The 64,123-nt window shown below is 60.8% G+C and overlaps 1 protein-coding gene across 4 annotated transcripts; it reads right to left on the bottom strand.

The window, feature by feature from the left end:
* Positions 1–12,019: 12,019 nt before the first annotated feature.
* Positions 12,020–60,337, bottom strand: SCARB1 (scavenger receptor class B member 1). Of its 4 annotated transcripts, XM_040987135.1 has the most exons (13): positions 60,163–60,337; positions 32,280–32,437; positions 31,180–31,321; positions 30,201–30,404; positions 28,736–28,831; positions 27,822–27,937; positions 26,090–26,256; positions 21,850–21,968; positions 19,231–19,304; positions 17,286–17,337; positions 16,307–16,453; positions 14,097–14,225; positions 12,020–12,169 (listed from the first exon to the last, which is right to left on the bottom strand). In XM_040987135.1, the coding sequence occupies exons 1-12, from the start codon at positions 60,286–60,288 to the stop codon at positions 14,097–14,099; spliced, it is 1,530 nt and encodes a 509-aa protein (XP_040843069.1). In that variant the 5' UTR covers positions 60,289–60,337; the 3' UTR covers positions 12,020–12,169. The 4 variants fall into 4 exon arrangements, with proteins under 4 accessions (XP_040843069.1, XP_040843067.1, XP_040843068.1 ...); XM_040987133.1 differs by lacking the exon at positions 60,163–60,337 and having other exon boundaries at positions 32,280–32,602; XM_040987134.1 differs by lacking the exons at positions 12,020–12,169; positions 60,163–60,337 and having other exon boundaries at positions 13,888–14,225; positions 32,280–32,602.
* Between the last annotated feature and the right edge of the window lie 3,786 nt (positions 60,338–64,123).

A 64,123-nucleotide genomic window follows, 5' to 3' on the forward strand; every position in this document is an offset into this window, starting at 1 on the left:
CATGCTTTAGCCTCTGGCTGGAAAGTCCAGCCACATGTGGACCCGGCTCCCACAGCTGCTCTCAGCTTTAACGCAGGGCTGGGGCCAGGACAGCAGCCAAGCCTGTGGACCAGGTTCTCGCAGAAGGCATGACTGGATAAACTTCCAGAAGTTTCTCATTTCTGTCAGGAAACAGCAAAGTGAAGACGAGAGCTGGACGCCATCTGAAACTGGGGATGGAGCAAGCTGCACCAGGACTCTTACTGTGACGGCGCCTGTGTGGGGAGAAGGACCAGGGCGGGGCATGACGCCGGGGAGGCCCGCCACAGCCGCAACCGTGGGTGTCAACAGTAGGCACCCGGGGTGAGCCCTGCTTGGGTCAGGATCCTGCCCACGGCAGGTACATCAGCTCATGTTGGCGCCAAGTGCCCCGGACGAACAGGGCACGGCTCTCGAGGCTGCGGTAGAGCAAGGGTGAGCCCTGCTGGGGCTAGGCCTGTGGGAGCCGGACTCGGGCAGGGCTGGGGGCTATGCAGCACCAGGCTGGCCAACTGCGATACTCAGCCGCAGGCCTAGCGGCCCACAGCCGACAGGGTGATGCGGCAAGGGAGGCTAGAGACGGATTGGCAGAAACACAGCTGGGATCAGGGGGTCTGCGTGCCCTGGGAGACGGGAGAAAGCCGAGACTCGAATCATTTGGCAAACCTGCCTCCCTCCCCCGCCCGCTCACATGCATGCACACGCATGAACATGCACAGCACACGTGTGTGCACAGATTCACTCGCACATGTACACACTGCTCTGGTTTGCCAGGTAACACTCGAGGGGAAGGCCTGCTCCCAACCATGAGTCGGGCCTGGACCCTGTGAGAGGTGGCAGTGTGGCTGGGGACGGGAAGGAGGGACATTTGGTGTGCTCAGAATGCTGCCTGGCACCCCCTGTTCCATACCGCAGTGCTGGGGTCCAAGCTCTAGTCCATTTTCCATGCCCACTCCCTGCTGAAGCGTACCCTGGGAAACAACAGCACATGAGGCTGGAGTCCTTGGGTCCTGGGGTAGACCCAGGCTGAGTCCCAGGTTCCTGGCCTCCGCCCGGCTCAGAACCAGCAGCAGTAGCAACAGTGCACAGTGGGCCACATGCCTGACCGCCTCTGTCAGCTTTCTCTTACCGCGATGAACCCCTGGGGTGGTGACTTTGAAATAGGGAAGAGTCACTCGGTCCCAGAGTTCAAGTCCAGGAGTGGGTGGCCCCATGGCTTTGGCCTCGGGGGACTGTGGCAATAGCAAGGGTGACACAGAGTGAAGACCCCAGGACCACACAGGAAGCAGAGGGAGGGAGGGAGGCTGGACCCAACCCCCGCCTGTCCCAGCCATGCTCCCCCGCCCCCGGGCTTGTTAAGGGCCTCCCAGAGGCCCGTGCCCTAAACAGGGACCCGGGTCACACTCAGGCTCCTAGCCCTGCTAGCCATGACCTTGGGCTTGGCACATCTGTGTGGGTTCAGGGCCAAACGAAGCTCAGCCCTGGCACCGACACAGACTACAGATGCTGCGTTGGCCTGGGTACGGGAACAAGGGCGCCCGGTGGGCACGCTGCGTGCGGGACACAGGCTGGGGGTGTTCCACGCCACAGGGCCCCAAGGTCAGTGTGAGACACGGATGGGGGCGTTCCAAGACCCCTGGTCCCCAGGTTGTTCATCATGGCAATAACACCTAGCCAGTGCTGACGGAGCACCTCAGGTCCACAAGGAGACGGGTCACGGCTGCGGAGGCCACGTGGCCCGCCTGGGGGGCCAGCCCTGGGTGGGGGGGCCGCGGAGGAGACTCAAGGCCAGCTCTGGAGCGGCTTCGGTGACCTTCCGTCCGAACAAAGCTGGCCGAGCCCCTCGCCGCTCTCCCCTTCAATTAAAGCCAATTTCAAGGTCTCCTGGTTTCTAAATGAACAGCCCTGCCCGTGTTCGTCGCGGGCCCTGTCTGCTCCGAGAGCTCATTTTATCAGAAGCCGCCAACAAGACAAATGGCCCCGTAAGTCATTGTTCCGCGGCACAGCGCCTCGCGGCAAGCGGCGGCACAGACGCCAGGAATAAATCACTTCTGATCTTGCGAGAGCCGCGCCGGGCTCCCGCGAGGCGGAGAGGGTCGGCAGCAAGCGGCGGGGGAGGCCTGCGGCCTCTGCCGGGGAGGGCGGCAGCCAGCCCGGCTCTGCAACCTGCTGGCATCCACGGGCCTTCCTGGAGGCTCAGCTGCCCCTCCTTCTCGGGCCCAGTCGCCCTCTGTTCACGTGGTTTCTGGGGGGTCACTGGGTACAGCAATGCACACGCTACCTGGCCTGGCCCATCAGTGGCCCCAGGCTGAGTCCCATGGCTGGGGCCCAGTCACAGGCTCAATAACCCCAGAACGGTCTCGGTCCCTCCTGGACCTCAGTTTTGCTCTCTGCAGGTTGGACCCACAGAGCATTTCGCATGACCAACTGTATCGGTTCACCATGGCCACTCCCACGGTGGGGAACAAAGAACCCCAAGTCCAGCGGGTTAAAACCGCAAGTGGCCACTGTCATTTGGCGCCTCTCCAGGCTGGTCAGCTGTGCTGCCTGTCATTGATCGCCCCCCAGAGGGTCACAGAGGGCTAAGCCAGGGCATGGCACGAAGCAGGGTCAGACCTAGCAGAGATCACACAAAATGAGTGACGTGTCAGACCGGTTAAGACAGGGGAGAGGGAGAAAGTGCCAAGGCGGCCCAGGGTGACCTACACCACGAGCTGGCTGTCACAGCACCCATTGCCCCACCCCTCCTCTGAGCATGGGACCCTGCTCTGCTCTGGGCCCACTGTCCTGCCTCCCCGCCGGGCCTGGGACCCAGTTCACACCCGATCTTGCTCTCCCCACAGGGAAGAAGGGACAGAGGCCCCCCGCCCCGCCTGGCCCTCCAGGAGGGGTGATAAGCCCAGCTCTGCTCCCCACAAAGAAGCAGGGACCCAGTCCGAGAGGTGGCATGGCACCCGGGGACCATCTCACTGTGCTTGGCTCTCCCCGTCTGGTGCAGAGACCCTGGGGAGACCTCAACCCCTGGGACTGAGAAGGTGTGCAGGCCCTAGGCCGGGAGGACACCACCTGACGGGTCCCAGGAGGGAGGAGAGCCCCTTCCCCGCCATGCCCCCGCCCCTGGGAGCCAGCCCCGCCCTGCCGTCGCCCAGCCTCTCTGCAGCCCCATGGTGCCTGCTTTAGCACAAAAGCCTTCCCCTCTCCGGGCCCAGTGAGGACCGAATGTTCCCATTATGCAAGCTCATTCCTCTCCTCCTGCCGCGGCCGAAATTGCAATCTGTGCGGGAGGCGGCAGGAGAGCGGCCTTGGGCACCAGGCGCCAAGCATGCGCCTCCCTCCACCCTGCACGATGGGGCCCCATCACCACCCCCTCACCCTCCCTCCACCCTGCACGATGGGGCCTCATCACTGCCCTCTCCTCGCCTCCCTCCGCCCTGCACGATGGGGCCCCATTACTCCCCCTCCGCCCTGCACGATGGGGCCCCATCATCACCCCCTCTCCCGCTCCGGGGCCACCTGGTGCCAGCACCTGCCACCAGCACAGGCCCGGCTGGTTGGACCTATTCCAGCAGAGCCCCAGTCAGTGTCATTTCAACCCTTCCACCCCCAGGGCCAAGGTCACATCAGGGGCAACCCTGGGCAGGGGGCGGGGGGTGCCCTGGCTTCTGCAAGCAGCCAGCACTGTTCCAGCTCGCTTCCCTCCCACCCCAGGACCTCTGCCAGTGGCCACAGGAGGACGAGAACCGAAGGAGCAAGCAGCAGAGCTGGACCTGAAGTGAGTGGTGGCAATGTTCATGCTGCAGGGGGTTTCCACACAACCCACACCACCCGAGACACTTCCGTCCCCAGCTGGAAACTCTTCACTTTGGGGGAGCACTTTGGATGGTGGAGCGGCCCCAGTGCTGATGGGGGATCGTGGCGGGTAAGGTCTGTTCACACAGTGGAGGACCCCTCAGCAGACCTCGAGGGCATCTGTGTGGTTCCCCTAGGATCGCACTTGCTGGGGGGGCGGCTGGGGGGCAGGCAATGCCCAGAGTTAGAGGGTGGGGGAAGGAGGCGCGAGCACCCAGTGGGACAGATCCGAGGTGGGCAAATGGGGCGGAGGCACACACCACCTAGCTGCCACAGCCAAGCACAAGGCGGCAACTTCTGCTGTCTGCCTTCCCTGTGTGCCACGGGGCAGGTGGGCAGTGCCACGGCTGTCACCACTGGGGCCCCAGCTTCCCATGTCACACTGCCTCACTCAGTCCTGGCTCCTCCCGGTCTAGTCCTGGCTTCCTGGCTCCTGTACTGGGGGCGGGGGACAGCCGATGATGGCCGCGATGATGGCTGATGATGGTCCCGGCTGCTCACAGGCAGACCTGGCTGCAGTTCCAGCCTGACTCAACTGCGGCTGTTGCAGCCACTGGGGGAGTGAATCTGCACATGGGAAACTCTTTCCCCCTTCTTCCCCACCTCTTCTCCCTCTCTGCAGGTAAAGCTATCCCCCATGTGGGCGCTGGTGCAAGTCCTGGCCGCCCCCTTCTGCTATAGCACCCCTTGGCTCCAGCTTGGCCTAGCCTGGCCTTGGCAGCCACTTAGGAAATGGATAGAAGGCAGCTCTTTCTGTCTCTGTGATAAATGAAATCAATCTTAGCAGCAACCCCCTCACCGGGACCCTGCCCCGACCACCGCCCCTGTGGACGCCTGGCGCACTCGTAGGAATCTGCCTTCAACCCTGGGGAGGGGGCTGTGCAGGGGACCCCTGTGTGTGCTGTGGCTTTGCGATGCTACGCCACCCATGGCTGACATCTGGTCCCTCACTCTTGACCTCGATTTTGCCGTATGACCGACAACAGCCATCACCCGGTGCAAAGCCAGGCCGTGGGAGGCCGTGGGGGCGGGGGACAGGGAGGAGGTGGCCTATTCCCCCTCCCACCTGGCCTAGGGGATGCCCAGCCTTCCAGCAAGAGGCTGTAACCTGGCTGAGCTCCCTCCCCGGAGGTCACAGAACGGCCACCAGCTGAGCCCCACCTCTGACACCTCTGGGGCCGAGGTCCTGACACTCGGGTATTCTAGTAGGGGTAACCCAAGCAGATCCCTGTCTGGCTGTTCCCACATGCACTCATTGAGCACCACTGTGTACACAGGGATAGAATGGTGGGCCAGGTCCTTGGGAAGGCAGGCGAAGGTGTGCCTCAGTTCTTTTGCACTGCCCCATACAGGATACAGCAGGGGTGCAGTCAGGGAGGGCTTCCTGGAGGAGGTACAGACATGGGGGAGCCACACGGGGGTTGTGTTGGGCAGAACCAGGAATGTCCCTTGTCCACGGCAGAAGGAACCAGGGTGAGGGTCCTGCTTTTGCAGGGGAGGTCCGGCTGCTGCAAGGACTACAGGGTTGGTGGGAAAGTACTGGGGCACCAGGCCCAGCGGGGCCCAGGGCCGCCTGGGTAGGGGCTCCACCAGCGGGGCCAGCAGTGCGGAGGAGACACTGGGGGCCTGCTGAGGAGCGGGGTGCAGGCAGCCGACCCTTGTGCTGCACGGCAGACGCTGGGGCGGGCTGCGCCCACCGCCGCTTGGGTCCCCCGCTTTCCCGCTCCCTCCACCGGAGGTCATCCAAAGGTAGCCACGCCATCCCCAGCCCGCTCCCCGGGGTCAGGCCGCCCAGCCCGGCCGTCCTCCACGCCCCCGACCGAGGCAGTCTGCCTGGCCCTGCCCCCGCCGCCGCCCCCACCTGCTCCATCGCCAGGAGCGTCTGCCGGCATCCATCACTCCAGTAGAGAGGAAGACGCTGCCGCCACCGCTGTATCGTTGTCCCGGGATTGATGTCCCCGCTGCACAAACAAACGTGGCATCTTCCCGCCAACGTTTATTTCTGATAAATGCTGTGACTTTGCCTTGACATCGCCGACGCAGCAGGAGGCCATTACCCGGTGACAATGCTCCATTCCGCTGACATTATCTCTTAATTATAATATGCACGGCATGCGCTGGAAAAAGGCGGCCCATAAATAGCTCATTTGGAGTTGCTGCGCCTTCATTCAGGGCTTGCAAATGAGGGGAGACGAATGGATGTGGGGACGCCTGTCCTCCTCCTCAATGACAAAGCTGCCCACGGGGGGCAAGGAGGCGGCAGAGGGGCCAAGAGGGCAGGGCGCCCACTGTGCTTCCTTCCGACGCCAAGGTGGGGGGCCCTCCCCCGCAGGCAGGCGCCAAACCCAAGGGCACCCACCCCAGCACCAATTACCAGCCCTGCAGGGCGGTCGGGCAGAGAGCTAGAGCCGGTCCGCATTGATTGATTTTTTTTTTTTCAGGGAATTAATTCTGCTGAGAGGCTGGCAGGTCGCAGGGAGGAAACCGCACTTGGTTCTCTGGGTCCTGCAGCGGCCAGGGACTGTTCCCCGGGGCAGGGGGACACCATCACCCCTGCAGGAGCCAGCGACTGTCCCCAGGGGGCAGGGGGACGCCATCGCCCCTGCAGAGGCCAGCGACTGTCCCTGGAGCAAGGGGACACCATCACCCCTGCAGAGGCCAGGGACTGTTCCCCAGGGGACAGGGGGACGCCATCGCCCCTGCAGCCTGCCCCCACCAGCAGCAGCATCTATGCACGGCTGCACCAGGCCTGCTGGCCAGCGTGGGCCAGCGGTGCCCCAGCTTGCTCCTGTAGCTGGGGAGGGACAGAGTGGCAGAATCCCTCCAAAGGGTCCTTGAGGCTGTTGGATGCCAGGGAGGGGCACAGGCAACACCCGGCTGGCACGTGAGCGGCCAGCACCCTGCCTCCCGGCCGCCTGCCATGCTGCTGTCGCCAAGCCGTCCTGCAGAAGCAGAGACCCCCATGTACTCCTTCTCTGAGCCAGGTCCTGCGGGTGCTCCAGGGTCCATGCCAGGTCCATGCCAGGCGTGCAAGGCCGAGCAGCAGAAAGAGACCTGCCATCCACTGGTCCACCCCAGCTAAAGTCAGGAGCCCGCAGCTCTGTCTCCACGTGAGCGGCAGAGCCCAACTATACCAGCCATCGCTGCCCCTCCAGGGACGAGCCCTGGCAGGGAGCTGCATAGGACGTGGAGTAGCCAGGACTCAAGCCAGGCGCTTCAACACAGGACGCTGTGTCCCAGGTGTCCCCCCTGCCACATGCGTGCACTCCACACCACCTGCCATGAGCTGCTCCGTCGCTGGTTCACTCCACCTGCCCCCTGGCAAAGCCAGCTGGGGCCCGACTGGCATCCCCCTGGGCAGCTGGGGTAGACCTGGTCCCAGCTCTGCTCTCTGGAGTCTGTTGGCCCCGGCATTGGAAGAGGCTGCGGGAGGCCCTGGGTCTGTGGCTGTCTGCAGCCCATGCTTCTGCTCGTGCTTCCCCCAGCTGCACTCAGGGACAGGAGGCACACCCGCGGCCTCCTCTTCTGCCTTGTTGGTACCTGCAGTGGGGCTTGGCAAGGGCACTGCGGTGCTCCTGTGTGGGTGAAGCAGTGTGGCCCCAGGTGCGTGTTCTCTACCCCTGGGATCCCGGCAAGGTGCTCGGGGGCCCTGGTGGCACCGGCATGGCCTGGGGTGTGCCCACCACAGGGCTGAGCTACACTGCCTAAAGAACTCCCCCAGCTGCCCCGCTTCTGGCACTCTGTGGTGACATCGCTTGTCACCAGGCAGGGGCTGCGGCGGGCCGAGTCACGGCTTGAGACGCTCTCATTCCACACGGGAGTGACTGGGTGTTTTGGTTTGTGTGTGGTTTCTCGAATTTCAAAGATTTATTCCTCTGAAAAGGCAATGTTAGAGAGAGAAAAGGAGAGAGAGCTTCCATTTTCTGCCCCACTCCCCAAATGGCTACAGCACCAGACCCGGGCCAGGCCAGAGCCAGAAGCTTCTCCCCGGAATCCCACCAGGTACAGGAGCCCAGGGCCTGGGCCATCTTCTGCTGCCTTCCCAGGGAGCTGGGTTGGAAGTGGAGCAGCTGGGACTTGCACCAGGGCCCATGTGGGAGCAGGGTCCTCAGGGGCCTGGAGTTGGCTCCCAGCTTTATTTATTTATTTTACTTTTATTGGAAAATCAGATATACAGAAAGAAGGAGAGACAGAGAGGAAGATCTTCCTTCTAATGATTCACTCCCCAAGTGGCTGCAATGGCCAGAGCTGCACCAATTCAAAGCCAAGATCTTCCTCTCTGTCTCCTCCTCTTTGTGTATCTGACTTTGCAATAAAAATAAACAAATCGTTTTTTTAAAAAAAGTAATTGATGGATGAGAAAGATTGTGCAAACCTGGCGACTTCACAAAACTTGCATGACCGTTAGCTTCTTAAACGTAAATATTTGGCCACACTTGAAGAGGTTCCTGCGAGCGGAATTATTCTGGAGTGAGCATTTTTTGGGAAATTCAACACACAGGGTTTTCATCTTAGGCATGAATTTCAATTTTTCCTATTTTTTTTCCTTTTGCACCAAGATGCACTGATTTCCGTTTCTGGTGTTTTTTATGAACGCTTTTGAAGGGAATTTTCCCATTTGTTGCGTTTCATTTACATGCAGAGCGCCAGGCGCAGGACGGTCCCACGAAGCTGGACCCACAGTGCCCCCTGGTGGCCAAGGTCCACACTCGCAGCCTGGACGAGTGGCGCCTCAAGTCACTCCACACCCCGCCTCGCTGGGCACATCCCAGGAGAGCACCCCACAGATGCTGGGCTGCTCTCAGGGGACGAGAGTGGAAAGAGGGAGACAGAACGTAACCCACTGGGCACTCGCACAGGCCAGGGCTCTGTGTCCCTGCCTGGACCTGGTGGGGTGGGGAGGCACTGGACAACAGCTCAGAACCCTGTTGACACAAAACTTTGCCTGCAGAGCCGGCAACCCGTGGCCATCACCCCTGCCTCGGTCTCCTTATCTATAAAATGGCCCTGTGGAGGGTCATGCTGCGGGGACTGTGCTGGGGGTACTGAGGCTCTGTGCTCTGGCGCCCCAGCGGGAAGGTGGGCCGCTAGGAGGGATTCTGCCGAGTGGTGCCCATGGAGAGCCCACAAACTCAGCCTGGGTCCCCACGCGGTCCTTCCCCGCACCTCCTACCCCGGGGCCATCATCCCATGTACCCAGGAGTCCCCTGCTGCTCTAGCTCCAACCCCAAGCTGCCTCTGCAGGGCCTCTCCACTCCCAGCAGGGTCAGCAACCCCCTGTGCACCCCAACTCACCACCCTGTGGTGGCTCCCTCCCGGCTCCTGCCCCAGCTTCAGCCTCATCCCCACATCTCTGCACCTGCACTTCCTGTGCCTGAGTGTTTTTCCTGGACCCCTTCACATCCCGCAGGCACCGATGAATGGTGGTCCTTGGAGGAAACTTCTGGAATCTTGCTCTCCACCAAGCAGCTGCCCCCTCCTCACTGGACACCCAGCCCTGCTTTCCTTCCTTTCCGTTTGGCTGATGCCCTGGCCCTACCCAGCTGGGTCCCCTGCGGCATGCAGACACCCTGACTGCCCCGGAGTGCCCATGACCCAACCCCAGCTCCTGGCTGCTGGCACCCACGCTCCTGGGAACCCCCGCCCTGGCCAGCAGTGCCTGTGTGGGGATCTGTGGACGCACGGCCACCCAAAACGCAGCAGGATGGAGGGATGCCCCCTGGGTACATGAGGGATGCAACGGCACCTGGCCGAGGCCCGACACCCGGGAGCCCACACCTAGCCACAGAACGGGAGACGCACTTGGCCAGCCCTGGACTGTCCAGCAGAGGCCGGCACACAGGTAACCCGGCTCAAGCCTCCTCCCTAAAGTACCAAGAACAAACATGGGGTCCCCTCCCCAGAACCCCTCCCATGCTAAGACTCCTGAGACCAAATGCCCACGGAGAGGAAGGGATGCAAGGCCCCACTACACCACCCCAAGGGCAGTGTCCGAGACCCATGGGCACAGCTCGCCCCCAGCAGCCAAGACCAGAACTGCCCGTTGGAGAGGAGGGACGCAAGCCGCCCAGGAGTTAAGAGGGGGTGCAGGGGGTGCCCACGTGACAGATGCTAACTCCAGGCCACTGCATAGAGCTCGGACAGTGCTGGGAACCCCACGGACTAGAGGGCACAGCCCCCCAGCTGCAGGCAAAGGCCTTACGAGGGCCCCGCCCCGCACCTGTCTGAGGCCACCACGGTTATAGATGGGAACGACAGGCCATGTTGTTGGGAGCTTTATCCAAATTGCCCTTTCAGCGAGCAAGCAGAAAATGACTGTGGACCATTCACACCGCAGGACGCCACTGGGCGAGAGCAACTGGCCACCGCTGCATGCCACCCACAGAGCTAATGCCCAGGACGTCACACAGAAGGCCACCTCTGCCACGCTGTTTTCATGATGGGCCAGAAGAGGCCCACATGGCTGCCAGCCAGGGCGCAGGGCAGGGACATATCTGTCCTGTCACACACAAACCCGACTGCTGTGGGGCTGGCACCCGCGCGGGCCCCAGCTCCAAGCAGTGGTGCTCGAAGCCACCTAGGCAGTATCAGGTGGCCATGGCAGCGCTAAGGGGATTAGCGGGGCCACCCAGGAGGGGTTAGTCCCATACACACAGCTTTTCTTTTTTATAAGATTTTATTTTTATTGCAAAGTCAGATATACAGAGAGGGGGAGCGTCAGAGATCTTCCACCCAATGACTCAATCCCCAAGTGACCGCAACGGCCGGTGCTATGCCAATCCAAAGCCAGGAGCTTCTTCCGGGTCTCCCACATGGGCGCAGGGTTCCAAGGCTTTGGGCCGTCCTTGACAGCTTTCCCAGGCCACAGGCAGGGAGCTGGATGGGAAGTGGGAGCTGTCAGGATTAGAACCAGTGCCCATATGGGATCCTGGTGCATTCAAGGCGAGTACTTTAGCTGCTAGGCCACGGCGCTGGGCTCAACTTTTCTTTCAATTCCATTTTACCCGTGTGTGTGCGCACGCTGCCCACACAGGTCAAGGAGAAGGCGCCCCGACCACCCAGCAGGTGCCACCCCAGAACCTGCCCTACAGCCCCGACTGCTTCCAAAACCCTCCACGTCGGGCACGCCCACTGCACTAGCCTTGGTTCTCGCTCCAGCAGCTCCAGTGAGAAACCAAAGCAGAGCCCCATGGTTACAGGACAGAGCCTGCGGGCCCACCGCGCTGTGCGGGAGAGGCACCCACTCCCGCCATCAGGGCTACTTCCCTGCAGGTGCAGGCCAGCAGTGACCAGCGCGGAGGACCTGCAGGTGGCTCCAAACCATCTTCTTCAATTCATACATTCGACAAGAAAATGCAAGATCTGGGTACAGCAGCCATTTCTCCCACTCCCTGCACACCCCCCACCCCGCCAGGCAGCACCGGTGGGCACTGCAGGAGCTGGGAGTGGCCCCAAGGGACTGGGGGGCCCTCCCAGGAAAACTGCATCGCACTCAAGGCTGGAATCTTCCAGAAGACAAGCAAGCAGCCTTCCCTACCAAGTTCCCCAGCCCCAAACACAGGCAGGCAGACTTCAGCGTTCAATTTCTAAAAAGGTTTATTGTTTCCACAGCGATTTGTAAAAGATGATAAAGCTCGTTTGTCTTCCAGTAGAAAAGGCACAGGCACCTGTCCCAGGGCAGATGCCCCCAGCCCCCGTGGGCGGGGCAGCTGCACCACCTTGGCACCCGAGGGGTCAGGAGTGGCCGGCTGTCACAGGGCGACAGCCCCAGACGCTGAGGGCTGTGGGCGTGGGAGCCCAGAGCCTCTTGGACGCCAGGGGCTGAGGTCCACTGAGGCGGCAGTGGGGCGCAGGGGCAGCTCGTGGTGAGGCATGGGCACTAAGCAGAGGCCCCTGCCCTCCTGGCTTTGGCACAGGAAGCCCGCATTCCGGGCCAGGCCCCTGCGAACGACAGCCAGTCCTGTGCCAGCTGCGTGATTCAGGTCTGACAGGGAGGAAAAACGGACGCAGAGGTGCCCCTGGCGTCCAGTGGCCATGGGACGGGGTGTAACGCCCATGGCAACCCGGGACTGCCTGGAGAGAAGGTTCTAGAACGGTGTTCCGCTGAATGAACCTCCCCTGTGATCCCCTAGCCGGGTCCATCCCTGAGCCGGGCTGTGTGTCAGCTGCTGGTGGCGGTGGGGTCAGGCTGTGCGGTGGGTGGGCGATCTGCTGAGTCCTGAAGGAGCGGGGTGCAGGGGCTGGGGGGATGCTCCGGGCCGGCGGCGGCCAGGCTCCGCCAGCACCCCGTGCAGCCGCGACCCTGCGGAGAAAGGGGAGCTGAGCGCCGGGCCCGGCCCTGCCTCGCGCTGGCGCCCACCGCCACCGGCGCGCGGGCCGAGGGGGCGGGCTCAGGGACCACCCCGCCCAGGGGGACCCGGGACCCCAGCAGAGCCAGGAGTGCAGGCTCGTGTGCACCACGACCACAGCCAGACAGGACCTAGCGACCACAGCACCGCGTGTCACACAGAGCCGGGGGACGCAGCAGGGCACATGCACGGAGCCTACACGACACAGGACTGCGACCGAGCGCGGGCTCACGCGCATGCTCGCGCATGCGCACAAACAGCGAGGCGCACACGTGTCACACCGCGAATTCCTGGCAACCAGGGCTCGGAAGAGGGAGGGACTCGGGGCGGAGCTGGGTGGGGGCGGGGCTCTTGCGGGGCGGGGCTCGGGCCGGTGGGCGGGGCTCTGTGGAGGGGCGGGCTCCTGCACCGGGGTCGCTGTGGAGGCATCACGCTGCCTCCTCCAGCTTTGCCCTTTACAGACGTCTCAGGGTGAAGGAACTGGAAAGGAAGATGAGGAGGAGGACGGTGAACGCGCGGCCAGAGCCGCGCCCCGTGTCGCCTCCGCCTCGCTCCCCTCCTCAGTCCTTCTCCTCTTGAGCCTCTGCCTTCCTCCCCTCCTCCTCCTCACTCAGGCTGGAAACCCCCTGGCCTGCCTCACCCCAGTGGGGCCCCCCCACAGCCGGCCCTGGGCAGGGGGCTCCCTAAGGGCCCCCTGTCCAGGAAGCGGACGAGAACCCCTGTGCTGCAAGAGGGGGTTCCCCAGACAGCCCCCCGGCGCCACACGTGCAGCCAGCTGCCCCTCCTACTCTCCACTTCTTGTAGCTGAGGAAGGACTTGGAGAGGAGAGACAGCACCCTGAGGGCTGCCTGGTGCAGCTGCCCAAACTGTTCCCTGCACAGGGCCGCCTGCCAACCAGCCCGGCTGCTGGCAGCCCTCCCTGCCCTAGGGCTGCCCTCTTCTTGCCCACCTAAAAATACCTTCCAAGCCAGAGGCCATGCCCACGCAACCTCCCTGGAAGGACAGCTGGCCCGCAGCCCCGGAGCTAGGCAGAGCTCTGGGCCCAGCCTCGGCAGCTCCCCAGGGCAACATGGTTTCCAGAGGCTAAAAACAACAGCTGTTATCAGAGGCAAGCTGTATGGACTGCCACTACTCCCCGCCCAGCCCAAACTACAGGCCCTGTGGCTGGGCCTGCCACCTCCCCTGCAGGCCACCGCCCGACTCCCCGGGCACCTCGGCCCCAAAGGTGACGCCTGCTTCTCCCTCAGGCCCGGGTGCCGAGCAAAACTGGAGTCCGAGTCTGAACTTCTGCAAGCAACAAACCAGGTTTTGGCATGCGCGTGTCTGTAATTACCCGGCATGCACTTGGGCTAAAATGGACTCGTGCTTTACCTGAAATTAAGATCTCCCTGGACATCCTGTGGCTGGCTCTTGGTTTTAGTTGATGTCCAGTCTGACAACACAAAGCTAGCAGGCCCAGCCCTTAGGGCTCCATGTTGACGCCTCAATTCCCTGCTCCTGGTCTAGCACCTGGGGCTTAAACCAATGTTTCTCAAACACGGGTTCCTGGCCCTTCTACATCCCCTGGGGTCGTGAGGACCCCGGACCGTTCCATTCTGGGAGGCTGGCAGGCAGTCGCAGAATCTGAGGTTGCAAAGCACTTTCCCAGGCTGTCTAATGTGGTCACCACTGGCTGGCTCACATCATGACCTTGTCAAGGAAACAGCAGGCAGTTCGAGTTGCCCATGAGAACCCAGGGACTGCCACCTGCTGGGCCCGAGTCTCTGGTGGTTCCCGCCAGTAGAGGCTCCGGGCTAAGGTCAGGGTGAAGTTGGGGGCCATCCCCCCGAGTTCTCCTGGCTTCGGGAGGGGGCAGCGGGGTGGGCGTTACCTGGTACCCACCTACAGCTTTGCTTCTCGCAGCACAGTGCCCTTAGGGTCGGCCGTCATCAGCGATTCCGAGTAGGCCTGAACGGCCTCCTTATCCTGTGAGCCCTTTTTACTACTACTCCAAAATAAATAGCACTTCTCCTAGAAGACAACCAAGCTCGTTTGTAGCGGGAGCTGCAGCCGACACAGCGTGAACACCGACTCGGGCTGGGGGAGGCACAGAGACACCAGGCACAGAACCGGAGGGGCCACGGGCTCCGAGCCCCTGGGCAGGGCACTCCGGGAACAGGCAGGCCAAGGGGACAGTTTGTCCACTGGAAACGGGTGACAGAGGCAGCCAGGGTGGGAGGCGGGCCACTGGCTGGGAACCCGCGACAGAGTGGGCAGAAGCAGCGGCGAACGGAGCAGACAGGCTTCCTGGGAACACACTTTGCATTTCTTTTTTTTTTTTTGTTAAAGGAACTTGAAAAGAAAGTTTCTCCAAAGAGAAGTTCAAATACATTGAGTTAATTGGCATGCAATGAGAAAGAATCAGTATAAACATACGAAAACCACTAGAGCTTAATCCTGCTAAGCCAAAACCAAGAACAAAACGACCTCATGAGACCCAGTTTAGTCACGGGGCTGTGAGATCTTCAGGACTGGGGCCTGAGCCGCATGAGCAACAGAGTGACTTGGGTGGCGTGTCCCGGTGGGGCTGGCCCCAGGTGGCCCTAGGTCGAGGAGGGGACCCTGGCCAGCAGCTTCCTGTTCTATGTCCTCAGCCCTGGGCAGAAGCTGCCCTGGCCTCCTGGGTAACTTCCCTGGCAGACAGCTCAGTGACAGGCAGGGATTCCCAGCCGGGAGCTTGGCTTCCGGTCCCTGGTGCCCTTGCTGCAGAAGTCAGCCAAGAAACCGCAGGGGAGCTTGCCCTCGCTGGGCCTGGCTCTCGGGCTCAAACCCTAGAAGCCCCTCAGAGGGAGGGCTGGTGGCCCCGGCCACCTCGCCCCGTGACAGGCAACTGGGAGAGGAAATCCAGCTGTGGGCCTGATGGCCAGGCTGGGAACAAGAGAGGCTCCAGTCTCGTGGGAGCCAGCAAGCAGGAGCCCAGCTTCCCATGTGGCGGGGGCAGGAGGGCGGCGTGGCAGCGCCAGAGCAAGTGAGCCAGCGGGGAGGCAGGCTGTGCGACACACAGGCAGGCCAAGGCTCACCTTCAAAGCCAGCCTCTGGGGACCCCAGGTCCGCACTGGCAGTCATGGCCCAGCTCACCTGCCCCACCGCCCCGGCTCTCACCCCAAACCTCCCGGCCTTGCGTCCTGCCTCCTTCCCTGCCGACCAACAAGGGTGACTTCCTGGTGCCCATCTTCTCCTGCCTCCAGGGCCGGAGTTCTCCTTCCACTGGCATCCAGGTTGCTCCCACCTCCCTCACGGGGACCTCTCGCTGGGGCTCCTGCAGCCTGTCACCAGGCTGGGCTGCCTCCCTCTGCCGTCCCTGGTCACTCCGAGCTGCCCGGGCTGCCTCCCGGGGCCCGGGGTGACCTGCCTCTGCCGCCGCTCAGACACCAGCCCTTCCTTCCCCTGCTCCCTCCAACCCTGCTCCTTCAGGCCAGCCTGGCTCTGCCTGAGCCTCCCACCTGCCTCACCCCTCCCTGCCTCAGGGCCTTGGCACTGGCAGTCCCTGCCCCCTGGGGCATGTCTGCTTAGGTCACATCTCAGTTTAAACTATGCTTCTTTGAAGAGTTTTCCTGATGCTCTGAGCAGAAGTCCAGCTCCCCAGAGCATACATGTGCCCAGCCACACGACGCATGTCTGAGAACATAAACACTCCGGGTGTCAAAGACTCAACATGAAAAAAAAAATCCATTCTCAGCTGTCGGCCTGAGCCACGTGGCATTCTGCACGGACCTGGCTGAGCTCAGGGTGAAGTCACTTCTCTCCACACTGCGGCTGTCTCGGCCACGACGGGGCTCAGGGACGCAGGCCCTCGGACCGCTCCACCTGTCGCACTTCCGATTCTCCCTGTCTCCCTGACCAGACTGCCAGCTCTCTTGCCCCCTGACAGGGACCCACACGTGATGAAGAGATGATTTCACAAACAGGTGTCTCCTCAGGCCCACCTGTGGCACCCAGCCCGGGGAGGACAGAGCGCAGTGCAGCAGGGAGCGGGCGATGCAGTGGGGAGCGGGGACGCAGGAAGGACAGGCTTGAACCCCACCTCAGGCCACGCTCTGACCGCCACCTACCTGGCTGCGGACTTGGCACAGCACCGCGGCGAGCAGCAGGACGCAGCCCAGCGCGAGGAGGACGTACTGTGCGTACTGCAGCACCTTGGGCATCAGCACCAGCTGGGTGTAGAAAGTATTGAGCGTCTCGCCCTCCATGGCTCCGCTCTGGGCGGGGGAAGCATAAAGCACAGTGTGGGCCAGGGGCGGCAGGTCGCCTCTACACGTCGGCCTCTGCTTGCCCTCTTCCCTGCAAGCCCTCCTGGGTGCCTCTGCTGCTTCCAGGCACGTAGCCAGACTACATTTCCCAGAATCCCCTTTAGCGAGGCAGGGGCCACATGATCAGATAACAGCCAATGGGAGGCGGACCTGCCTTTCTACACCTCCCACGTGATCCCACCTCTTCTCCCCCCCCCCCACCCCCCGGAAAAGAACCAATTCTGAGGACCTGCAGGGAGTAGGAGTGCAGAGGGGCAGGTCTGGTGCCCAGAAGGCCGGAGTGGAAGAGTCCTGTCCCCTGCCCCTCAGAGAGCAGCAAGTTAACTTGACCTGCAGGGGCTTCCTGTCCTGGCCAGTTAGCTCACCCTGATTTAAAACAGTGAAGTACACCAAACTGAGAGAAACAAAACAACAGGAAGTAAAGTGAGCTGGGCGAGAAGGCGACCAGGCCACGGGGTCTCAGACACCCTGGGCCGGGGCTTCACCGGCCAGTCCTGCTGGCCCCCGGGGCTCGCTCCACGTGTGACACACCGGCCAGTGCTGCCGGCCCCCGGGGCTCACTCCACGTGTGACACACCGGTCAGTGCTGCCGGCCCCCGGGGCTCGCTCCACGTGTGACACACCGGCCAGTGCTGCCGGCCCCCGGGGCTCACTCCACGTGTGACACACCGGTCAGTGCTGCCGGCCCCCGGGGCTCGCTCCACGTGTGACACACCGGTCAGTGCTGCCGGCCCCCGGGGCTCACTCCACGTGTGATAGGCCCACACCCAGATGGCCTTACCTCCCCAAACCACAGCAGGGGCAGCACCACGGGCTCGATGTTTCCAGTTTGTCTGCAAAGAAGCGGAAAGAGCGAGTGAGGCTGTCGCCAGGGCTCAGGGCATGCTGCTGACGGGCCCCTGGAGGTCCCCAACAATGCTACAGAGGCAGGCTTCGGCCCGGCACCTGAGACATACCTTATGCCCCAAACGGCATAAAGACGCCTCGGGGGAACACTGCAAAGGATGTGGCCCCACTGGGTGCCGGTCCCCAGGAGCCAGAGGTCAGCTGCCTCTAGCACCCAGCTGCCCAGGCTGCTCTGGCACCTGCAGAGGCAGCAGGAAAACCTGGGCGGCACCCCCGGGCTCCTGCCCCCCCGCTTCTCTCTGACAGCCATTGGTGCAGCCCAGAGGCCTGTGAAGGGCTGGGCCCATGCTCACGGGCCTGCAACCCAGAAATCTTCCTCAGGGACTGTGTGTAAATGAAGCTGGCACATGCGCCCAGAGACACAGCTGCTGCCATTTACCCTGAACACAACCACCTCAAGCCCCGACACGAGGTAACAGGTGCAGCCAGCCTGTGCAGAATCTGGAGCCCTCCCTGGCCTGTGGCCAGATCAGCATCCAGTCTCCCTTCTCAGGTACACGGAGGGCCCCTCAAAAAGCTCTGTGTGCTGGGGGCATTGGCAAGGCCGGTGGGTGCCTCATGGGACACCCACCCCCATGTCAGAGTTCCTGGGTTCAACTTCCAGCGCCACTCCCTGTTCCAGCTTCCTGCTGCTCCACATTCTAGGAACAGCAGGTGGTGGCTCAGGACTTAGTTCCCTGCACCCACGTGGGAGACCCGGAAGAAGTTCCAGGCTTCAGATCGGCTCAGCTCCGACCCTGGTGGCTGTTGGAGGAGTGAAGCACTGGATCAAAAATCTTTCTCTTTGTTTCTCAAATAAAATGAAAATTAATTTTAGAAAGGTATGTATTTCCATTAATTTTTTCTCCAAAGTCAGCCCCTATCTTAATGCTGCTTTTGCACAGTCTCCCAGAGGCCCCTCACACGTCTACACGGATGCAGGAGTGTTCTGGGCGACAGCGCTCCAAGGGCCACAGGTGGCTGTCAACCAACAAGGAAAAGTGGTCAGCCCACGCGGCAGTGGGACCGAGTCAGCCCCGAGCCGGCATGGGGCTGGACACTGCTGGGAACCCGCTGCCCAGAGACACCAGGTGCAGACAGTGGCCCAGTCTGCGGCTCCACTGAAGGACAGGCCCGAGACAGCCCTGACTCGGGAGGGGGCAGGTGGGGCGCCTAGGACAATTCTCGCAATTGATAGAATGTTCTGAGATGCCCATGGCCAGGGCTGCACAACCCGGAACAAGTGCACAGAGCACGGAGCTGCAAGAGGGCGTGTGAATCCCATCTCTGTAAAGCTGCCCTCTTAAAAATAAGAGGCCCGTGCTGGGGCACAGCAGATGAAGCCAACACTGCCAAACCCTACGGGAGCCCTGCAGATAAGCACATGGTGCCGAGACCACTCTGCCCATGGTGTGCTGGCTGCTCCACTTTCTGTCCAGCTCCTTGCTCATCTAGGAAAGTAGTAGAGGATGGCCCAAGTGCTTGGGGCCCTGCACCCACGCGGGAGACCTGGAAGAAGCTCCAGGCTCCTGGCTTCAGCGTGGTCCAGCTCTGGCCGTTGCAGCCATGTGGAGAGCAAATCAATGGATGGAAGATTTTTCTCTCTCTGCAATTCTGACTTTAAAATAGATTAATAAATGTTTTAAAACCTAACAATAAAAACAAACACACAAACAAACAACAAAAAAACACAACTCAGCTCTCGAAACTGCACGTGGAGAGCAGGGCATTCATGGGAAGCTCTTGGTATCTTTCTGCCTCCAAGCTCTGACAGACCCTCACTGAAGGCCTGGACTGGGGCGGGGCGCCTCCCCCTCTGCAGCCCTGCCCGGCCCACTCACCCGATGCCCCTGATGGCCTTCATGTACAGGCTCAGCTGCAACTTCACGGAGCAGTTCATGGGGATCCCGGTGACCTGCAGCGACCAGCACAGTGAGGGCCCCACGGACACCTGCAGCCCACCTCTCCCAGCCCTGCCCGGGGGCCTAGGACAAGGAGATGCTGGTAATTGCGGGAGAGGCTGTGCCCACCCCCCGCCCTGGTTGTCACGTGTGCGTGTGTACCGCAGCCCAGGAGCGTGCAGCACCACTGAGCACTGGTGTACAACACACTAGGTAAAGACTGCGGCTGGGAGCTTGGCGCAGGGCGCTTGGGTCACCGCACTCTGTGCTGCAGAGCCCGGCTTCCAATCCTGCCTCTGCTCTGGAGCCCGGCTGGTGTAGACTGGGAGGCAGCAGGGATGGTTCACATTCTTGCGTCCCTGCCGCCCACGTGGGAGACTGCATGCAACTCCAGGCTCTCGGTTCTGGCCTGGCCCAGCCCAGCTATTCCAGGCATTTGGGGAGTGAACCAGCAGACGGAAGATCTTTGCTAATCTTCCCTTCTCTCTGCCTTTCAAATACAATGAAAATGAACAAAACAATGTTCAGAAGAGGTGAGTGTCCCAGCTTGTTTGTCCCAGCGATGGGGTTAGGGGATGTGGGGGTTGGGTGGATGGGGCAGGGGCTGGGGTAGGGGATGTGGGGGCTGGGGGGCCGGGGTAGGGGATGTGGGGGCAGGGCTGGGGTAGGGGAGGTGGGGGCTGGGGGGCCGGGGTAGGGGATGTGGGGGCAGGGCTGGGGTAGGGGAGGTGGGGGCTGGGGGGCTGGGGTAGGGGAGGTGGGGGCTGGGAGTTTGGGGGCCTGGGGGCAGAGGGGCTGAGGGGAGGGGGTTGGGGGCTGGAGGGCTTCTTTGATGGATCTAAAGCAACTAGTGCTTGGGAAGGGGAAGGCTGGGCCGGTCACTGCCGTAGGGCACTCTGGGACCCCAGATGGGGGTTCTCCTCTACTGGCTGGGAGCTCTGCAGATAAGCACATGCTGCCGAGACCACTGTGCCCAGGACCCCGACCTGCAGACACCCCTCTCAGGCCCCTCTCATCTGCGCTCTCCAGCGGGGCACTCCACAACCCCCGCACCATGTGACAGGTTGGGTGGAGATCTGCTCAGACAATCCAGTCCATCAGCGAGGGAGTGCTGGTCAGCGCCTCCCCCATGCCCGGGGGGGACAGCCAGGAACCCCACAACATGCTGCTGTGGTTATTATTATTTATCTTCTTTAGAAAGGGAGAGTCGCCTGCATCAGCCACTGCTGGACCCGGCTGAAGGCAGAGCCCAGGGCACACGGTTCCCTGTGTGTTTGCAAGGTGGTTTTGGCGGGGGAGCAGTGGGCGGGAGAGGGGGAGAACTGTCATTTCCTACCTGAAGGACTAACAGAACACTGGGAAGCTGCCAGCAGAGCCCCACTGCAGAGCAGCTGCCAGCAGAGCGGCTCCTGGCCGGGGGTGCCTGGGAGCAGGGTCTCAGGAGGACTCCAGGGCACCCCGCACCCCCGCAGCACAAGCCTGTCTTCTGCTGAGCGTGCCCCTGGGCACGGGGCAGGCCTTTGGCACAGAGCTAAGGTTAAACTGCTGCTTGGGAGGCCTGCATCCCACACAGACACCAGTTCAAATCCCGCCCCTCTCCCTGCTAATGTGCTTGGGAGGCATCAGATAAGGTCCAAGTGCTTGGGCCCCTGCCTGGAGCTCCTGGCTCTGGGCCCCGGCTCGGCCCAGCTCCAGCAGTGAGGTCATTTGGAGAGTGAACCAGCAGATAAATGAAATCTCTGACACTGCCTTTCAAAGCAAATAAATAGAGCTTTCCAAAAACAATAAAAATAAAATCACGGCAAGCATGGAAGCAGAGGATGGCGACGAGCCTGGGGTGGGAGGGCAGGGCGAAGGGCACAACCTGTCCCTGACTCAGGGGCACAAGTCCAGCAGCAGGGTCACTGTGTGACCGAAGCCCTCCCAGCCTGGGTGTCCCAGTGTCCCATCACAGCTGAGTGCAGGGCAGCGGGGAGGCACACACACACGTGTGCCCACAACGCAACGGCACGCCAGGCAGCAGCTAAGGGACACGGCGGTCAGCCCTCAGTGCAGCTCAGGGACCGGTGAGCCAGGGAATTTCCAAACCCACGGGAGAGGCCAGCTGGGGACTCTGACTGGGCGCTGGGCAGTGACAGAGGGGCCTGGAGGAGAGCGGGGGTACGCTCCACCGGCTGGTGGCAGGCCCTCACCGGGCGCTCCCCCGGGGCCCTGGCTGCCCTTGGAGCTGCATGTGAGCCAAGCACCCCAGAACCAGGGTCCCACTCCCTCTGCTATCTCAAGATCTTTATGGTGCCTCGACACTGCCCTGGGACTGCTCCGGCTAATTTGCAGGAGACACACCAGGCTGATAATGCCTAATTAATTTACTGTCTTATGGTCCTTTTATAGACCCTTACGAGGGACAATAAAATATGTGAACTATGGAGTTGGGGTACAGGAGGGCTCTCTGATGGCTCTGCATCCTCGAAGGCATCCAGGCTGGGGAAGCCCAGCCCCCCAGCCCCCCGTCCCTGCACTGGGGGTGTCCCACCACCAGCCTGCGGCCTCGGGGCTCACCGGGTGGATGTCCAGGAACAGTGAGTGCTCCTCTTCATTGGGGTGGAGGCCGAGCACTGCTTCCGCGAGGACTGGGTCGGCGTTGTAAAAGTGAGGGTGGGAGAGAAACAGGGGTGCATCTGGCAAGCAGAGGGTAGAGGGTGAGTCACGGGAGGGGGTGGCAGCAGCGTGCCAGCCCTAAGCTGGGTTCCAGGGGTGCGCGGGGGGGGGGGGACGTGAGAGAGAGCCGGCAACAGGCAGGATGCATTCCTTCAGCGGCATGGATGCTGGGCAGGCCAGGAGACACACTTTTCCAGAGGGCAGAGGCAGGAGGGACCAAGGCAAAGCAGAGAGCTGGTATCCAACAGAGGCTGGGCATAGTGGGCTCTGCTCTCCCCCCCTCAGCTTGCAGGTGGACACAGGCAAGCGTGAAGAGGGAAGGGCGAGGCATCCACACAGCCAGCGCCACACAGACCCGGCCAGCCAAGTCTCCCCCACTATCCCGCCCAGCACAATGGACCGCAGGCCGGCAGCGAACAAACTCACAGAGCCGTGGGGCAGACCAGAGGGACGGGGCAGTGTCGGGTGTGACAGCTCGCGGGAGCACAAGTGACAGCCGCATAGCTCTGCAAATCCCCCAATCGCCATGGAATTTACCCTTGTCAACAGTGGCACTGGGGTGGCTCGACCGAGCAGCCGAGAGGCATGTTAGCATGCCAGAAGCCCACAGCACCGTGGGACATGGTGCCTAGCCCTGGTCCCCGAGCCACAGCCCGCTGCGGACACTGCCCGGCTCACTGGCTCCTGCTTGCCTGGCCCCCTGCCACCCAAGTGGGAGACCCGGATGAAGTTACGGCTCCCAGCTTTGGCACCCAGGCATTGCTGACATTTAGGGAATTGGTCAGCAGATGGGCTCGCTCTGAAATAAACAAAACAGTTTCAAAGATCAGCGGTTGTTTTATGTTTTGTCAATAATCACTTCAAAGGAAGAAATGCAAAATATCGGGTTCTCCATCGCCACTCCCCACTTTGCTGCCAGCTGGGTGACGGCAGGTACACCCATGTGTCTCTCACAGCTTCGCATTCCAGCTTCTCGCCACCGTCCTTGGCAAAGCCCAGCGTGCTGTGAAATCAAGGCTGGGATTTTATCCACGTCTGACCTCATTTTCTCAAATTCCTGCTACATTCCTTCCTATCCATCCTTCGTTGCTGCCACATCCCAACATTCCTGGCACTTCCTGGATCACCACCTCGGTCTTGCTTAAACACTAAATGGTAAACAGGAGCTTGCCTCAGGGTCAGACTGGCAAATGGGGCAACAACGAGAAAATACTGGAAGGACACAACAGATAGGGTGGGGAAAGCGCCCCCTGGGACACCGCATCCCCTGTCACAGTGGGTTCAAGTCAAACTCTGCTTCCAGCCCCAGCGTCCTGCCAAGGCCCTGGAGAAGCAGCAGCAATGGCCTGGGTTCTTGGGCACCTGCCACCTGTGTAGGGAAGCCTCGACCAGCTCCCAGCTCCCAGCTGTGGCCTGCAAGAGTCTTGAGTGTTGTGGATAATTGGGAGTGAGCTAACAGGTCGAAGACCTCCCTCCTCTGCTGGGCTGTTTCTGTCCCTGTGCGTTGCACATGAAGTGAAACACTTAACCACAACAGCAGTTCAGGAGTGTTGTCATCTCCACCGGGACTCCGCTGCCTGCATGTGACATTGACCTTGAGGTCTGAACTCTGTAGTGCCAGCCACCAATGCGTGTGAAGCCCACCTCAGGCCCTCTCTGAACCAACCAGGACTACTGCTGGGGCCAGCGGGGTGGGTGCCAGGAGACAACGGATGCTAGCTGAGCAACAGCTGTCTCCCCTCTGCCCACCTCAGCCTCAAACAAGACTATGGAGCAGACACAAAGACCCCGGGCAAGGCAGCCCTGGTACTGGAGAATCCATGGCAAGCCCCACCTCCTTGTCAGGGCAGCCCAGAGTCGCCAGGGCCACTGGGCAAGATGGGAGCCAGGCGGGCGTGCAGACACATGCTTCTTCCCTTGTTTCCAAACACCCGAGAGAGACTCACCCGGGCAATAAGTATAATTAATTTATAGCTTTATGGTGCATCTCACCAGTCTTAATTGGCAGGATTACCTGGGTGATGATTAAGGGGCCCTGCTGGGCCAGTCCAAGGCCCTCGAGGGACAGGGCAGGTGGAGGTAAGGGACTTCCTAGCGACCAAGAGACTTTCCATAGCCCAAAAGGCAAACATGCGAGTGTTTTTAGCTTCGGCCACAACACGACGGCAGCACAGACCCAGAGAGTGGGCCGACTGGCCTGTGCGAGAGGCAGGAACCAGGGAAGGATGAGGAAGCCAGGGGCGGGGCAGGGTGCACCCTTGGTGGAGAACTGCTCCACGACCCAGGGGATGTGCTACAGCCAAGCCCGGGTCATGCATGGCCTGCGTCCTCAGGATACGGTGCCAGAGACAAACAAAAGGGTGGCAGGAGGATGCCGTGGGAGTCCATTCACGTGAAGACCAAAGCCAGGAGTCAGGAGGGAGGGACCTGGAACCCCAGCTCCCTGGGTGTGTATCACCTGGTGTGCTACGTTAAGCCTCTGCCTGCAGTGCTGGCACCCATATGGGTGCCACTTCAAATTCAGACTGGGCAAGCTGCAGAAGATGGTACCTGGGCCCTCACCACCCCTGTGGGAGACCCACAAGAGGCTCCTGCCCTGGATTCTTGTCACCCATGTGGGAGACTTGGATGCAATTCCAGGCTCCTGGCTTCCGCCTGGACGAGCCCCAGCTACTACAGGTGTTTGGAAAATGAACCAGCAGACAGAGGTGCTCTCTTTCTCCCTGTCCCTTTCAAACAAATAAGAATAGATTTTAAAAATAAAAGCCTTTAGCTAATAAGACATTTCCGGGCACCTGAACCATTCTTCCAGCAGCCATGCTAGTGAGAAAGTGGCATGGTGCTCATGCCATCCTCTGCACGGATGAGCACGTTTCCTTCCATGTCTCGGGGTTCTTGCACCCCGATTTAGACAATCAGTGCACTCTCTCCTTGGCTGCAGTAATGGGTTCACAGCTGAGCATGTGTGCAAGCCAGATGAGGGAGGTCCCCCCCGCAGGACTCAGAGCAAGGACAGGGCAAAAGGCAGAGAACGCGCAAGCTGCTGGGGACCCATGCTGGGCTCAGGGTCTGCACTGGAACTCACCACCATACAAACCAAGACATGCCCTTTCAGGCCTGAATCAAGCGGAGGCTGGCATGTGCCCGGGGCCACACTGCCCACGAGTGGACCCAGCGCTCTCCAGCTGCCCAGCCTGGAGCCCCAGGCCTTCGCAGCACGGGCAGAGGGCATCCCGGGCGCTTTAAGCAGTGCGGTACCTGAGGCCCCATAGCCATCTCCCAGGGCTGCGGCGGGATAGTGGCCGAGAGGGAAGCTACACCAACTTCTACTCAGACAGGCCTATCAGGCAGTGGGCACACTGAGACAGCTCACGCATAAGGAGCTTCGCGACCCAGGGCAGCTGGATGGCCGAACGGGATGGGGTGTGGGGCAGAGGGAAGGACTGGGGGGCAGACTGGCTCTCACACATCAGACACAGGAGGGGGGCTGATGTCAAGGCTACAACTGAGCGAAGCAGGGGAGGGCACACCCCAAGAGGCACCAGGGATGCCAGAGGCACTGCCAGCAGCAGGCCTGGCCGCCACACCCCTCCCGTGGGACCTTAGGGGACAGCCACAGGGGCACCCACTTCCTGGCATTAGAATGGGGGGCAGGGCCTCCTTTCTCACTAGGCCTCTCAATTGTGGTTTGTTACAAACCACAGTGTGGTGGAGGGGGACAGACTTATACCGCGGGACGGGATCAAGGCAGGCTCGCACAGAACCAGTGTCCCCTGTTCCCCCTCGCCCTGTGGAGCCAGAGGGCTTCGAGATGGGCAAAGGCGAGCAGGAAGAACGGCGCTCAGGACACAGAAGGGGGCCAGGCAGCGGGAGCCTCGAAGGCAGGCGCTGTTGTGCCCTTGATCCCAGTGGACCGCGCTCACAGCGCCCTGGGATTATCTCACACCAGCTCGTGGGGCTTTCTCAGGGCAGCAAGCCACAGCAAGGGCATTTTTCCTCAACCCATCACCCTCCCGCCAGCCTCCTTATCGGCGGCCTGATGGGATTATCAGGAGTGCAGAGGCCAGCGATCAGGCTGCAGTGAGGGCATGAAGAGCTGCCCGGCCCGCTGCCCTCCACCCCCCGCCGAGGTGACACGTACTGAACCTGCAGCTGCTGACGTTCTGAATTCCAGATTCCAGGCACGGGCAGAAGCCCTCGTTGGGGGGATACACAGAGCCGTTGGCAAACAGGGTTTTGGGAGCGACGAAGCGATATGTGGGGATGCCCTCAAATACCCCCGGCTCCTGGTAGACGAGCTTCAAGGACCTGTGGGAACAGGTGGAACAGGGTGACCCCAGGTGACCCTGCCATACCTGCCTTCCGCCTGGCTCACAGCAGGAGCCTCCTCACTTGCCCCCTCCCCAGGCTGATCCTTCCTCCATCAGCCTGATGGAGCTGCTGGGTGGGCACAGCTCGCCAGGACCCCTCAGCCCTGCACACAGGGAGCACTGGAGACCAAACAGCCTTGGTGCTTTTCACAGAGCCGCTCTCCCCTGCCCTCCTGCCGGTCTCCAGCACAGGCAGCCATGCCCACACCTTCTGGGGGTCACCAGTGAGCAGAGATGCAAAGTCCATGGGGGGCATGGCAGCTGGTGGGCAAACACTGTGCCACTTCACAGAGGGCTCTTGTACCTCTGGGGCTTATGGCTTCACGGGGGAGGTGCCCAGACCCCATTCTCCCAGACCCCATTCTCCAAGGATACTGCGGGGTATCCACAGCACACCCCTGCAGCGGGCCCTGCTCACATCCTCATGCTGTACTGTACCCCACAGCCCTCCTGGTGATCCCCCAAAGGCAGTCCTTTCTGCCCAGGGCCTCCGCTCCCAGCCTCACACATCAGGTGGATCTTAGCCCAGCCGTGGTCCCCTCCTACATGGTTCATGCTGCACCTTTGTCACAAGCCACCTCAAAGTGCCAGCAGGAACTCCGTCGCTCACCCATGGCCCAGACAGGATGGCATCTCCCACATACTCAGTGTTAACACGCATCTCAGGGCGCACCTGAGGCTGGCTGCACCTACACTGGCCAGTGCCACCCATGGGTGACCTTTGCTGGCAGCAATCAGCCCCTCAGGTCTGCAGGTGTTGAAGGGACCATTTGCCGCCCACCCTTAGGGGACTCTGGGGAAAGATGGCCAGGGCCGGGGGCTAAAGAGGCGGGCAGCGGGCACTGCCCTTCTCCAAGCTTACAAACCCCGTTTTCCACTAGGTGAGCCCTCATCCCCTCTCACACGTTCGTCTGTATGCGGCCAAACAAGGGAGAGGGACTTTGCCCATCTGGTCACAGCTGCAACCCAGGGCTCCATAAAAGCCTGATGGGGACACTCGGAAGTCAGGGTCCACCTGCGTGAATTCCCAGGGGAAGGGCTTTTCCCGCAGGCTGGAACGTGGCTGAGCCCGGAAGGAGTTGCAGGGCTCTTACTGCCCTGTGGCCCAGGACATTGGACCTGTGCACTCCAGCAGGCCCCAAAGGCTGGGTGTGGAAGGGGAGGGGGAGGCAGTAGGCTTTCTTAGCACCCAGGTGGTCTTCGGTTAGCCAGCCAGGCACCAGGGAGTCAGCTCCTGCCTTCCCCTCCCAGCCGCAAGACCTGCACCATTTCCTGTCCCCAGCCCTCACCCCACCCCTACTCATCCCAAGCAGCTGCCAGCAGCCCTCCCCCTTCCGCTTTAGGCCTGGGGGAGCATTGGCCACGGGGTGGAGGAGGAGGGGCAGCTCTCCAAAGTGCAGCCAAGAGAACTCAAGATGGCACCCAGGGCAGATGAGTCCAGACACTGCCCAGAGAACACCCGCGAGACTGGGCCACGCGGGAGGTGCCAGTGGGCGCTGTTACCGGCAGGCGTCAGGGCTGTAGAACTCCAGGGCCGACTCCGGCGTCATGAATGGCGGCCACATCTGGCCGGACGTGCCGTTGATCATGTTGCACTGGTTGGAATGCCAGAAGTTGACCTAGGATCAAGCATCGGGGACACGGGCACTCAGCGTGGCCGAGGTCAGTTCCCGGCACTGGCTCGTGTGGTGCAGAGTGGCCGGGCGCCCACTGTCATGGCTTGCTTCCTCCCTGCGCACCCTGCAGTGTATGACTCTGCTGGGGACTCAATGACTGCATCTGTAAAATGGCTCTGCGCCATAAAGGTGGCAGCCAGGGGACCTCCAAGCAGAGCTGAGAGCAGAGGCAAGGGCAAGCCCTGCGTCGCACAGGACCACCTGCTCCCCTCCTCCCCTCTGCACGATTAGGGTTTCTAAAATGCATGCCAGTGTATGGTCTCCTGCTGACAAAATGGTTCATAACCAATGGGAAGCATCTCCCTGACCCACGGCTACGGCCCTCGGGGTCTCGGGTGGCTGTGCATCCACCGGCAGAGGGGACCCTCGGGCACGTGAGCCTAGGGGAGGCTACAGAGGCAAGAACGAGGAGCATCAAGTGCCCGGCCTGCCTCCGGACGGCCCAAGGCGCTCAGAACTGATGCCCTCTGGGTGCCGCAGGCACGAAGACAGCAGCGGGCGTTTCCATGTGGTGGATGGGCCAGGTGGCACAAGGGCCATGTTATATATATCTCCATTGTTTTCCTCGTTAATGGGCATGTCTTCCTGTTTTCAGCGCAGTGTTTGGAAAACATTTACGTAAGTGAAGAATCGAAGGAAGGCAGAGCCCGGCTCCCCACAGACCGGGCCTCAGCAAGCAGCCTTCTCAGCCCCCCACCCCCACCCAGCCCACACCCAGCCTCCTGGCACTCTGCCCCTCACCTGGCTGAGCCCGTTCCACTTGTCCACGAGGTGGATCCTGCTGAAGTCCTTGACGCCAGTGAACACCGTGAAGACCCCCGAGTTGGAGTTGTTCATCTGTGGACCACGGCAAGGAGCAGCACGTGTTACCTTGCACAGAGGCCGGCCGGGGCCACGAGGGCTGGGGCCCACCCAGGGCTACTGGTCTGGTGTCTGGGATCAGTGAGCACCTGGACTCACCCCTGGTGGCTGGGGCGGCCTGGCACCCCCCTCTTCCTGGCTTTCCTCCCAGGTGAAGGCAGCATCACCCCGTCCTATCCTGCCCCACTCCCAGCTTCAGCCTGGCCAGGGCAGGGTCCCAGCTCACAGCTACGGGATGAGGATTCCATTGAGGCAGGCCAGAGGCCTGCATCTTAGACACATGGAGGGCTGGGTCTGCGAGCTCTCACGCAGGCCCAGTGTAAAGCCCCACCCGGCCTCCCATGCCAGTGCGGGCTTGTCACGCTCCTGCCAAGCCCCTCACCCATCCGAGCCTGCAGAAGCTGAGCACGGTGGGAGGTGCCTGCAGGGGCGTGCAGAGGGCTCAGCAAGGGCATATGCCAGAAGCACTAAGCCCAGCACTCAGGAGCTGGCGAGGGACCAAAGCACCTATTTTTATTCATGCTCATAGACTAGAGGTTGTGGAGACTGGCAGGTGCCACTCTGCATAACCCATGCCCACCTCAGCATCAGAACCGCCACCCAGAAGGCTGCTTTGCCCAGTCTTCTTCCCTATGGGGAGGTAAGGCCACAGGACTCAGCCCTGGCCAATGGGAGATTTCTCAGTCTCCGACAGGCAGCTGGCACATGCTACTTTGTGCTCACGTCTTCCTTCCTGCTGAGCCACCCAGAATGTGGGCAGCTGACACCCTGGTACCCATGCTGGGCCATGAGCTTATCTGGAGTATGGCATGGTGACTTTCACCTGCCAAGCACTTCCCACTTCCCAAGGTGCTTCTACAGAAGCACACGGCTGGCCCCAAACACGCCCACTTCCCCACACCAGCTGAAGCCAGACAGAAGCCCCCTCTACACACACTATTGAACAAGTGAGGCCCTGGGGCAGGGGTCAGCGCGAGGGGCAGACCCTCCTGGGATCACCCTGGGCTCTGTAGCTATGCTTGGACACCACCCTGCCCCTCGCCATGTGCAGGCAGCTCAGCGTGAGGGTGTGGGCAGGGAATGAGGCCTGCCTTTCCGGGACCACTGCCCCCTCCTGCAACAACAGCCTGTCATTTCAGACCGCACCAGCCTGCACTTGGACCCACCCCCCAGGCCTTCAACTACAAAACCCAGGAAACTCCCAGGTTCGCTGCAGCCACGCAGGGCCAGGTTCCCCACCACTCACACCCACAGCCCCAGGGAAGCCGGTGACGCCTTCCAGCCACGCTAACCGGCCTCGGGACAAGGGCCCTGGATTTGCGGCTTCTCCCTGAGCCACACTTACCCCAGCAAACAATCCAAACTTGCCCTTCTCGGGGAACATGTTTGGGAAGTACTTGCTGACGAAGTTCACAAACGGGTCTTGGTAACCCCACATGATCTCGCCCACGGTACGGTTCATGAAAGCGCGCTGGCCGAGGCTGCTCAGCATCACCGTCACGAGCAGCTTCAGGGCCATGGGCTTGTCCTCCATCATGACCGCTGTGCTCTGCAGGGACACACACCGTCCTCAACCGTCACAGGCCCAAGAGCCCACCTAGGCCCACTGCTCTGGCCCAGCAGGGCCCCTGGGGTGGATGAGCAGAGCCTTAGATTGTCGCCAGCCAACCCACAAGCCTGCTGCTGAGCTCGGACTCCAGGGAGGGCCCGTTCCCGGCTGAGGGGGCCTCGCTGTACCCCGCTTTGTGGGTGATGCCTGCCCCTGCTTTCCTGTGGGTGCCTGGGGCTCGAGTATGTGCAGGGAGAGGTGCCTACGTGACTGGCCTCCAGGCCAAACCCTGGTGAGTGTCTGGCAGAAGACGTGTCACAGACTGTAACACAACACATGGTTGGGGCAATTAAACGCATCCTGTGTGACTCCATGGGAAGAAGATTCCGGAAACTTCACTCCTGTCTCCCAGACTCCTCCCTTTGCGGGTCCTGGCTGTGCTCTCGGCCCACGGGCCCTTGGCCACGAGTCCTGCAAGTCGCAGGCACTCACTGAAGCTGGGGTGGCCTTGGCAGCCCAACCCGTGCATGAGTACTGTAGTGTTTCTGCCTGGCATGGGGGGCCATTCGGGAGTCCCCGAGGCTCCCCCTCTGCGAGAATGCACAGAAGAATCAAGCGACGTGACCCAAGACAGGTGTCCCCGCCTGGGAAAGAACGAAGCTAGGGCGGCGGGCACATGTCCCACCATCCCCGGGGACGTCCCCACGCCAGGGGCGGGCAGGGAAGACCCCGGGGCAGGGGCAGGACGTGGGCGCAGGGGAAGCGACAGCCTCACCAAGGCCAGGATGTTGGGCATGACGATGTAGTCACTCTCAGAGCCCTGGGACTTGTCCGGCTGGAACTGGAAGCTGCGGGCCTCCAGGAAGGACACCGTGTCGTTGTCGTTGAAGGTGATGTTTTCCTTGTGTCTGAACTCCCTGTGGGGGCGGCCGGGAGTCACTTCCAGGACAGCAAGAGGCGCTCCCGGCCACCCCTGCCTGGGAGCACTGGGCTACCTCCCCGGGCCCGAGCACCTGGCCTCCGCACGCAGCGCCACTGCCCACAGGCCTCCCGCTGCCGTCTTGCCTGGCCACGACGGACAGCTCACCAAGGACTGTTCTTGGAGAGGACCCCTCTCTCGCCAAGGCAAGGTCTCCCCTCAGCCTGCCCCTGCGTCCCTGCCAGGGGAGCTGTGCTTCAGTTCTATCCACAAAACGGGAGCAGTGACCAGACAGGGCCATGGGGAGGACGGACACAGGGAGGCAGTTAGAGAGGGAGCCCCAAGCTGAGCAGCTCCACCTTATCGGTGCATTCTCTGCCACCAGCCGTGTCATTAGCACCTCCTGCTCTTCAGCCCACTGCCCACAAAGCCGAGAAGACACTGAGCCAGCCACGCCCTCGCTCCTTGACCCCCCCCCCCCCCCCCCCCGTGAGCCGGACGAAGTCAAGCTCCTAACTTGGTCCTCCCCAGGCGGCCCGGCTCATTCTCACGCAGGTGCTGCGTTTTCATCCTAGGTTGCGCCTTCAACAGTGGCCACCGTCTCCATCCACCCCCTCCCTGGGAATGCCAGGGCGACCACTGCCCCAGACAGGGAGCCCTGGCTCCACCGGCTCCGGCCCTGCAGGCAGCCACATGGGGGCAAGTTGGCTCTTCTCTCAGAGCTGCAATTCCTCCGAGGTGCGATGAGGGAGGGCAGGGGTGTTCCAGAGAACCCCACCCCCACCCAGGGGGAGAGACAGGTCCCCGAGGAACACGTGCGCCCCTTCCCATCCGTGCCTGGCCCGCTTCTGGAACAAGCCCGAGACGCGGTCCCCTCTGAGCCTGGTCCCCTCCGAGCCCAGTCCCCTCCGAGCGGGTCCCCTCCGAGCCCGGCGCCCGCGGCCCTGCAGCCTCACCTGTACACGTAGGGCCCGCGCTCTCGCACCTGCGGCTTCCCTCCATTCAGCACCTCCTCTGGGTTGGTCACCTCGAAGAAGTAGATGGAGAGATAGAAGGGCACGGGGATCTCCTTCCACATGTTGAAGGACAGACTGCTGGGGTCGATACGCACATTCTGTGGGGGCAGGACACGCAGTGAGGCCCACGCACCCGCCTCGCAGCTCCAAGCGAGCCTCCGCAGCCCCTCAGGCACTTCAGGACGCTGCGGCCCTTCACGCATGCATGGTCCCAGCATCAAAGTCGGCATCATTAAGCACACAGCGGATTTGTTCCAGACATCAAAAAAAAAAAAAAAAAAATTGGCAGGGGGAGGTCAGTTTGAAAATTCTGAACATCGTGATTGAGTAATGCGTGTCCCTCTGCCACAAGGCAAGGCGGCCAGGGCAGCTTGCGTCATCCTTCCCGTGCTTTGAACATGGCTTTCTAGGACAAGGTCCCCTCACCCCCTACCCTGGGGGAGGCAGGAGGCCAGAGCTGGCCACCCAGGCCTGCCCCGGGACTTGGAGGTGGCCAGACTGCGCGCCATGTTCCACGGGCCGCTTAGACCCGGTGGCTTTGGACCTGAACCTGCTGCCTTCGGATGGGCGGGGGAGGAGTCTTGGTGTCCTGCCCAGCCTTGCTGTGTCCACACTGTCTGTCCCAGAGCCAGCCACCTGAGTGACGTCACACCCACACACCCTCCGTGCCCGTGAGGTCCCGGGAGAAGGTGAGAGCCCCGGAGTCTGGGAGGCGCTCAGGACGTGCAGCTCAGCACCGGCGTGGGCTCTGAATTCAACCCGGGGCTCACCTTCCATAGAGGCTCACCAAGGCGGGAGGGACGCAGGTGAGGCCCCAAGGCCTGGGTTCCAGCCCACCCACCCCTCACCAGCTGCTGACCTGCATCCTAGCCTCATTGGCCAGCAGTATGCGTGATGCAAACCTCGGCCCATCCCAAAACCAACGTGGTGGCAGCTGCATGGTTGCGGCCACACGGAAGCCACAGGCTGAGCACCTCGAGCACGTGAGCTGCGTGTGTGTGTGGCCTGGACTTACACGGAGAAAGCTGTGTAAGAACACAACGGGCGATGAGGCCGCAGCCCGCATTACGACGCCTGGGACCAGTCCTCAGCCCCGGTCCCCCTTCCTGCCAGTGCCACGCCGGGGAGACAGCGGTGAGGAGAAGTCAGGAGGTTGCTGCGCCAAGGTCCACCCCGAGTTCCGGTTCCCAGCTTCAGTCCCAGTGGGGGCTGTCTCTCTTCCTCTCACTCATTCTCTGACTCTTAAATAAATTCACATATGCGCACACACGAGCACACTCAAACACATATATAACCTGTACCCCGAAAAATCTAAGTCAGCAGATGCACCCCAGAAAGGGGAAGGGTGGGCAGGAGGGATCCTCATAGGCCTCACTGCAATGGCTCACGGGGGTGGGCAGCTATGCTGGTGGCTGTAACCAATCAATTACACATCACTGAACACAGAGCCAGGTCCCTGTGGCCGGCGTCCACGCACAGGTGAAGCTTCTGGGCCCCGCAGCCCCACGACTGGCTGGGTCCCTGGTCTGTTCCCTGCCTGATGCTGGGGGCATCTGAGGACAAACAATCAGGCTTTCTCCTTCCCACTGGTGCTGGTGGATGAGTGGCGCGGACCGCTCTGGTCTGGTGTAATGCGTGGAAGGTGAGTGTCCCCCTCAGGGGCTGTTGTGACATTTAAATGAGTCCATGAAACCGAAATGCTGATACGCAGCCTGGCTGCCCCCGGGACATCTGGAATGTCAGCCACAGGGTGGCCTCCCCTGCCCCACCTCGGCCCGGGCGGAGGAGGACTTTGTCCCGCTTTCAAGCAGCTGCAGGCACGCCAGACCAGAGGCATCGGGTTAAGGTGTGATTAGATAGCAGCTGGCGCGGCCTTGTTCTGCACAGGCTGACCCGGGTACTGGTTCCTCCCCTCCTCCCCAGGTCAAAGGTCCCAACCCTGGAATACAAAGTTGGGAGGGAGTGCCAAGAAGAGCCCTTGTTGAACACCCCTTCCCGCAGCCAGACGCCAGGAACCCATTCCCGGCCAGGCAGGAAAGCTGCCCAGACGAGGGGACATCTGGGCTGGGTATTAAGAAAGAAAATTAGCTGCGTTGTCCTGGGTCACGAAATCGCTGGCAGAAGACACGGCCTGTGCCCACGTGCCCACGGCCTGCCTGCATGGGCGCCACTACGAACATGGCTTCCATGCAGTGGCACAGGGAAGCCCCACTTGTGTCTGTTGATAAACAAGTCACACTACATGCGGGAGGCTGCTCGGCCAGAAGGGACCAGCTCACCACACGTGCCGCAAGGCCCTGCCCCGAGCAACACAGGCCAGACCGAGAGCATGCGTCACGGAGGCCTGCGTGTACGGCCTTCTGGGGAAGGAGAGGTGGGGACAGAGAGCGACACGGGGCTGCCGGGGGAGGCGGGGGGCTGCACCAGGTGGCTCTCGGGGCTCAGAGGAGTGCCCTGCCTCCTGATTCGGGTGATAAGATTCAGAAGGATGGGCTGAGACTTGGCACCTGGGACAGCTGTGTTCTTCAACAATGCCTACTTCACCTCCAGGCTGTTCTGTTCCGGGCCCAGCTCCCTGCGAATACACCTGCGAAGGCAGTGTTGGGCCCGCAAGGAATTTTTGGCTCCTTGCTTCAGCCCGGCCCAACCCTGGCTGCTGGGAAGTGAACCAGCAGATGAAGAGCTCTCTCTCTTTCCTTCTCTTTCTGTAAAATTTACCTTCCAAATAAATAAATAATGAAATCCCCATGGCCTGCTACGCTCATATTTACTGCCATGAAAGAAAGCCGAGGCTATTTGGGGTTTTATAGAGACCCCGTTAGTACCCCTAGCGTATAAAGGAACCGCATTGGGTCAAAGACAAAGAACTGGGTTTACTGTGGGATCCCATTCACGTAAAGTCCTGGGGTATGCGGGACTGGGTGTCCACCAGGGTCAGAATGGTGGCCACCCTAGGCTGCTGGGCTGGCTCCCCCAGAGAGCTTCCTGGAGGAGCTCTGATCCTCAGGGGGGGGCACTTTGCCCCAGCTAGGCTGCACACCGGTGGGATCGTAGGAGGGGCCGGGCGCGGGCCGCGGCGGGCTCCGCCAAGCGTGACTCCCAAGGCACAGACACAGCAAGCAGCAGAAGCAGCTAAAGCATAACGCAAGGATCATGGGACACACTTCCTCCCGCCTGCCAGAGCGACCGGCACTTCTCTTCCCAGAGAGAAACACGCGTCAACAGACGTGGGCCTGTGGGACTCGGAGCCCTGCCCGTGGCCAGCAGGAGCGGAGGGTGGCACGGCCACCCCAAAAACCAGTCTGGCAATCCTTTGGACGATAAAAGCCCACAGCATCACCTGGCCCAGCAAACAAAAACTTGGACAAGTGTCTGCAGTGGCGCCATACACAATAGCCCACGACTACAAACACCATCGTCCATCAACAGATGACTGGCCAAACAGGGCATGTCAATAAGAAGCAAAGCAGGCTGCCTACCAGGCGAACTGGCTCGGCCGCCAAAGCAGTAATGAACCCCAAAAACATGGTGTTGTGGAGCCCAGTGGGACACCTGCTGCCCACATCCCAGGGCCTGGGTTGAACCCCAGCTCTGTTCTGACTCAGCCGCCTGCTCGTGTGCAACCCGGGGAAGCAGAAGGTGATGGCTCAGGTCCTTGGGTTACTGCCATGATGTGGGAGGCCTGGATGGAGTTCCTGGCTCCTGGCTTCAGGCTGGCCCAGCCCTGGTTGTTGTGCACATTGGGGAGTAAGGACAGGAGATTTTTCTCTGTCTCTCCACCTTTCAAGTAGCCCAGGGTCCAGCACATTAGCCTATCAGCTAAAGTCCTCGCCTTGCACATGCCGGGATCCCATATGCCAGTTCGTGTCCCGGAGGCCCCGCTTCCCATCCAACTCCCTGCTTGTGGCCTAGGAAAGCAGTCGAGAATGGCCCAAAGCCTTGAGACCTTACACTCACACAGGAGACCTGGATGAAGCTTCTGGCTCCTAGCTTCAAGTCAGCTCACCTCTGGCTGTTGCAACCACTTGGGGAATGAATCAGCAGATGGAAGATCTTCCTCTCTGTAAATTTGCCTTTCCAATAAAAAAAAAATCATAAATCTTAGAAGAAAAAAGAAGAAACACTGTGCCGAGTCAACAACAGAAGCCAGTCATGAGGGCTGAACCTTGCACGCTGTCATCCTGCAGTGCCCGCTGGGCACAGGGCACCAAGCACCAGTGGTCAGCCGCTGAGCCTGCCGCCCACTTCCACGAGCTGCTCATGAGAGAACACCGAGCTTGCCACGTGCTCTGTGGTGAAAAGGCTACCTCTGCCCTCCGCTCTGTCTCCAACAGGCTGGTCCCCACCTACCCTGGAGTTCCTGAACCCTCTGGGGGCTCACACCGCTGCAGGCTTGCCAAAGAGCAGAGCCAAGGGGTCCTCGGCCACAGACGGCTCACACCTGTGTGCCGGCCACAGCCCTGCACCCCTGCGCCCCTGCGCCCCTGGTCTGAAGGTGCCCGTTCTGATGGGCGGGGCACAGACAGATGGAAGATTCCTGGGAACTGAAGTCCGGGCAGCAAAAGCCGCTGCCTCCTTCACTTCCTGGGCTTCCCCGCAGCCCACTCCACAGGCACAGACAACAAAGGCCTTGCAGGGTGCCCGGAGGGGAGGGCCGCTGCCACTCCCCCACGGGACTCCTGGGCACAGCTCCACTGGCCTGACCCCTGAATTGCAGCAATCAATGAAAACACTCAGGGGGCCCCAGCTCCTGACCACAGCAGCCAGGAGCCCAGGGCTGGGACAAGCCAGCCCCCCGGCCAGCGCCCACATCTTCTGCTTTGATGGGGCTAAGGCAAGAAGAAACCAAGAGAGCTTTTTACGAGAAGCCCACGTAGGTCGCTGAGACGACACAGGAACTTGACTCATTCTCAACTCCCCCATCGCCTTCCCACCCAACAGCTGTCCATCAGCCGGTCCTGCTGCATTCCCTCCAAAACATGCCCCCCCGCCCCAGCCAGGCCGCGGGATCCTGGTGCCCAGGCCACCTGCTTGGACCAAAGCAGGGGTCGCCTCACGCCTCCTTGCTACCGCCCTGGCACCACTCTGCTCCCCAGGGAATCAGCTGCCTCTTTAGGGGTTACACCTGACCCTGCAGCTCCGGTGTGCCAAGCCCTCCATGCCCCCTATTCAGCTTCCAGTCAACACACATGCCCAGCAGGGGTTTTGGCGAACCAGCTCCCTGCCTAAGTCTCAGCCTCACCTCCCTGGGGTGAACTCGCCCTGCTCCAGCTGCACGGGCCTGGCTGCGCTCCCGAGTCGCCCAGCCAGCGTCTGCCCCGGGACTTCTGCACCACGCACCCCTCCCCTGACGTCCACACGGGACACCCTTGCCCCTCTCAGGCCAATACATTTTTTTAAAGATTTATTTTTGTTGGAAAGGTAAATATATAGAGAGGAGAAAAGACAAAGAGAAAGATCTTCCAACCATTGATTCACTCCCCAAGTGACCGCAACAGCTGGAGCTCAGCCGATCTGAAGCCAGGAGCCAGGAATTTCTCCTGGGTCTCCCATGTGAGTGCAGGGCCCCAAGGCTTTGGGCTGTCCTCGACTGCTTTCCCAGGCCACAGGCAGGGAGCTGGGTAGGAAGCAGGGCCGCCAGGGCATGAACTGGTGCCCATATGGGTTCCCAGTGCGTGCAAGGCGAGGACCTTAGCTGCTAGGCTATTGCACCAGGCCCTCTTCTTTTACATCTTAATTAATTTTAAAAGCAGTTACAGAGAAAGGCAGAGAGAGATCTTCCATTCACTAGTTCACTCCCCAAATAGCCAAAACGGTCAGGGAGAAGAGAGTCAGGAGCCAGGAGCTTCATCCGGGTCTCCCTTGTGAAGGACAGGCCCCCAGCACTTGAGCCATTGTCCACCTCTTTCCCAGGCTGCTAGCAGGCGCTGGATGGAAAGTGGAGCAGTTGGATCCTGAGCCCATAAAGGACGCTGGCATCCCAGGGGGAGGATTAACTCCACTACACCACAACACTGGCCCCTTGCCAATGGCTGTTGAGTTGCCAGCACCCTGCAGGGTCTGCTCCAGGCCTGTGGACCACAGCAGTGAACAGGACAGACACAAAGACCATCCCCCATCACGGTACCATCAACACCAGAAGCTCCCATGTTACTTGTTTACAAGTTCCTCCTGCTGCCTGGAATTCAACCCTGAGGGACGGAGCTAGGGCAGACACCCTGCATCAGTAGGCAGCTCCTGAGGATAAATGGGCACACGGAGGACGGCAGGGCAGAACACTGGATCCCGGACTTCCGGAGCCATCCCACCGGCCCCAGAGGCCTGGCCCTGGAGCACAGCGCACTGGCATCCCACAGCGGCCCAGCAGAGCGCCTTGGCTGGGACAGCTCAACAGCCATGGTCAGCAAGACCGCAGAGCAAGCAGGAGGCTCCCGTGCTGCTGCTGGAGGAGGGCATGGGCAGCATCGTGGCAGAATGCCACGTGAGGATGCCACTCCTTCTATTTACCCGGGAAACCGAAGCGTGTGCCCACACAGGGCCTCCTGCAGTCCTGCTCATGGGAGCTGGAGACGACACCAACATGCACAAACGGAATGACAGGGTGTGACCTGGCGGGGACAGAGCTCCCGGCCCAAGAGGGCCACCCCTCTGGTGGGGGCTGTGGCTCCTGGGGGTTGTGAGGGAGGCTCCCACACCTGACCTGGCTCACCGCCCCCAGCACACACACCTGCACAAACACTCGGCAGCCTCCAGCTGTGACAGGTGTGGGACACGTGTCAGCACCCAGCAGGGAGGACATACACAGGAAACGAAAAACCCTCTTCCCACCAGAGCGAGCGTTGGAAGCAGGCAGCACAGGTGCACCCGGGGGGCCCGACCCTGGGAGCAGAGAACCCCGGAAGAGGTTGGGGAGCCTATGACCCCTCACTGCAAGCCAAGGGCTCTGAGCACTCCTGCCCCAGCCTCCGGGAGATCCTTCTGCGTCATCAGAGCCCTCGGTTCCCTCATCTGTGAAAGGGGCCAAAGCGTGTGCCACGTCACAGGGACACACGGTGACATAACGGGCATGGGAGGGCCCTTCCTCCCACGCCCGGAGCTACAGACTGCTCGTGAGAACAACAGAAGGGCACTCCACGAAATGCCCAGCCAGTGTCCCTCAAAACCATCAAGGCTGGCAAAAGCAGAGGGCAGCTGTGAACCTGCCATGGAACGAAGCACGAGGGAAGGGTGGTGAGGGCGCCAAGGCACAAGTAGAGGTTGGTGCCGTGGCACAGCACGTCAAGTCACTGCCTGTGACGCTGGCTTCCCATACGGGACACTGAGGTTCAAGTCCCGGCTGCTCCACTTCCCATCCAGCCCCCTGCTAATGCGCCTGAGAGAGCAGCAGCGGACAGTCCACCTGCTCCAGCCCTTGCACCCATGTAGGAAGGAGGTCAGGAAGAAGCTCCTGGCTCCTGCCTTCGGCCCACAAATGGCTGTTGTAACCATTTAGGAAGTGAACCAGAAAACGGAAGATCTTTGTCTAGATAAAAACCAAAAGCATGCAGGAATACCTGGACACACCAACACACGGCTGTGTGTGGCGCAGCCAATGTGCTCCAGCTCCGGGGCACTTCTAACAAGCTGACAAACGGGGACACTCACACCTGCCCAATTTTTCAACAAATTTAAAACCGGTCTAAATGAGAAAGTCTTTCCATGACAAGTAGGATCTGTGAGGGTGTGATCAGTACCCAGTGAGTGCCAGGCAAGCTTGAGGCGGAAGGAGGACTGTGCCCGTGCCCAGCATGCATTTGCCAGGCATCTGAAACTTCCAGGAGTAACACGTGGAGTTTTACTTCTGGTTTATATAGGCCACTTAAACCAACTCCCTGTCTGAAAGGGCAGCGAGACCTCTGTACAACTTTCACACCACCAACCTCAGGCACCACAAACGTAGCAACTTCCTGTCTAGTGGGCACAAGGACAAATGCCAGGGGTTGCCCTCGGGGGTGAGCAGGGCCACGGAGACGCCACCTGCAGCTTCCAGAGGCCATGGCTTCTCTCTGCCCAGCTCCTGGCCCCTCTTTCTACTCCTCCTTCTCTCTCTCTCCCTCCCTCTATCAGGATCTGCGATGGAAGGGCTCCCTTCACGGTCAAGGACACACCCTGACCTCCACATGCTTAATGCAACTACCCACACCTGCTAAGCCTCTTGGGCCAAGGCCACACCCTTGGACATCCAGGGAGCAGCCCCTGACCATCTTTGGGGGTTACAACTCAGCCAGTCTCAGTCCCTGGGGACCCTGCGGTCCCCCACACACAGGAACAGCACAGCCCACTGGCTCTCATGTGCCCCCTCCTTTCCCACGCAGCCCTGTCCTCAGCCAGCTCAGCCCCAGCCGCATCCTGCCCACCGGAGGTCACTTGTCCTTACCAAATGCCAGAAGCCTTGGCTCCCCCTGCTGCAGGTCAGTGGAGGTGGCACCCAAGAGGCAGCTGGCGGGCGGGCCCTTGGTCCTCCCCGCTGTCACAGGCTGGCCTCACTGTCTCTGCTCGACCTCCAAGGTGATGAAACGCAAGGGGCAAATCACGTCCCCCACTAATGAGAGCTCAGTATGCTCAAGACAAAAACCTTGGTGAGCCATTGTTGCAGCACCCCAAAAGCATCAAGGGCCCCAGATGGCATCGCAACAGGCGTCCTGCCATGAGCAGCGCAAGCCAGTGGTCCACAGGGGACAGGTGTGGGTGTCCAGGAAAGAGAGCCGCCCCAGGTCCTGTGCTGTAAGCTGATCCCTAAATTGCACCCCTTCAGCAGTGAGGCACTTGGGGCCCCAGCAAACTCCGGAGCCCAGGAGCAGCTCTGCCGTCCGGGGTCCCTGGGAGCGTGACAGCACCGTGACACTGACTGAGTGGCATCACTCGGCAGACACCTGTTGAAGCCACGGCCTTCCAGGCGTGCCTCAGGTCAGCAGCAGCAGCAGCACCCGGAGCCTGCTGGAATGTGGACTCTCAGGCCGTTCCCGACCTGCTGACTCAGAAGGTCCCGAGGTGGGGGCTGAGGACCTGTGCTCCAGCACGCCCCGGACACGGTGACTGTGGTGCCGGCAGAATCAGGCACCTCTGCGCCAGACACACTGCAGGAAACCTCGGTGCACGGGTGCTCAGGGCAGTCGGGGAAGGGGAAGACAGCCGGGTGCCGGCGGGATCCAGAGCGGGTCAGAGGGCGCGGGCGCCGCCCAGCTCTGCCTCTGTGTTGTGTTGAGAATGCCCCTGACAGCAGGTGCACAAGGAAACCGACTCTCCTGGAGCCCCCGCCCACCCCCCCACACCCAGGCTGCATCTTCTGCCTTCCTCCACAGACTCAGCAACTGCTGGCCACTGGGCGGGTGGGTGAGCTGTGGGTCACACACTGCTTCTTCTTTTTTCAGTTAGATTTTTTTTTTAAAAGATTTATTTATTTTTTTGTGTTTATTACAAAGTCAGATATACAGAGAGAGGAGGAGAGACAGAAAAGAAGACCTTCCATCCAATGATTCTCTCCCCAAGTGACTACAACGGCTGCAGCTGCGCTGATCCAGAGCCAGGAGCCAGGAACTTCCTCCAGATCTACCACACTGGTGCAGGGTCCCAACGCTTTGGGCCGTCCTCGACTGCTTTCCCAGGCCACAGGCAGGGAGCTGGGTAGGAAGTGGAGCAGCCAGGACACGAACCAATGTCCATATGGAATCCCAGTGTATTGAAGGCCAGGACTTGAGCCAGTAGGCTACTGTGTACTATTTGTAAATAGCTGAATTTGCTGACCATTGTTTAGAATGAGCAGATTTCTGGCTGTTCTGAAACACCAGCAGATGTGCTGGACAGTGTCCGTCCCCCAGCTTGCCACAGACCTACCCCACTCCATGTCGCCTCACACCAAGCTGCTTACAGCTGCTTACAAGCTTGCTTTGCAGCTGTCTGAGGTTGCGAACCCTGCACTCACAGACTCATTCACTCACCCACCTTCCCAGCCTGCCCCGACACCCTGGGCATGCAGAGCTGGCACTCGGTGACTCCTTGGGGAACTAAGCAGGACATGGTGGACAGGACAGGTATCTCACAGTGACCCTGACCCCACGGGGAGAGAGCCCAGGGACATCCCATAGGGCTGCTGGCATGCCCTAGTGAGGCTGGAACCCTCGGGCTACAGTCAGGGCTCGTGCTGGAGGACGGCTAGGCGACACCTGCCTAGGCAGAGCGTGCATGTTCACTGCAGCCTGGTAACCCGGTTTCGCTTGCTCAAAAGAAACGAAAACACGTGGCCACACAAGGCCTGGGGTGTGAGCGTTTGACTTCTCGTTGTCCCAGATGCCAGGTGCCTCCACAGCCTCAGGTTCACCCCAAGGTGCCCAGGTGGGCAGGCCTTTGGTACTGGGGACATCATGTCCCCTGTGGTTCAAGTCCAGCTCCATTTCCAGCCCCAGCTTCCTGCCAACGCACCCTGAGAGGCAGGGTGATGGTCAAGCACTCGGGTCCCTGGCACCCACGTGGGAGACCCAGGTGGGGTCCCTGGCCCCCAGCTTTGTTCAGCCCAGTTCATGCTACAAGCAGGTGGAAGAGTCTCTGCCCACTCTAATAAATAAGTAGATACAGAACAGCTTGGTACAAAAGCAGAGACGACTTAGGGGAAACTGGTCTGGCTGTAAAATAGTGGGAGGGGGCGACTCGAGGAGAGCACACGCCTTCGGGTGCTATTCCTCATTGCGGGCGCTTGCCCTGGCACCTGGCCTGTACGAAAATTCTACATGCTAGCTGGTGGTAGCCACAGCCAGGGGTCGCGAAGGGCTTGGCTCCTTATTCTGCAACCATCTGACACAGTGCTCCACCCAGCAGAGCTGGCACTTGAGAGAAGAGAACCTGGACTTGGTTCAGTGAGTGGGCAAGCGTGAAGGCACGGGAAGATGCCTAGAGGCTTCTGGGGGCGGGGAGGCAATGCCCCTTCCGGTCACAGAGGGACGCTGGGCAGGGCCCTGCCACAGCATGTGCCTCCCTCTGGCTCTGCTTGTGCCATGGGACCACAGGACGTCTGGAGCTGCGGCAGCCATCATGAGGCCACGAGGGCAAAGCCAAGGGACTCTCACATCTACACCCAGCTGCTGACCAAGCCTAGAGACACTCGTGCTCTTAGGGTCAGAGCCACCAGCCGAGGGGCAGCATTTCTGTTACTGGCAGCTCACAGCATCCTGCCTATGGCAGTGTTCAGTCTGTTGGCCCCAAGTGCAGTGGCCTAGCTGCTAAGTCCTCGCCTTAAATGTACCGAGATCCCATGAGTGTGCCAGTTTGTGTCCCAGCCACTCCACTTCCCATCCAGCTCCTTGCTTGTGGCCTGGAAAGCAGCCGAGGACGGCCCAAAGCCTTGGGACCCTGCACCCGCGTGGGAGACCCGGAAGAAGCCCCTGGCTCCTGGTTTCTGTATATAAATATATATATATATATACACATACAGAGAGCTCCTGGCTCTCTGTATATCCGATTTTCCAATAAAAATAAATAAATACATAAAATCTTTTTTAACAATTAGTCTGCACGATCGGTACTGCCACTGGCTCCATTTTATAGGTGAGAAAGCTTAGGTGCCTTATTACTAATTGCCTAAACCAATTACTTCCTCAAGGGCACAAACCCAGCAAAGCAGAAGATCTTGAACTTGAGCCTGACCTCAAACCCCTCTGTGCGAGGGCCTCTTCTGAAGGCTCCTGTTGGGTCCACGAGCAAGGACGCTTCCGGGGAGCAGACTGAAGCCCTGTTCAGACTGTGGGTGTGACAGCCACCCACAGTCGGGCCCTCAGCCCTCCTTACAGCTTGTCTGTGTCCTTCCCGGCTGGCCCCAGGCCACCTTGGACACTGTCATTCACCTTTGGTGGTCACTCTGAGTTGGACAGGGAGTGTCCTCAGACAGCACCACTATCAGCTCCCAGGTGGGCCCGGCCAACCAACCTGTGGGTCAAGTCCACGGCTTCCCGCTCGCTCCAGAGGTGCACATTTCTAAATGGCTGAAAATGTGGGAAAAACCCTGACCTTACAGCACGTGAAGACAGAAAGCAGGGCTGGTATGTGGCCACGTCCCGTGCCAGTGTGGGAAAGCTCAGACACCTGCTGCACGGCTCAGTGAGCCACGGCGGGCACAGCAGGTCGTACAACAGGACCCGCCAACTCCCGTCCATTCAGAAATTCAGGCACGGCTGCACCCCGCCACGCCAGCAGTGTGTGAGGCTGGACCGTGGCCATCAGGAGGCCAGCACACGCGGAAGCCCTGGCTCTGCTCATTTGCTAGTGTGGATAGGGCCCCAATCAGCCACACGGGAGTGCCCCCTTCCTCCCCAGGGACACTGAATGAGGTGACCCAGGCCACAGTGCCGGTCTGAAGGAGGCAGCCAGCGTGCCTCGGAGGGCTGCTGCCAAGTGAGCCTTCCTTGGCAACCACCCATCCGGGTCAAGAACACCCAGGGAGGCTTGCCAAGGTCTCGCAAGACAGGGCAGCAGCGGAGCGGGCCTGGCATGCGTCAGCTCAGGCTGCTGCCCGTGCAGGCTCGGTCTTTTGCAAGAGGCCGACATGTTGGAATTTGACCATGGTCAGCAAGCCAGGCCCCATTTGCCCTGCACCCCAGGAGGGCAGCACCATCTCTGGCTTCTGCTTAGAGCCCAGTGTGATTCCTCCCCTCCCATCTTAACGTCGCATAAACGTGACCTTAGTCAATATCTTAACTGCACCATTCAGGACAGGAGCCACGCCAGGCCACCCTTGCCACTTCTGGAACCAAAGCCCTGCACGAAGGACTTCCCATTTCCCCTCCTCCGCCTATCTGCGTCCAGCCGTCTTCTCTCGGCTTAGCGTCTTACAGATTCACCCCAGGGGAACACTTTGCCCTCTAAGGCTCCGTGTCAGCCCCTGGGCACAATCCCTGACGCCATGTCCCCATTCCTCAGTCAGGGCTGCTGCCTGTGACCCCTCCACACAGCTCCCATGCACAGTACTGCAGCAAGTGCAGCCGCTCACGCCCCTCGGTGACCCTGCTTTGGGCTCTGCCCAGGATGGCAAAGCTTGGGTGCCCTCCCCATCTCCCTGCCTGGCTCCTCCTCGGCTCCTGCAGCTCCTCCTTGGGGACCTCCCGTCCAGGAGCACCCTCCATGTGGGTGCTTGCTGTCGTCCCGCCTGCTGCTCCCTGCTGAGCTCTTCCCGGCCTTACGCTCCTCTGTGTGGTGTCGCCCTGCCCGGACCTGTCCCTTCTGCTCCCTTCCGTGCATAGCTCAGCACCAACACAGGCACAGCAGATGGTGCCGAGGGTCGGTGTTAGCTCTGAGCGCCCTCTGCACCGGGCCCCAGCCTGTGCCCCACCACTGCCTGCAGCAAACTCACCAACTGAAAGATGCAACTTCACCTGACCCCTTGTGGGTGGGACACGGACAGAGCTGGCGATGGATGCCAATGCCTGCACCAATCTCCCAGCCCTGTCCAGGTGAAGGGACACCAGAGGCTTGGCCAGGCAGGGGACTGAGGACAGAGCACTGCTGTGGTTGTCACATAGGGTGGTAGACAGCTGTAGCCCTCCCCCTCCCAGACTTCAGATGGCCCTGGCCCCTGACGGCAAGGGCCGGCAAGGTCGGCCGCGTCAGCCCACTTCTCCCAAGGTCAGTCTCCGGCCAGCAGCCCCTTCCCCGCCGTTTCCCGGGCTCAGGCGGTTGTCCCTGCTGTTAGAAGGCCCCCTGCACCGGCCCCTTGCCCTCCATCCCCCTCCATCACCCCGGCAGTGCACACCGAGCCCCCTCCAACCCCCCAGGAAGAGCAGGGCCCTGCCCAGGGTCCCCACAGCTCCCAGACTGGGACACAGCGATAGGATGGTGCTGACAGATGAGGGAACTGAGGCAGGAGGTTAACAACAGGCCCAGATTCCCTCCGCAAACACCCCAGGCCTCCCGGGCCTGACCGAGCAACACAAGCAGGCCACGTACACCAGCCTGGCACAGCCCTGCGCCACCCACGATGGCCAACGGGTGCTCGCCAACCAGTGCCAATGCACTTCCCACCTGTTTACACAGCAGTCATGTGGGGCAGGGCCAGTACCAGCCCTGTCTTACAGACTAGGAAACCAAGGCACAGAGAAGCCAGGGGTTGCTCACAGCTGCACGGCTCAGTTGCAGGGCAGGCCCCCAGGACACGGCGGCCATGTCCCTCTCTGCTCAGCTCACACACAAGGGAATGTATGCAAGCATGCTCACATCGGGCTGGCTTGAACAGCTCCCCTCCAGCCCCATGTCCACCTGGGACCTCTAAAGGTGACCTTATTTGAAAACAGAGTCTCTGAAGGAAGTGTCAGACTGTCCATCTCAACGCGAGATCAACCAGGACTAGGAGCGGGGTGGGAGAGGGTGCGGTCGGAAGCCAGTGACATGCGTCCCTGTAACAGGAAAGGCCACCAGGGAGGGGCCGTGGAAAGACAGGGCCAAGGTCATGGCGATGCGTCCACAAGCCAAGGAATGCCCGAGGTCATGACTGGCACCACGGTTGGCGAGAAGCCGGGGACGGATTCTCCCACAGGACCACTGGAGAGCAATTGCATGGACACTGCCAGACCATGAGAGTGGAGGCTTGCAAGCTGGGGAGCTCAGCTCAGGACCCGACGAGGGCACAGACACCCCCAGACCCAGCTGCGAACACTTACACGGTGTCCCGCTGTGCGCTGGAAGCACTGCTTCCACAGCCGGGACAACAGCCACCTCCATGGTTCCCAGCCCGTGTCCCCTCCCCACTTTGGAATACAGTTTGCCCGGGGCCACCGATTGCTGTGGCCAAACAACGCTTGTGGTGTGGGTCCCAGCAACAGCCCACAAACAGAGGCTCCAATGCCCAGCTCAGCAAATCCCAGCCCACGGCAGCAGCCCACCCGCTCTGCAAGCCGAGAGGCCGTGAGCGGTGGGAGGGCGCCAGAGCCAGAGGCCCATTTCACACTAACAGCTCCCTGGCTGCCCAACAGCAAACTCACACTCCGCACTGCCCACAGAAAATCTTTTTTTTAAAAGGGTAACCCCTACTTCTTCTTTTTTTTTTTTTTTTTAAGATTTATTTATTTTTTTTAATGGCAAAGTCAGCTACACAGAGAGGAGGAGAGAGAGAGGAAGATCTTCCGTCCAATGATTCACTCCCCAAGTGACCGCAACAGCTGGTGCTGAGTCGATCCAAAGCCAGGACTCAGGAACTTCTTCCAGGTCTCCCAAGTGGGTGCAGGGTCCCAAGGCTTTGGGCCATCCTTGACTGCTTTCCCAGGTCACAAAGCAGGGAACTGAATGGGAAGTGGGGCTGCCAGGATTAGAACCAGCGCCCATATGAGATCCCAGCACATTCAAGGCGAGGACTGTAACCACTAGCCCAGAAAATCTTTTTTTTTTTTTTTAAAGATTTTTTTTTATTGGAAAGTCAGATACAGAGAAGGTGGCAGCCAGGGGGAGAGGCTGCCAGCCCACCTCCAGAGGCTCAAGCACGTGGCCCAAGGTCACACTGCAGGCAGCACTCAGACCCACGTCACTCTCACGTCCCAACCCTGGATGTGGGACACAGGACACACCCATCGAGGAAGGGTGCTGGGCAAGGGGGGCTGAGGAATGGGAGCCGAGAGGTGGCAGGGCTCCAGCGGGTACCTGCACCGTACCAGCGCCAGCAGCCAAGCATCTGTGCATGGAGGAGCAGACAGGCAGGCGGTGTTCAGGGACAGGGGTGGGAGGCTGATGCTACAAAAAGCACAGCAGGTGCCGTGCTCATGGCTCAGCATCAGGCTAAGCCACCACTGGGGAGGCCGGCGTCCCACGTCAGAGCAGGGTTCCAGTGCCCACTCCTCCACTTCCCTGATAATGTGCCAGGCAGCGGGGGATGGTCCGAGTCCTTGGGCCTCTGCCTCCCACGTGGAAGGCCTGGTGGAGCTTCAGGCTGCTATCTATAGCTTGACCCAGCACTGGCCATTGCAGGTATATGGGGGGCAAGCCGGCAGGTGGAAGAGCTCTGTTCTCTGTCTTTCAAACAAATCTGTTATTTATTTTTAATTTTTTTTTTTAATTTTTGGAAAGGCAGATTACAGAGAGAAGGGGAGACAGAGAGAAAGATCTTCCATCCACTGGTTTACTGCCCAAATGACCGCATCAGCCAGAGCTGAGTTGATCTGAAGCCAGGAGCTTTTCTCAGGTCCTCCACGTGAGTGCAGGGTCCCAAGGCTTTGGGCCGTCCTTCACTGGTTTCCCAGGTCACAAAGCAGGAAGCTGGAAGAGAAGTGGAGCAGCCGGGATACAAACCGGCATCTGTATGGGAACCTAGCACACACAAGGCGAGCACTTTAACCACTAGGCTACCACGCTGGGCCCCAATAAGTAAATATTTTAAAAATGAATAAGTAAATGGGAGTCCCCCCTGTAGGGGCTCCGCAGCAACGAGAGATGCCATCACCTCGGAGTGATGGCCCGGGTGTTGGCGCTAGCGCCATAAGTCATTGTGTGTGTCTTACACACTTCCCTAGAATTGCTTAATATTTCACAATAACGAGAAACCAAAGACTCCGAGGTGAAAGTGCAAGCTGGAGGCGGCTGCAGGTACCGGGGGAGTCTGGGAGCAGACCCCAGAAGGAAGTCGCAAAGCCTGCTCGCCTCGCTGCCAAGGAATGCCAGCCACACTTGGCTCGGGACCTGGGATAGGCGGCCTGCCCGCCCCTGCAGCCCCCCATCTGCCAGGAGGCCAGAGGGGACCAAGGTGGCCTGCAACAGGGCTTGCCGTGGGACTGAAGGCCAGCCGGGGGTGGGCTCCTAGAGGAAGCCCCCATCTGTCACTGCTATGGCTGGACTCCTCCCTGTGTCCACCAGAGGCTATAGGAGGACAGGTCTATCTCAACACGAAGGCCAAGAGCTAGGGCAGGGCAGGAGGAACCCAGACCTCATCCAGTGCGGAGCTAACATGCCTCGGGGTCCCGGCCCTGTGGCTGCGGGTTGCTCAGCCAGACAGTTCTGCTCACCCTGAACCACACAGGCTCAGCAAGAAGCAACTGGCCCGACCCAAGAGAGGGGCACCCTGCCAGACCACTGCCCAGCCCTCAGTCACCCAGGTCGGCCATGCCCGGCCCTCAAGGCCCCTGCCCACACAGGCCCCTCTGCTCAGTTTCGCACAAGGGGAAAAGAGGCACAGAGATGCACAGGACTCGCCCAAGGACGCCCAGCTGGGTTTGACCTGGCGGGCCCAACTGCCCGCCTGCTGGGTATGCTTGAATCTACCTGTGATGTCTACACTCCAGGTAAAGCAGGGTGCGTCCAGGGCCCCGAGCAAGGCTCAGTTCTGCCAGGCTCCATGTGGACACACGTGCCAAGGTACACCACAGAGTTCACCCTGCTCCTCCGCAGCCGGGCCCGGCCTGAAGCCACCCGGAACCGCCTGCCCGAGGTGCCCGAAGCCGAAAAGCTTGGCACGGTGCCCGGCCCCGACGTCGCTCTCCCGTCATCACAAACACCTCCAGGATGCGAGCAGGCACGGGTGGAAATGGCCGTGGGGGTCAGCTGCTGAATGACTTCCTCCTGCACCCAGCCCTCCCCTTCCAGTTCCCGCTCCCTGCTGGCCTCCGCCCAGCCTGGACAGCCTGCCCTGCCAGGCGAGGAGTGGCCCCCAGCCAAGCCCGCTCCCTCCACGCTCTGGCTTCCTCAGAGTGAGGCCCAGTGAGCTCCAGGGCTGACCATCAGACAGTTGATGAAACATTCCCTGATAACAAGTGGCTGATAAGCTGCCACCTCCTCGAGAGACAACCCCCAGCACTGTCTATTGGGGGAGGGGGCCCTGCGGCAGGGGCAGGGCCGCTGGCAGCTCTCTGCGGAAAGCCAGCCCCAGTCTCACTGCCGGCCACCTCCCCTCCACCGCCAAGCCAGCACACCTTCAGTCCTCCGGGACACCACCTATCCCCACCTCGGTCCCTTAGGCCCCGGTTCTGAGCCGTTAGGGGAGGGCTGGGTGCCACCCTGCCTCTGCTTCCGAACCCAGCTCCCTGTTGATGCTCACCCCGGAAGGCGCCGCCAATGACACACTGGCTCCTGCACTCCTGGTTTGGGACTGACCCAGGCCCAGCTGTTGCTGTCAGCATTTGGGGATTGAACCAGGAGATGGGAGAGCGCTCCTCTCTGCTGTCCCACAGCAGCCCCCACCCCCACCGGCTCCTGCGGCAAGGACCAAGGACGAGACAGCGGCGATGGCTGGTCCCCAGGCCCGCTCTGCTCAGTCTGAAGCACTCCTCTGTCCCTTAGAGGTACCCCAGACCCTGCCCCACACCTCCCCGACACCATGCCGTGACCAGGGCTACACCGCTACCCCACAGTTGGCCCCATCTCAGAGAGCTGGGGGTTTTCCAGCCACTCCACCTCCACCTGGGCCAAGAAGGGGATCCCGGGGGCAGCTCCCAGGCACAGGGCAGGGAGGAGGCACCGACTGCATAGTGAGCAAGGAGGACCCCGGCCTCGGGGTGCCCCTGCGGCTTGAGCTCAGCCACTCCAAGGTTAAGGGGACTCACCAGCATGGCATCCCAGAGCAGGAAGAACCCCAAGGGCATGGAGGAGCCCCACCTAGGCAGCCGTCTCCCGCTCCAACAGCAGACAAAGGCCCTGGTACTTGGGCAGCCTCAAGTAGGTGGATAAGACCACTTCACAGACAGCCCGGAGTGGCTCCAACACAGCAGGGACCTGCGCAAAGCACTGCCCACGGGGGGTGGCCAGGGGAGGGCCTCCCTCAAGAGGGTACCCTTGAGCTGAAACATACAAGAGGACCCAAGCCTCAGAGTCAGGGGAAGAAGGGACAGCACTGGAGTGGGGAGGTGAGCTGACCGCCCGGCTGCGGCCTCGAGAGCAGGTTCTGGTTTCAAGGGGACCGGGCCAGGCAGGCCGGGCAGCCCTAGGAGGACGCTCCAGCAGCTGTGCCCAGAGCGGGGGTGGAGGCTGCAGCAGGCAGAGGGCTTGGGACGCACAAGCTACACGCCACCATGGAGCTACCCGTCTCCTACAGCGTCATTCACCATGCGCAGCTGGGATCTGGGACACAGCTGTGGACAGTCCAAGGTAGAGAACAGGGCAGGTACGTGTCTGGGGAAGGAGTTAGAGCCAGGGGCAGGACAGCATGCCCATGCTTACGGAGTGAGTTTCTGCGGGTAGCAGGGGCCCAGTGAGGAAGCAGACGGGTGGGGGCCAGACCAGAGAGGCATCCAGGGTCGAGGCCTCTCGGGCTGCGCCTGCCAAGAGGCCTCCAAGTGCAGGAGGCCGGTGGCCTGACGGTAGCCTGGAACAGGGAGCCTGCGGCCAGCGTTGAGAAGGCCCGCTGGCAGGCAAGGGTGGACACAGGCCGCGAGCAGGCAGGTGCAGGAGCCCGGGGCCGAGTCGCCTGGCCTGAGGACACCCCAACAGCAAGAGGGTGAGCGCAGAGAGGAGGTTCAGGGGCAGCCAGCCAGGGTGGGAGACCTTCACCCAAAATGCCAGGAAGCAAGCAAGGGTGGAGCCGTCCCTGTTCCTTCCCCCTCCCCAGCCCTAGGCACTGAGTGAACAGGAAGAAGCGGAGTGTGCCGCAGGAAGAGGAACAGGACAATAAAGCCGGCGGCGCCTCAGGCTGGGAGGGCATCCGCTCTGGGTCTGGGGGCTTCTGCCCAGAGCAGCTGCAAATCCACCCCCGAGAAGCTGTAAGTGCCCACTCCTGGGCCTGGGAGGCCCCACACCCAAGGGAAGCATCTGTGTTGTTTTTGTTGCTGTCTAGGCTGCAGCTCCAGCTGGGCACTCCCTGGGGGCAGTGGAGGCCAAGGTCACATTTGAAGGAGTAGGGGAGGGGCAGGAAAACAAGACAGATTCTCCACTTGGCTTATATTTTTACTCCAGGCTGGCCCCACGGTGGAGTTTCTGGAATCATAACCATGCTGATGGTACCAGAGCTGCTGCCCCCTCCCAGGGCACACAGCTTGGGGTAGGCATGCCCGTGGGGCCCTTGGGCCTAAGGCTATGAAGCAGAATACTCCCCTGGGCCAACCATGGGAGCTCCTCTGGGCTGTCCAAGGACACAGGACCACCCTCTGCAGAGGGACCATCTGAATGACCTATACCTAGGACCTAGGACCCAAGGAGCAGGAGACCCGCCTATGCCCAGGGTCCATGGGACAGGACGGGTCTTGTCACCCTGCAGTCGTTCAGCCCCCCAAGAGGCTGAGGCCAGCGTGAAGCGTTTCCAGGTATCAGGGTGACTTGTGCGTGTGGGCGCAGCAAGTCCGCTTCATTCCAGGAGTGAGGACTGCTTTCCAGAACGGGGAGAAGCACCAACACACACCTGCCTGGCCTCACGAGGGCTGGATGGCAGCAGGAACTGCCAGCACACTGGTGGGCACCTGCACGCACAGCAACAGTGTGCATGCGTGGGGAGGCTGGCACACGCGCGCCCATGCACCAGCCAGGAACACGTGTGGTGGTGTGGCACAACACCTGCTCGCACACGCACCTACTCGGTCACACATCAAAGCTCACGTGTGAGACTCAGGCAGTCACACTGCGGAGCTGGCAAGAAGCAACTGCACCACGCACAAAGAGGAAATAAAAATAAGCTCCACAGAGACTAAAATTAGCAGTGGCCGGGGCTCAGCCAAGGAGGGCCCCCCAGGAGGAACAGGAAGCCCAAGGGCAGGGAGAGGAAGACCAGAGGCACGATGCACCTATGACCACAACTGACCCTGACCAAGGTCCCCACCTGCGGCCCCAGTAAATCCACACTTCATCTCATGCTTCTAAATGTGGGAGTCTCTAAGAAATACCTGCTATGAGCCCAGCATGGTAGCCTAGTTGAGTAAGTCCTCACCTTGCATGACCCAGGATCCCATATGAATGCCGGTTCATGTCCTGGCTGCTCCACTTCCCATCTAGCTCCCTGCCTGTGCCCTGGGAAAGCAGTCGAGGACGGCCCAAAATCTTGGGACCCTGCACCCGTGTGGGAGACCCAGAAGAGGCACCTGGCTCCTGGCTCCTGGCTTAGCTGTGGCTGTTGTGGCCTCTTGGAGAATGAACCAGTGGATGGTAGATCTTTCTCTTTGTATTTCCTTCGCTCTGTAAATCTGACTTTCCACTAAAAGTCAGAAAGAAAGGAAGAAAAGAAAGAAAAAGAAGGGAAGGAAGAAATAAACAAACAAAAAACAAACAACAAAAAACAATGAAAGGAAGAAAAACAAAAAGACATCTGTTGTGTGTGTGACACATCTGATCGCAGGGGCTGGCAGAGGCCAGAGAAGATGCAGCTGGCCCTCACGGTTCAGGCAGGAGACAAGCCCCAGTGATGCTGGGAGCCCATGAGAACTGCACCGGGTGTCTGCCTGTGGCAGTGCCCAGGGTCTGTCACCTGGGCCCAGAGAGGAGCTGCCAAGCTGTCTGTACCACCTGTCCAGCGGGCATGAGGAGACCTGGGGCGGAGTCACAGCCCACAGCCATGTAGGGGTTCCCACGAGCCCACCCAGGTGCAGCCATGGCCAAGTGTGACCACAGGAGCAGCCTGCCTCCCAGCGGCCTGTACCCTCAGCGAGCACCCTGGGTTGAAATCCTGATTATGCCACATGGTGCTGTGCAGCTGTGTCCCACAGTAAAACAGGGACAGTGGTGACTGGACACCAAATGAAATGAGCGAACACACACAGAGCACTTTCAGGGGTGTCTGGCAGTCACAGGTATGCACCAGCTGGCATCCATCACCAGCTCCCACGTCTGAACTATGGGCAAAGGAGACTGGCCTAGGGCACAAAGCAACTCAGGGCAGCTCCAGAGTCCTAGCTCCCACAGGCCACCGTGCAGGCCAGGAGGGGACAACGGGGCTGTCTGAGCTCTGACCGCAAGTTTGTCATACCACATACAGCTGGCGTCCCAGGGTTGACCTGAGCCAGGCTGCTCCGGCCCAGGGCCCTGTGGTCCTGGCTGACGTCTGAGGTCTGTGAGGGAGAAGGGGGTCCCAGGATGGGGCAATACCAGGGACTTCAGGGGCAGCGAGCACACGCGTCCAGGGGCTGAGGCTTCCGGGCAAGCGGGGACTCTGGGCGGGATTAGACCACCTGGGAGGCAAGTGTGGCCAGCTGAGGGACACAGGAAGTTGGGGAGACAGGGAACGAGGTGGTTCAGAGGGCTGTGGGCAGAGGGGGACACGATTCCACAGCGTCCATCTGGTGACGGAGCCCAGGGCTATACGGGCAGTGGAGACGGTGAAGAGGCTCAGGCTGCAGACACTTCTGGAACAAAGCTGGGCACAGGTGAACATTTAGCAGAGCGGCCAAGTTGCTGCCTGGGACCCTGCATTCATGCCCAGCTCGGGTTCTGACCCGGCTCCCTGCCCACGCACCCTGGCAGGAAGCAGACGAAGGCTCGAGTCCTCGGGTCCCTGCCACCAGCGAGATGGTGGACGGAAGACCCCTCTGCTGCACCCACTCTCTCTTTCAAATAAGTAGGTAAGTAAAAATTTTTAAAAAGACACTACTTTTTATTGAAGAGGCAGATTTACAGAGAGGAGAGTCAGAAGATCTTCCATCCACTGGTTCACCGCACAAGTGACCCCAACAGCCAAAGCTGAACTGATCCAAAGCCAGGAGCCAAGAGCTCCTTCCAGGTCTCCCACGCGGGTGCAGGGTCCCAAGGTTCCAGGCCGTCCTCGACTGCTTTCCCAGGCCACAAGCAGGGAGCTGGAAGGAAGTGGAGCAGCTGGGACATGAGCCGATGCCCATATGGGATGCTGGCACATGCAAGATGAGGATTTAGCCACTAAGCTATCATGCTGGGCCCACTAAGTAAAATTTTTTTTAAAGATTTATTTATTGGGCCCGGCACGATGGCACAGTGGCTAAAGTCCTCGCCTTGCACGCCCGGGATCCCATATAGGCGCCGGTTCTAATCCCAGCAGCTCCACTTCCCATCCAGCTCCCTGCTTGTGGCCCAGGAAAGCAGTTGAGGATGGCCCAAAGCTTTGACCCTGTACCCGTGTGGGAGACCCAGAAGAGGCTCCTGGCTTTGGACCGATATAGCATCAGCTGTTGCGCTCACTTAGGGAGTGAATCAACGGACAGAAGATCTTCCTCTCTGTCTCTCCTCTCTGTATATCCGCCTTTCCAATAAAAATAAAATATTTTAAAAATAGATTTATTTATATTTATTGCAAAGTCAGATATATAGAGAGAAGAATAGACAGAAAGATCTTCCATCCGATGATTCACTCCCCAAGTGACCACAACAGCTGGTGCTGAGCCAATCCGAAGCCAGGAGCCAGGAATTTCCCCCAGGTCTCCCACATGGATGCAGGGTCCCAAGGCTTTGGGCCGTCCTTGACTGCTTTCCCAGGCCACAGGCAGGGAGCTGGATAGGAAGCAGGGCTGCCGGGGTTAGAACCGGCACCCAAATTGGATCCTGGCACGTTCAAGGTGAGGACTTTAGCCGCTAGGCCACTGCACTGAACCCCCAATAAGTAAATCTTTTAAAAAAGTGTGGGGGGGGGGAGTGAGAGACCACAGAGGGAACCCAGCTTCCCTTAGATTTGGCAGAAGGGACACATTTGGCAGCCTGGCTGGGGAAACCCAGCTTCCCCAGAGCCCAGTCGCAGTGGAGGCCTTGGCCACCGTCCCTGGAGGTGAGCGTCAGGCACCTGGACCAGGCCTGCTGGTCCTCCACACTCGGCCTGCGGGGCTCAGCTCCCGTGGGCGCAGGGGTCCTGGCCACCTCGGGGAGCTCTCCCGCACGCACGTCCCAGCCAGGTCCCGCGAACGAGCCTCTCCCCTCAGCTTGCTTCCTGACCAAGCGTGCTGACAGGTTTCCCCGGGGCGCTCTGCCCCTGCCAAGTTCACAGGCACGGCCTGCATATGCTCTCTCTACCCGCTGGCCTGCCCTCCCCAGGGCACGAAACGGGAAGGGAGGAATTCCACTTCCTCGCAGGCCCCTCTCTGCTCTGGGATTCCCGCATTCCTATGTCTAACCTGCTTGGTCACTCTCAGGGGAATGAGGTAGATTTGTGTGTAATTTTTAATTAAACATATCTTATATACACACGTGCATGTGTGTGCAGCAGCCCTGGGCCTCCCGCCTAGAAGCCACCGACATGGTCAGCCTGGGCAGACCCTTCCACACCTTTTCCAAAACTTACACACGCTCATATTAACCCATTAACAATATAGACCACCGTCTGCACAGATGGGTTTTAAAAATATTTTTAAATATGTTTAACTGAGAGTCACAGAGACAGAGAGCAAGGTCTCATCCACTGACTGAGTCACTCCCAAAGGCCCCCAGCAGCTGGGTCAAGGCCAAGCCAGAGCCAGAAGCTGGAAGCTGCATCCAGATTTCCCAACCCACATGAGTGGCAGAGGCCCAAGCCCCTGCTGCCTCTCAGGGTGTGTGCCGGCAGGAGGCTAGAGCCGGGAGGGAGTGGGCCCTGAACCCCAGCACCGTGCCGGGGGATGCGGCCTCTCCACCTCCCGCAGCAGCATGGCGATGCAAACGGCCACGACCCTGCCCCGCGGCAGCACAAGGTCCAGGTCCTTCAAACCTCGGCCTGGATGTCCATTGCAGGAAGCCCCTGCACTTGGCTCCCGGGGTCCCCACACAGGCCTCCCGCCCTCCACACTGCTGGTTCTGTGTCCCATCCCACCACAGACCTCTGCCTTGGCCCAGTTTCTCTATCTGCAGAAAGGAGAAGTCCCAGAGCCTCAGCCTGTTTCCCAAAGCAGCCATGAGCCTCTGATGGAAAAGTCGATATGCCCAGGGCGCTCACACACCCCTAATCTCCTTTGTACCGCATAATCCCACCACGAGGCAAACCAGAGCTGACCCTGTCTGGAAGAACCGGCCTGGGGTCCCCCCACCCCCGCTGGCACAGGGCACAGCAGTGGCTCAAGTTCTGGAACCTGACACAGATTTCAAAACGCATCGCCATCCCACTCAAGCACATCAGGAGCCTGAGAAATCACACCAAACCCATCGGAGGAGCCCTGAGAGAGTGTAACCGGCTCTGGGACCAGGCTGGGGCAGGCCCACGCCCCGCTGTCCACAGGGCCAGGGGGCCGTCTTCGCCCAAAGCCAGATGAGGGCAGGCATTCTGGCCCGGCAGTCCAGCCACCGCCGAGGATGCCAGGCACCCACATCCGAGTGCCAGGGATACAGTCCCAGCTCCCTGTCATGTGCACCCCAGGCGGCAGCAGGTGGGCACACCGCGGGCCCGAGTGGAGCTCCAGGCTCCTGGCTTCAGCCCAGCCCAGCCTGGCAGTCACAGGCATTTAAGAGTGAACCAGCAGGGCCCGGCGGCGTGGCCTAGCGGCTAAAGTCCTCTGCTTGAACGCACCCGGGATCCAATATGGGTGCCGGTTCTAATCCTGGCAGCTCCACTTCCCATCCAGCTCCCTGCCTGTGACCTGGGAAAGCAGTCGAGGACGGCCCAAAGCCTTGGGACCCTGCACCCGTGTGGGAGACCCGAAGAAGTTCCTGGCTCCTGGCTTCGGATCAGCATAGCATCAGCTGTTGCACTCACTTGGGGAATGAATCATCAGATGGAAGATCTTCCTCTCTGTCTGTTTTGCTCTCTGTATATCTGACTTTCCAATAAATAAATAAATCTTTAAAAAAAATAAAAAGAAAAGCATTCTCCTCTTTATAAAAAAAAAAAAAGAGTGAACCAGCAAATCTCTCTCTCCCTCTTTCCCTCTCTCTCTCTGCCTCTGCCCCGCTTTCCCTTCCTCTCCTCCCCCCCCTCAGTGCATCTCATTGCCTTGGTTAATTTAAACTAAAGCTCCAACTGAGTCTCATCTGCAGAGTCAGGCTGTCCCATGCGCAGACAGGGGCGCTGCCAGGACCGCCACTGACCCTCGTGCATGAAGAGGACAGTCGGCAGAGGAGCAGAGGCACATTGCACGTGTCAGAGAAACCCCAGGGCAGAGGAGAAGTGCGGCAGACTTTCACGGTAGGATGTGGGAAAGCTTCTAGCAAAATCAGTAAATGAAAGGCCCGTTTTAGGATAGTCACACGTAGCACCACTCAATCTATGCTTAAAAAAGAGAGAGAGAGAGAAGCAGAGGTGGAGGGACCGAGCGAGCCGCCGGGACACCCCGGCCCAGGTCGGAGGTGCAGCTCTCAGCCCCCAGCTCCGGCTCCTGCTTCCAGCACACATGCAAGGCCCTGGCGGGCAGCAGGGAGGGCCCACTCTCAGCCCCCAGCTCCGGCTCCTGCTTCCAGCACACATGCAAGGCCCTGGTGGGCAGCAGGGAGGGCCCACGAACCTGAGTTCCTGCCACCTGTGGGAGACCCAGATGGAGTTTCCTCTCTCAGCTTCAGGCACGGCCACTGGGGAAGCAGACCAGCCAATGGGAGATGGCAGCCAGCTCGCTCTCTGCCTCCAACATAGTTTTAAGGTTACATCTATATTTGCGCCCACCTGCACAGTAGCGGCCTAGAGAGGCGCACGGAAGACCACAGCAATAAACTTTCTCCTTTTTTCTTCACTTGACCTTTTTTTTTGACAAGTCAATATTCACGTCTGTCCCGTATGAATTTCTTTAACTGCCCAAAAAGCGTTAAAAAAAAATAATAATAACGCGCCAAAACACAAGGACTCCCATTCAAACTGCAGAAGGGTGCGCACAGCCAAAGAAAACAGGGCGGGACGCCCCCTACCCGCCCCCGGCCCCACACGGGCTTGCTTCTTCCAGGACTGGCCAGAGCCGGCAGGAGGGGCGTGCCGGCCCTCCCTGGTGCCTTCACACCACTCGGCCCCAAACCAATCGCCTTGGGCCGCTTCCTCCACGGCCGCCCCAGCTCAGCTCCCTGTCCCGGGGTTCCTGGAGAATGGGGACTCCTGCGGTTTTCCTCTCTGGCGGCCCAGAGGAAGGAGTGGGGAGAGTGGGGCCGGCCCCACACACACACACACCCTGAGCCTGACCCACAGCCTGAGACCCGCCCGTCGGCGGCGGGGCTGCCAACAGGCTCATCTGTAAACTCCTGCCGCCCCCACGCCCCGAGCGCGCCGGGCCAGGTGCTGTGTGCACAGGTCAGCGGCTCGCACCACCTGGGAGGCAGCGATGCGCACCGGGGCGGGCTGCCCCGGGGATAACGCGCCCGGCTGGGCACCTGCAACCCCAGCACCACCAAGCGGTTCTGCAGCTCTCGCCAGCACGGCGACAACGGTCGCTTTTCCCGCCCTCCGCACCGGCAAGGCGCGTCCCGGGCCGCGAGGCGACCGGATTTGTCAAAGCAAGAAGAGGCCGGGCACGTCCTGCATGCCTCAGAGCTTTAGGATAGTCAAGGGCCGTGTCCGCCGGGTCCCAAGCAGGGGCGGCCGCTCGACGCGCACGTGCCCTCCGCCCCTCCGCCCTGCGGAGGCCGGGCCTCAGGATCGCCCGCCGGACATCGGGCCTCAAGCAGTGCCCAGGTGGTGTTCAGCAACTGTCCAGCCCTGGCCAGGCAGGCTGCAGCCCCCGGCTGTCCTCAAGCCGGCCAGCTGACCGCCTAGCGCTTCCCTGGTTAAAAGGGCAAGCCGCGCTGGGCAGGGCTGGAATCAGAGGGAAGAGCTCGCGCCGTGTGTACCCAGGACCTTGGGCAGCTGCCCGCCTGCCCCTGTGGGCAGAGCGGCTCAGGCTGGGCTTCCAGTCTGCAGGGCCAGCGGGGGCTGCGAGACGGACCCCGGGCGGGCTGACCGGGGAGGAGGCTGCGCTCGGCACCCGGGGCCGCCTCTCCGGCTCCCGGCGTGGAGGACCCTGGCCCTCCCGCCGCGGCCGGGCAGAGGGGCGCTCATGGCGCCTCCCCAGCCCGGGCCTGCGCCCTCACCCACCTTGAGGACCATCTGCCGGATGAGCGGGGGCACGGCGACGATCAGCACGGCGCCCACCACGGCGCACACGAGCCCCGCGATGCCCAGCCCGGCGGCCGCCCGGCGCGCTCGGACACGGCCGCCCATGTCTGCGGCGGCTGCGGAGCGGGGGACTCGGGGTTCGGCGACGTGCGGACGAGCGGCCCGGCCGGCGGCCCGCGGTTTTATGCGCCATGGCCCGGCGGCCGCGCCGCCCCCGCGCGCCTCAGCTCCGGATTCGGGCGGGCGCGCGCGGGGCGGGGCCTGACCGGGGCGGGGCCTCGGGACACGCCCACCTCGTCGCCCGGGCAGGTGTGGCCAGACGCGCTGAGGCCCAGAGCGTGGGATGCCAGGACGGGGGCGGGGCCTGCACGGGGCGGGGCCTGCACGGGGCGGGGCCTGGGGACACGCCCACCCTCCTCTCCCCGGCAGGGGTGGCCAGGCGCGTGGGATGCCAGGGCGTGGGCTGGGCCTGGCGTCCAGGCCCCTTTCCCCTCTCCCTTGCTTCTCTGCCTTCCTCGTGCCCTCTCCTCCCAGTGAGCAGGAAGCGACCCTCAGGTTCGCCCAGGCCCACAGAGGGTCTCCACTCCACCCCCTCACCTCTGCACCTACTTTGTATGCCAACCCTGTTGTCTCCGGTGTCAGCCTCGCAGATCCCTGCCTCAGGGCCGGGCTCCAGGCTCCATGGCTGTCCAGACCACGTTATCGGAAGGGCCTTCCCTGGTCGCCTGGCCCTTATCAGCAAGCACCACCCGGCCTGGCAGTGCATCATGTCTGCCCCCAGCTGGAGCCCGCGGGGCAAGAGGGCTTCTCCTGAGACATGTCCAGGCCAGGGCTGGCAGTCCTGCCCCCCAGCGTGTGCACGCTGAGGCACAGAACTCGAGTCTCGCCTGCTGGAGACAGGTGACAAGCTCGGAGCCATGGGTGAGTGCAGGGCTGCCCCCACAGCCCTGCCCACGGCCAGCCTCCTCACGCTCTTCCTGCATGGGTGCCACAGGCTTCCCGGGCTGCAGGGGCTGTGCAGCAGGGCACTAACCCCGAGCTGAGGGCTGCCCATGGAGCCCTGGAAGACAGCAGCCCTCTGCCAGGCCCATCCTGGGCTGCACCCGTGACTGTGTAGAGGCCGGGCCACCTCGCCTGGCACTGTCTCCCTTCAGGAGACGCAATGCCACAGGGGCCCCTGGGGAAAGGGTCAAACCCTGATCTGGAAGGGGTCAAGGCCTGGAGGGCGAGGCTGGAAGGTGAGAGATCCAGAATCCTACCCCAGTGTCCTGGAGCAAGTGGTTTGGAATGCTCAGTGCCTCAGTTTCCCCATCATGCAGCAGGGTGACAGGAATAGCTCTTCACAGCATTAAGCAAGTTGGAGGAGGGCAGCGCTGTGGTGTAGCATGCTAATCTTCCACCTATAGCACCAGCATCCCACATGGGCACCAGTTCAAATCCCAGCTGTTCCACTTCCAATCCAGTTCCTTGATAATGGTCAAGGAAAGCCCTGGAGGATGACCCAGTCCTTGGGACCCTGCACCCACATGGGAGACCCTGGGGAAGCTCGGCTCCTGGCTTTGGGTTGGCTCAGCTCCAGCTGTTGTGGCCATTTGGGAAGTGAGACAGCAGATGAAAGATTTCTCCCTCATTCTGCTTTACAAATAAAAGTAAATGTTAAAACAAACAAACAAACAATCTAGGCAAGTTAGGGCAAGGAGTAATTGGGGCTGTGCCTGGGACCAGTGAGCCCAACTCAACTTCTGAGCTGGGCTTCGCCCACCTTCCTGCCCAGCAGCTCCCCTCCTGCCCAGCCATGCCCTCGCTCCCCTCCCTTCTCCTCTCCCCTGACTGTCCACTCCAGCAGGTTCTGGCCACAGGGCTTTCACGCCTGCTGCTGGATCCTTACATGGCTGGTGCCTGCTCTCCAGATCTCAGAGAGGAGCTGATGTTAGCGTCACTGTGCCCCTAGCGCGGTGGTCCCATTAGCCAATCAGTGCACCCATTGGGTGAGCCGCGCCGCGGATGGATTCATTCATGCAGTCTCGGGTTCCTCACAGCCTTCAACAGCCTTGGCCATGGCGATGTCTTCTGCTTCATTGCGTCTGCTCTGTTTAGGAATCAGCCAAGTCCCCGAAAACCGGGCCTCCTCTGCGCATGCCTGCGCCATGCTTGCCTTGGCCATCTCGCCCCACTTGCTGGCACTAATTTACAACCACATCTTCAAGGCCCAGAAGTGCGTGGTGGTGCTTACCCAACAGAGTCCCAAGGCCACAGTCTGCGTGCCCTCTTGCATGCTGTGCTGCCCCCTGACGCCACAGCAGGCCCAGATGAGAGGACACTGGGCCTCGCTGAGGGGCGTCACCTCCGGCGGCAGGGGCGGGGGACCCGGGGAATAGGAACGATGTCACAAGGCCTTGTGGGAGGAGAGGCAGGCATGCAGGGGGCAAAGAGCTCCCAGATAAGCAGATGCTAGCTGCAAGGGCGTCTCAGGGGCCCTGGGGACTCTGCACCCCAAATGCTCCAGATTGAAAAGACGTGTGGGGCACAAAAGCTGCTGCTGGGTCCCCTGCTTGCCCGGCTCAGAGGGCCTGGGTTAGGGGAGTTGGGAGGGCGCAGGAACCAGCAGGTGGAATCTCTCTCTCTCTCCCTTCCTCCCTCTCTCCACATTTCCTTCTCTACCGCTAGTTCTCGGCCTTCGAGAAGGAAAAAGGAGAGAGAGCAAGAAAATGAATCTTGGCAAAGGTGTGTGGCAGCTGGAGGCAGCCGGGATTGGCTCCCACAGCCGATGGAGTGTAAGACAGGGCAGCCCCAAACGCTTACACACGGAGCAAGGCCTGCCCGTGCTGCGGCCAGGTGCCAGCCTGCGATGGAGGACAATCCACAGCCACGTGGAAGTGTGCCCAGCAGTGCTCACAGCTGCTGGAGGGCAAACCATGTCCTCGGCCACCCATTGGTGAGCAAGCAAAATGGCATCTAAACATGCGGTGGAACACTCTGTAAGTTTATTTTTCCACTGAAAAAGCAACAGACACAGAAAGCTCTTCCATGCTCACATGGCTGTGAATGCCAGGGCTAGGTCAGGAGCCCGGAGCTCCGACAGGGTCAGGCTATGGATTGGCACGGAGCCAGACGATGGGCAGAGGCGTGAGGACCAGAGCCCGTCTCCTGTTTACCAGGCTGGTGGTGAAGGGGCTGGCTGAGCTGTCGTGTGCCACATCGGAGCGTCTGCTTCCACTTCCAGCTCCGGCTCTGCCTCCAGCTTCCTGCGAATGCAGATCCGGGGTGCCGCGGCCATGGTGCAGGTGGTCGAGCGCCTGCTGCAGCACGGCAATCTCACCAAGCTCCTGACTTCGGCCCAATGCGTGGCTGAATTCCCGTGGCTATGGGCTGTTGGGGGAGGGACCAATGGATCTTCCCAGATAAGCAACAGAAATGGAACTTGTGGCCCCCACCTCACTCAGGCTAAAAGTCTAAGTCCCGCCCTTGGCCCCCAAGGTCACGGTCAGCTCCTGGACCTCGTCTGGGCGATTGTGCCCCTGCCCAGTGCCCACCCTCCAGCACTGAGAGGCAAACCCTCCCTCACTTCAAGTCCTGGCTGACCCGTCATCCTCTCAGCCAACACATCCTTCATCCCCTCTAATGATGTGCCTCCCTTGAAATGCCCGCATCGTTCTCAGCGGGGTGCCTCCGGCAGCCCAGCACTGCCATTTCTGATCCTGCTCCCTGCTAACACACCTTGGAGGTAGCAGGTGATGGCCCGGGGCTTGGGCCACATGCCAGCCTACAGCGAGAAGTGCTAGGTGTCTGCCATCCACTTGGGAGATCTGGAAGGGGTCCCTGGCTCCTGACTGCAGCCTGGCCCAGCTGTAGCTGTTGTTGGCATTTGAACTAGTGGAAAGATCTAGCCCTCTGCCTTTGAAATTGGTAAGAATAAGCAGATAAACATTAATCATTCTTG

This window comes from Ochotona curzoniae, unplaced genomic scaffold (genome assembly GCF_017591425.1).
Source record: "Ochotona curzoniae isolate NIBS_2020 unplaced genomic scaffold, NIBS_Ocur_1.0 contig_46, whole genome shotgun sequence".
In the NCBI taxonomy this organism is placed as follows: domain Eukaryota; kingdom Metazoa; phylum Chordata; class Mammalia; order Lagomorpha; family Ochotonidae; genus Ochotona; species Ochotona curzoniae.

What these genes read in the sequence shown, in the direction of transcription:
- SCARB1 (XM_040987133.1), bottom strand. Translation starts at nt 32,572, where the DNA reads ATGATGCCGACTTTGATGCTGGGACCATGCATGCGTGAAGGGCCGCAG. An exon ending in AGTTTGGATTGTTTGCTGGG is followed by an intron (nt 28,832 to 30,200) that starts GTAAGTGTGGCT and finishes CGTGGTCCACAG; the next exon opens with ATGAACAACTCCAACTCGGG. An exon ending in CCCTGCTGTGGTTTGGGGAG is followed by an intron (nt 16,454 to 17,285) that starts GTAAGGCCATCT and finishes TCCCCCGCCCAG; the next exon opens with AGCGGAGCCATGGAGGGCGA.